At 37.4% G+C, this 72,089-nt stretch overlaps 2 protein-coding genes across 2 annotated transcripts; both read left to right on the forward strand.

The window, feature by feature from the left end:
* Nucleotides 1–7,257: 7,257 nt before the first annotated feature.
* Nucleotides 7,258–7,982, forward strand: LOC147604353 (uncharacterized). Its single transcript, XM_086795672.1, has 3 exons — nt 7,258–7,325; nt 7,413–7,672; nt 7,977–7,982. The coding sequence occupies exons 1-3, from the start codon at nt 7,280–7,282 to the stop codon at nt 7,980–7,982; spliced, it is 312 nt and encodes a 103-aa protein (XP_086651798.1). The 5' UTR covers nt 7,258–7,279.
* A 2,617-nt stretch (nt 7,983–10,599) lies between these two features.
* LOC147604354 (uncharacterized) lies at nt 10,600–56,251 on the forward strand. The gene is made up of 5 exons (XM_086795673.1): nt 10,600–10,650; nt 10,731–11,073; nt 11,162–11,370; nt 11,455–11,594; nt 55,860–56,251. The coding sequence occupies exons 2-5, from the start codon at nt 10,747–10,749 to the stop codon at nt 56,249–56,251; spliced, it is 1,068 nt and encodes a 355-aa protein (XP_086651799.1). The 5' UTR covers nt 10,600–10,650; nt 10,731–10,746.
* The last annotated feature ends 15,838 nt before the right edge of the window (nt 56,252–72,089 follow it).

Consider the following 72,089-nt stretch of genomic DNA (forward strand, 5'->3'; position numbering starts at 1 on the left):
ATAATATTGGTTCAAATTTTGTTACAAAAAGATTGACTTCACATTTCCTTACAAGCTTAAGTAAGCACAAACATGGAAGGCTTGATTAAAGCTTAAGTAGGCACAAACATGAGAGGCTTGATTAAAGCTTAAGTATAGGCACAAACAGGCTTGATTAAAGCTTAAGTATAAGCACAAACATCCTTGCTTCGAGGACGTGATAGTATATTGTCCACTTCCTCTGGTGATAGTGTCGGTTGATGCATTACCATATCCTCATTCTTATGTAATCTCAAAACTCGCAAGAAGACAAAATAGATATGCTTACATGCAACGTAAGACTTTCCTCTAGATTCTCTTTGCATGAAATCAGGACATGTACACCAAGGTTGTACCTTGATGTGTATAAAATAGTCCTCTCCACTCTCACATGCCAAATGAAAAATAGAGTAGGGGGATGGCTGCATTGCACTCTCATTAAGGACTGTCGCTGTCATGGCCTCGGCACTACCAATCCTCTTTTCTGCTTCTTTGGAAATCCAATGCCTCCACTTGGTTGATCTCTTTGTATTCTGTGTAGCATCATGTGGCCTCTTGTCACTTTCTTTGTTGCCCGCTGCTTGTGTGGACGTTTCTCCCACCCCCGACACAAAAGGTTCTTCATGAGTAACATCTAACTTGAACCCTGCCTTTACTAATTTATCTACCTCTTGGCTGGTTATGTTGGTCCCAACATCCACTTTCCACATATCTGGGTATGATGGCTTGTATATTATGTTTGGATCTACATGCCATGTGTGTGAAACATCTGAAGGACAAAACCACATCATTTGAGCCTTTGGCCCTCCCGGACCAGGATGTCGTCGCTCTGAGTAGAAGCTAGGGGCAACAACTCCAATAGAGCTTCCCTGTATGAATGAGTTGCACTTAAGTCTTCCATCAATACCTCCCAAACATTTGACTTTTGAGTTCAATGGGGTTCGTCTAATGGCCCACATTGTGCGTCCAACAGCCTCTTCCTTTACATGCATTTGTCCTCCGCTCATTGTGCCATAATGTTGTTTAGGCTCTTCATGTCCGACATCTTTGTTTCCTCCAGTCATTGGACTTTTTGGTCCTCCCCTTGAAGCGGGACTTGCTGCACTGTTTGTTCTAGATCTATCTCCAAAACTTACTCTTCTTGCTGTTCCCCAATTTTGACGATGTCTGCTCTGCATGACATAACCTGGACGATGTGAGCATTGGTCTACTTTCGTTGTCCTCACCCTCTTCCGTTGAATAGTCTCCTTATCCCCATGTAGAGGCCTTGATTCCTCATACATAGGAGTATTAGCTACTGTTTCATGGACCATGCGAGCCACTTGTGGTGGTGTCAGTCTTGACCTTGCTGCTACCCTGTCCAGCAACTTGCTCAAGCTTGGTCCCTCACCTTTGTGCTTCCCCATCTGATATGCATATTGCTTTGCACTTTGTAGTAAAGCGTTTGCCATATCTGAAATGCACGCATCATACAAGCTAACCTTTTCCTTGTATCCTTCACCAGCAAGCCAACTCCCATGTACACTTTCAGATAAGTTTGTTCGAGGGGTTTGTGCTAAATCCACCGCCGAGCTTAAGACCACCTGCACACAAGAGGTTTCATACATGAATTCACAAAATTGACTCCAATGCAAATACATCCATACAACATATTATTTCTCCATAAAATTTCTCACCCTTGACATGAGGTTGCCCCAATGTACTATTCGTACTTCCCACCAACTCATCCACGTATCCATCACTGATAGTTTTCCCTCATGAACATGTCCATTTCTCCACCACTCACGAATCTCTTTACTTTTTAAGAAAGCTGACTCCTTATTGGTTGCCAATCTCCATTCTTCACACAAGTCAATATGGTGTCATCGACTTTCTGCCTTCACGCATTGTTTAGCATGCTTCATCAAACTTTGTTTCCAATGGAATAAGCACGTTCGCTCCCTGTCCTCCATAATGTTGTGCGGACCCCCATTGAAAACGGTCCTAACTGCACACCAATTAGACCCTGCTTCATCAGCCATAAACCCATAGAAGTGTGCGGGTGCATAACCGCATTGCTCCATTGTGCTATTCAGCATTTCCCAAAATAGTACTTGGCTTTTTGTATCCTCCTCCTTCATTTCGCATGTGGCAATTGTCAACAGCTCTTGAACACTATAAGATTTTGGAGATAATTTTTTCAGTCAGCTATCATTCAAGGTTAATGAAAGAAATGAAAAAATTGGAGTACGTAGTCTCACCTTGGGTCGTAAACATGACAAGCCATTGTTGACCAACCAAAAACTCGATGAGTGTGATCAAACAAAACCCAGGATTTTGACAAGTCACCTCCACTGTCACACCGCATGCGATTCACCAAGTCCACGCCTGATGCTGGTCCTCGCAAAGACATCTTAAAGACATAACATTTGTCATCAGGGCCACCTTATCCTGGGAAACGGCTACCTTGTATAAATGAATAGCGAGATCTTCTCTGTATAAGAAGGATGCTATCAAAGCCCTCTCCTGCTGGCATCAATTTTCTTTTCTCCTGGGATACAATGCGTCTAAACCTAAAAAACATAATTTCACAATAAAGAGAGGACCGAATGTAGAAAAATACTTCCAAATATAATTAAGTTATAGAGTGAATACTCACCTCTGGTTTTCCAGAAGAGGACTCAACTCCTCCAAAAAATTACAGAGCTCATGATCCCCAATACTTGTAGGTAGCTCATCATTTTGATTCATCATGGAGGAAAATAGCATATCCTTCACAATATCCATTTGTATTTTTCGAGGACCAGCACTTCTCTGGGTTTTTAGCACTTGAGAAACAAACATTTTCACGCGCTCCAACATTGACCTTGAAGTTCCTGGCTGAACTGGATGTTCATGCAGCCCAGTGTGGAGCATCATTCTTGTAATATTTGTGTCACGAGGCATTACGTAATACACAATACATCTACACACTTGCACACAATGTGCAGTTTTGCGACAAAAGTGACAAACTATTTTAGATTTCTCATCCTCTGTCAAAAGTCCAATTGCAATCTTTTTTGTCAGATGTCCATGAAAGAAGGTGTTGTTATACCTTTTATTGTTCAAGTAAAAAGGACAGCTGAGTCTATGGCACTCCAAAGTACCAACACAATAGCTAATACGCACGGTACAACTTACAGACATGTTTGATGTTACTGGACGTGTCCATAGGTGACCATCATATTTTTGCTCCATTCCATCCATATTTCCTATTTTGCCATATGTTGGTGGAAACTCTAGGATGGAATCACCATCATAATGTCTTGGCACCTCCTGGACTTGGATGACTCGAGTAACTTTTTCCAACAATGAACGCAGAAGAGAAGGTTGCTCCTTCTTACGAAGAACCGAAAGTATACTCTCTGAAGCAATACATTCATCTTCAGAGATCTTGTGCTTTGAACCTTTTGGATTGCTTGTGCCTTCACCTGGTTGCAAAATAGTTGCTGAGCCATTCAAGTCACTCTCAGAGGAGGAGCTCGAGATATGAACATGGGTGTTTTGTATCCCTAATTCTTTATCCACTGAACTCTCCAAATGTCGGACATCTTGGGCAATGTCGTCAGCACTAGAATCAAGACTATCAGCAGCACAAAGAGGACTACATTGTAGCATATATGTTTTACTTCGAGAAATATCTATGAGATAGTTTTTATTGCCCTCCATATCATAATGAGCGATGATTTCCTGTAGGCTTCCATCGGTCCTAGTAGCTTTCACTCCAGAAAGGGCGTGTGAAGAAGGCAAAAACCCTTGTAGATATCCGTGACTGACAAGCGTGGTCTGGTGGAGAAGTATTAAAGTTTGAGATTTTTTGCTACAGCCATCAAGCTCCCACTCAAAGGTAACAGTGTGCTCCATAGGGAAGGCAATATGAAGATGCAGAAAGGACAGGAGAGACGAAAATGTGAAACAGAAAGGACAGGAGAGACGAAAATGTGGAATGAAAATATAAAAACGAAGGAGCAGGTGGAGCAATCACGATTGAGAATGGAGGAGGTTGAAATGATAAAACAAGGTGGAGCAATCACGGTTGAGAATGTAGGTGGTTGAAATGATAAAACAAGGTGGAGCAATCACGATTGAGAATGACCACGATAAAATTTTTTAATAAAAAATATACAAATGTATATGTATCTACAAATATATAAAAAAATACACAAATATAAACATTTATTGATTCTAAGTGTTATTTTAATAACAGGCTTATCTCTTTGTAAATACACACACACACATGTTTATATTTATATTATTATATTGTATATATTCTAGGCTAAGAACCCCGGATGGGGATATATGTAAATACACATACACACACGTTTATATTTATATTAATATATTGTATATATTCTAGGCTAAGAATCCCCCGACGAGGATATATGTATTTTAGTGTGTGTGTGTATTTACAAAGAGACTAGTCTTTTACTTATTTTAGGATATACAAATATATTAGATTATATATCTAGTAGGCTACACACACACCACACACATTTATTAACATCAATATATATATACATATTTAAATAGCCTAAACTATAAAATGTACGTGTGTACAATAAAACACATAGAGCCTAATACATTTTTAGACATTTATTAACATCAATATATATATACATATTTAAATAGCCTAAACTATAAAATGTACGTGTGTACAATAAAACACATAGAGCTTAATACATTTTGACATACATATATGTGTGTGTATATGTATCTATTTTTAGGCTAAGTATGTTTTAGGCCACACACACATATGTGGTGCTTAGTTTAAAGGGTACACGAAGAAATTTAGGGTACATGAAGGATTCTTTCAAAACTCAGCAAGCACGCAGACGAATGCGCCGGCAGAAGCAGACAGAAGAGGTAAGTTTTTTTTTTCTTTGTTCTCGATTTTTCTCTGTTTTTCTTTTCTCTGCGCCGGCAGCGGCTTCGTTGGAGGTTTAGGGTGTAGCTTTCGTAACCACCGGCTCCACCTCCATGGCCTCCTCTCTAGCTAGTCCACTCCCCCGGCAGAGCCTGGGGATGGTCTGCGCTAGCGCAGACCATCCCCAGGCTCTGCCGGGGGAGTGGACTTGCTGGAGTAGAGGCCATGGAGGTGGAGCCGGTGGCGTTCCTTACGTGGTTGCTTTCGCTGCGTTGGTGGAGACGAGGTGTACGTGGTAGCTGACGGTGCTGAAGACGAGGTGTACGAGGTGTACGAGGCGCTGACGGTGCTGAAGACATCTATATTGTGGAGTTGCGTAGGTCAAGTGTTAAGTGTTAGGAGACACCGGCTCCACCTCCATGGCCTCTCTTCCAGCAAGTCCACTCCCCCGGCAGAGCCTGGGGATGGTCTGCGCTAGGGCATTGGAAGGAAATATACCAGACTCCGGACAACAAAACAAGTAGTCGAAGAAGTGATGTCACTTCCCCGGCCGGTCGAGGAAGGCCTGCTTCCAAGCATTGCGAGAGCCCCCAGCCTGAGCATCCAACAATGAATGACCTGCTTCCAAATAGCCTTGGCTGGGACTGGGGTACCCCTTATAAATAGAAAATGATTTCTATTTCAATTTCTATATCTCGACAAGGGTGTTACGTTGGGGCCGTGACATACTGCCCTTGAGCCGGACCCTGTCCAGTGACAGCCTGGTAAAGGAGCAGGGTGGCCAGCAACAGAAACCACCAGCCATCGAGCCACAGCCAGTCAGCCAGCTCCCTTCCACTAGCTTGCCGCCCGTCAAGAGATCTGAGGTCCAGTTGCCAGCAGCCCCCGTGACTGCAGCCTTGCCTACGTCCAAGAGTGGTGCAAATAAATAAAGAAAGAAATTCAGAGGTTGGTTGGTCGTGAGAAAAGGCAATATCGAACGGCCCCAACGTAACACCCTTGTCGAGATATAGAAATTGAAATAGAAATCATTTTCTATTTATAAGGGGTACCCCAGTCCCAGCCAAGGCTATTTGGAAGCAGGTCATTCATTGTTGGATGCTCAGGCTGGGGGCTCTCGCAATGCTTGGAAGCAGGCCTTCCTCGACCGGCCGGGGAAGTGACATCACTTCTTCGACTACTTGTTTTGTTGTCCGGAGTCTGGTATATTTCCTTCCAATGCCCTAGCGCAGACCATCCCCAGGCTCTGCCGGGGGAGTGGACTTGCTGGAAGAGAGGCCATGGAGGTGGAGCCGGTGGCGTTTGAAGAGGTGGAGCCGGTGGCGTTCAACTTTCCAAATTTGCTATCGCTGCCGTCTCATTGCCAAGTGAAGCCATCATTGAACAATGCATGCTTGAAGTGATAAGCATGTTCATGGGTGAGCATAAGGAATTTGAAGATCTACATTTACAAAATCTACATGTTCATGGCTACTTTCCTCGAAGGTTTCAATGAAGTAAAGAGCTCATGGGGGTGGCACATCTATCTTCAAAATGAATTTCGGAGATTAGCAATTGATTTTGCCATCGACCAGACTCAGGAAAATCTATGACTACTATAAGCATCTCTCCATACCTTCCACCCCATCATCAAAGGACATTCAAGGAGTGTTTCATGGTCGAATTTTTCCAGTGCAGCATGTCAATTTTTTTTAGTTTATCCTCCACTTCAACATGAGGCCATCCAAAACTTCTTGCACTCACACTGCTCGTCGTGTATAGTAACGCTTCCGAGTGAGAAATCTAGACAATTGTAATCTCCACCCACCCTAGCTTAGATATTTCATGTTGTATATGGCCAAAGGCGCATTGTTGTAATGAAAGTCGGCCATGTAAGTCTTGTATATGTAAAGAGGACACGTGTGGGTGGATAAACAAAGCCCAGTTGTATATAACTGACTTATGAGGGTGTCTAAGGTCACTTCTCATAATACAATCTGCTATTGAGCTCAAGCTTTGGAGATCCTTCCTTCTTGATTGTCTAGTTCTCTTCTTAATTCTTGCATGATTCTATGTTTATGTTTATCTTTGGCTATGGAATCTTGTTGAGTTACTTTCTTGCATATGTGAGTGCTCTTGTATTAAGCTAGGAAGCTCAGGTTTATTGGTTTCTCCTCAAATGTGCACTCTAACCAGAAGAGCCCACTGCAACTCTAGCTCTTCAATATAATCCGTGGCTTCACTTCATGTCTATGCTATTCTCTCTCTCCCCACACACACACACACTAGTAGGAGATGTTTGTGTGTGAGGTTGATGTTTTCCTATATACATGAAGTAGAGTTTATGTGTGATTCAGCTCAAACTTTTTGCTACTCATATTCAGGGCAAAAGAAAGGAAGATGGCTCCAAGAAAAGCAGGAAAACAACAGGCAAAGACTAAGAAAGGTATATGATGTGAATAGCCAAGATTCTATTGAGATTATGTTTTATTGTTTTAGATATGCTTACTTGGGCTTGGTGTGTTTCTTACAGACAACAGGGGATACTCACTAAGATCTGGGCGTGTTTGTTTGACTCTTAGCGAGGAAGCTCAATCACGGACACCTTTGTCCTCACATGTATCTCCTGTTAGAGAGGAAACAGAAGCGCATAATTCTCTTGGTCATGAGGAAGAAGTGCTTGTGTTGGAGAACGAAATGAGCTCACCTCCTCCAACTCACACGGAGATTCCTGAATCTAAGGGGAGACCCATAGAAGGCTTCTTGGAAAATCTATTGAATTGGGATTGCTTGGTGATGTATTCACTAAGTTTTTTGTGCAACGCAATTCCTCTACCCCATTGGTCCCTTTATGCAGGCTGATTCCAAATGAATCCATCCGTACAGTTTCTACCCAGCTTGAGGTGTTTCGTGATTCTTTTGACTGCCATGGTTATGTCGAAGCATCTCCTCCTTTTTTAGTTTCACTTACACGTCCAGGAAGCTCTATGTATTTCGCGGTCACACAAATAGACTTGCAAGAATGGGGACAAAACTGGGTGGTACAACATGACAGATTTGAGGATGAAATCAGAGGAACTGAGTGGGAGGATCTCAGTGGTAAGAAGTTTCTTGTATGGGATGGTAATCATCGTGTGAAGGCATGGATGTCTCGAGTGCGCGAAGGTATGTTCTTTTGAATGTCATAGAGTGATTTTATGCAACATTAAAAGTAATATATTGTAATATCTTTATTTTGCTTTCTCTAGCTTGGTCTCATAGCCCCTCACGCCATGTCCGGGTCAAATGTCAATTTTTGGTTGTGGACAAGAAGCAAGAAGGAGAATTGCTATTGGCTTTGCGATCTCAAAATGAGTAAGTGATCTCTCTCTACTTAATTATGGACATTGTGAAGTCATAGTTAAGTTCTTAGCTCATTGTGACTCTTTACAACACAGATTGGTGCGCACTAGTGTGACACCCACATTGTCACATGAGATCTTCATGTTTCAACGATTTGAAATGGCGGACAAATCATCCATATTGGACTACCTAGGTGAAGACGTAAGGAGGTGGGCTTTAATGGAGCTTAGTTTGGAGCGACGAAGTGGAGAGCAATGGTACAATGCTCCAGCTACAATCTTGGCACAGCTTGTGTGGAAGGTAGTGTTTGCATTTCCCAATATCATTAATAAACGGATTATCAATGTTTTTTAATCGTGTGAGTGATAATGAGTCCTTTTCGTTATACGTAGACACCGTTTGAAAATGCGGTGAAGCAAGCTATATCATGCATTGATAGACATGCCATGGGGTTGCAAGAATATGAGACAAAATGTGAGAAACCCAGACGTGGTGTAGAGCAAACATTTCGAGATAGAGCGTACAAGATGCTCATAATTGCAAACCCATCCAATGGTGATGCATTCTTTCAACTCGTATATAACTATGATTGGTCCAAGAAGGGATTGGTTGCTCCGACCAAAGAAAAGCTCTACACAGTCGCCATATCTCGGATTTCAACTCAAAGGTATGTCACATGTCAATAAACCTCCCTTAACATAAACTAACCTTAATATCTAATCTCTTATGGGTTTGGTATGATGCTGAAATAGGAAGACGGAATTGCTTCAAATGCTTATGACCGGGAGGGCAAAGGACAAGGTAATTTCAGAGATGTTTGGGGATAACAAAAAGACGTTGCTGCATATGAAGAAAGAGTTGTATTGGGAAGAGCTAATAGGGGAGGCAGACTCTATTTTGGAGGGTTTATTGGTATATGATGATGTTATCTACATCCCACCATTTATGCAATGGGTGCAAGAGGAGCGATTGAAACACATACCATGGGCCTTCCATGAGGTGTGGGCAAAGATTGGAAAAGTAAAGGAAGGCCAAAAGCAACCTGAGGTGGAGAATGCCGCAAAGAGGGTTGTCTATAGGTATATATCTTCCAATGCCATTACATTTTTGTAAAAAATACATATACGCTTTTAAAAAAATATTTTAGTACTGTTTGTTTTATTTTGGACATGTAGGTGGGTGCAACTACTCATTGGCCAAGGTCTAATGGACGAAGAGACGGAAGCAATCAAAGAATGGGTAGATCCAAATTCCTCGGAAACAATGTATCCGAAGGAATGGGTTGAGAGAGGGGTTTCTGATTGGGAATTTAAGAGATGTCCTTGGTGGTTGGAATATCCTTTAAATCATGTGCCTCCAAGTGAGGAGCTCCTAGAAAAAGGTACTTTTTTGCTTTCTACTAAATTATATGCATGTAAATGTAAATGTATATGTTTATGTAAACCTTCCTACCTATACATATGTAAACTATCCATATGCATATACATATTAGATACATATACATACAGATATATACATATACAAATACATATGTATATACATATGTATATATACATATGCAAACATAAATACATACCTACATACATACACTAAATTCCTACATACATACAAAGTTCATGTTACATTTAAGAATTGGCATGTTAGATTTTAAAGAAACATTGTTAAGTTTTGATATATACATACCTACATACATATACATATAAATAGATACATATACCTACATACATATACATACACATACATATACATAGACACATGCCTACATACATATACATAGATACATACCTACATACATATACATATACATATGCATATACACATACACATACATGTACATATACATATACATAGATACATATACATCTACATACATATACATATACAAAAAGGTATGGGGATTTTTACCTTTTTACTAATTATCTTGATCTATTGCTTGAAGAATTTAAGAATTGCCAATCTGAGCTTGAAAGAGAGCCCCCAACTCAAGAAGACTCTAGAATACCTTCCCCACAGCCAACAATCTTGACCCAGTCTCCAGTAGTTGGATCCTCGCGCGTGGCCCCAAAACCATCCACACCACTGTCACGAGTGCCACAATCACACCAAGAGCATACATCTACATCATCTCAAGTGCAACATGAGAGGCGAACAAAGAGACGTCTTGACATTATGCGTGATGTTCAAGAGGGAGACCCCACAAATGAAAATCAAGAGAGAGACCCTCCAGAGCATCTTCAAGAGGGGGAGGTGTCAAGACAACGTGACATCATGGACATGACTAGTAAGAGTACTTTCCATTGCAAATTTATTTTGAGAAGTGTGTGCTTTCGAAATGCATCTCATTTTTTGTCTTGTTTACTTGCAGGTGAGAGATGTTTTTCACACATATTGCTGGTAGACATCCACACTCTTTCGGAGGGCTCAGATAGGTAAAAAGAATAATTTCACCATATAATTAGTTTTCCAAGTTGTACTTACCAAAACCAAACATCATAAATCTTTTATGTAGTGTGGAAGAATTCTTGATGAAGATTCCCAAGGCTCTATCTCATAGAGGTGCTCCCTCAGATACAGTGGCTCGCCTCGTATGGGCTGACTTTCCTACAGGTTTACAAGTTGTTGATGTAGATACAGATGGGTGTCCCTCATGGAATCAAGTTTCTTCATCATTGATACGTGCCACACTCAGTTTTGTTGGTTTGTTTGTGGCTGATGAGGGTTGGTTTGTGTGTTTGAGTCTAATGGATCAACTTCCTAAAATATATTCCATGGGAAAGAAAGTTGGATTGGTCATGCATCGAACAATGTCTGTTCATGTGGAATCAAGTTATTTGTATGACAATGGAGAACGGGTAAGTCATAATCTCTAAAATATTTCCCTTTGTGTATACATGTTATGTGGTATGGATATCCAAACATAATGTTTTCTCGTTATGGTAGGTGGATACATTGGCGCTTAGTATGTTCTATCGAGTAAATTGCCATGTCCCTATTATTGATCGTGAGGCTGGGCAAAATGTTTCAAAGAAGTTATTCAATGCTCAACGAAATTTCATTTTTGAGAAGAATAAGAAGCATCCATTCCAACGCACAATGGTCTTGGAGCGCTACATTCGAGGTGGTGCAGAAAGATCTCCTATGTTCTTTAGGTGAGACAATTTTCATTCTGGTCATTTTCATAGCTACTTTTTCAAAATACTTAGATGCACGTTTATGATTGTATTTCATTGTAGGTGGCTAGTGGAGACCTTCTCAAGTGAAGGAGATAGTGTCTTGGACGTTTTTGCGGGATGTGGAGGCTTGGGACGTGCATGCCAAGAGTTAAAAAGGCACTATATGGGGATAGAGAATGACATGGAGGTAGCCAAAGCATGTCTGGGAGATTTCTCATTAGGTCGGGATGACATGTAGAAGAATGCTATAATTTGTGGATCAAAAGACTTTGTATTCGAGATTGTCATGGTTTGGAAGTTTAAAGATCGATATATACATTTTTGATCTTTAAAAGATTGTGTTTTATATTTAAGTAAGTAAGAAAGTATGTATGTATGGAATGTATGTATATATGTTAGTGCTGCGTAGGTGGCTCTTGTATATATGTATATGTATGAGGTGTATGAATTTAGGTAGATATATGTATATATATAATTATATCAATAAGTATGATGTGGATCAAAGACTTTGTAATCGAGATTTTCATGGTTTGGAACTTTACAGATCGATATATATATTTTTTATCTTTAAAGGATTGTTTTTTTTCCTTTAAGTATGAAAGTATGTATGTATGTATGTATGTATGTATGTATGTATGTATGTATATATATTAGTATGTATGTAGGTAGCTCTTGCATGTATGTATGTATATGTATATTTTGTATGTGTATATGTATGAGGTGCATGAATTTAGTTACATATATGAATATATGTAATTATATCAATAAGTATGATGTGGATCAAAAGATTGAAATTTATATTGTTGATCTTTCAAAGCTTGTTATTTATATGTAAGTAAGTTCTTGGTCCTTTACAAAGCTCATAGTAAGTTCATGGTCCTTTGCAAAGCTCGGACTCCTTGTTCATTGCTCCAAAAAGCTCGGCAAAAAAAGCTCGCAAAAAAAAATCCCCCGATGGCGGTGATGAGCTGGCTACAGTGGAGCTCTTGAGCATTGCTCGAGCTTGATGGATCAGTAACTTCCCAGACACGTTAGGGTGAGCTTAGCAACTGAGCACACCCTGGCGCTCGCATTGGAGGAAAACATCGAAGAACCCTAGTGCTCACGTTTGAGGTAGGCCAAAACAGGGTAAAACAAGATCTTTCTTTTATTTCAGAGAGGGGAATAATTATAAGATCAGAAGGGGAGGTTCTTACACCTGCACACTCAAAAGCTGGAGGGAGGAATCTTACACCTGCACACTCAAAAGCTGGAGGGAGGAATCTTACAGAATGGCACCACTTCCATTCCCGCCATATGTGTGTGTTTCCTTCATGGAAGCCTTGAGCTTTGAGCACGTTGGTAGGCACCCAACGTCATTGGCTTCACTGTGCTTAGGGTTGCCTAACCTATGGCCGTGGGGCCTTTGCTCATAGTTTTCTGGGAGTTGTTGTGGTGGATGAGCACAGGTGGTGTACTTGGGTAGCCAAAGGTGAGTGTTACCTTCATAGTAGCCTTGTGCTCATAGAGTAAAAGATCAGGCAGGATTAGCCAATGTTGAAGCTTTGGTGTGGGGTTAGTTTTTGTTGGCTTAGTTTCCTTCTTGTGCTTGGGTTTTAGAGATGGTGGTTTTGAGATCCAGAGTTCTATGTAGCCATCATAGAATCCTTGAGCTACAAGAAGATTCTTGGGAACCCACCATTAAAATTGTCATGACAATGGTAAGAGGTCAGGGTGCTTGTGGTGTGGGTGGTCAAGGATGTATGAGGCTTGATTGTCATTGATGGAGGGATGAATTGACCCCCGGAGCTCCAGTAGCCCTGCGCACGTACAAAATGCAAGTTCTTGAAGCCATCAAACTCAAGGAACAGCTTAGACAGTGTTAGAACAAGGGTTTGTAAGACCTAGTGTTTCACCTTGGGGTGCGCCAGCTCTCTTTCAGAAAAAGAAAGATGGAACGTTTAGACTCTGTGTGGACTATAGAGGTCTAAATCAGCTGACAATCAATACTCGCTATGGGCATTATGAATTTACTGTCATACCGTTCGGATTAACTAATGCCCTTGCTACATTCAATCGCCTAATGCAGGATATCCTCAGAGAATACTTGGATGATTTTATTCTAGTTTTCTTCGATGACATTCTGATTTACTCAAAGAATATAGCTGACCATGAGACTCATGTCAGAAAAGTTCTTGAGATTCTAAGGAAGCACCAACTCTTTGCCAAAAAGAGCAAATGCACTTTCTCTGCCAACCACGTTGAATACTTGGGCAATCCATTTTGATGAAATTAACACTTTTGTAATTAAAAAAAATAATCAATATGCATCTTTCTATGCATAGAATTTAATTCTATTGAAAATCACTCTTTTATAATAAAAAATAATCAATATGCATCTTTTTATGCATAGAATTTAATTCTATTAAAAATCACTCTTTTATAATAATAAATAATAATAAATATGCATCTTTCTATGCATAGAATTTAATTCTATTAAAAATCACTCTTTTATAATAAAAAATAATAATCAATATGCATCTTTCTATGCATAGAATTTAATTCTATTAAAAATCACTCTTTTATATTAAAATAATTCAACATGCATCTTTCTATGCATAGAATTTAATTCTATTAAAAATGACTCTTTTAATAAAAAAATAATCAATATGCATCTCTCTATGCATCGAATTTAATTCTTTTAAAAATCACTCTTTTATAATAAAAATAATAATTAATATGCATCTTTCTATGCATGAATGAAAATGACACTTTTAGAATACACAAACGATGGGGATTACTCTTTTTGATTAATAAAAGATGAAATTTATTTCACAAATTTTTAGAAAATTTTACCATAACCTCCTTTATATGACAACATTTTTCAATTTTTCTAACCTTAATCTACTTAGGAATTATCCCCAATTGGTTTAAAACATTCTAAACTAATCAATTTTCACTTTTAAGAGAGAAACAATATAAAAAGTTTAATTCCAACAATTAGATCACTTAACTAGGATAAAGAAGGGCTGATTTTAAGAATGAGAGAGGGGGAGAGCCTTTCCAAGAAGGCATACCATCTGTTTATCATTTTAAGATAACAAACAATTTAGAAAACCATTAAAAGAATAAGAAAAAGTAAGATTTCTTACTTACATGAAATTCTGGGAGCTTTCCTTTGGCTTGATGGTTTGAGGGTTCTACTCTTGTTTGCAACAAGAGTGGCCACCAATTCTTTAGAAGAGGGAATGGTCAAAAACTAGTGAATTATTAAGAAATTCACAGTTCTTGGCTCTTGGGAGGAGTAGAGTAACAATGCATAAAACAGTATTAAGCTTCAACAAAGGAGGAGGCTTCTATTTAAAGAAAAAAGTGAGGTTCTAACCAAGCAAATTGATTCTAGAATTTTCTAGATCAGTTTGGTCAATTTTTGACCATTTTTAGGTGAGCTTAGCTTACTTTTTGGAACTAGACTTGAATTAGGAGAGAGGAGAGATGAAATATCTTAATTTTTGATAATTTTAAACTCCACCACACATGTGAAGTGCCTCCTTCATGAGGGGGGAATTCCCATTGTGAGGTGTCAAAAATCCATTTTTTTAGTAATTCCTTTGGCACTCTTCATCTTATGTGAGTATTTACTCATTTTGGGGGGATTTTCTTTATTTCTTCTATTTATCTTCTCCACACATTTGGATGAATCTGATTGGCCCCTCGAATCCTTAATTTAAAATTTTCAAAAATTTGGATCCCTCTGATAATCAAAATTGAACATCAAGTGTAAACCTGTTCACAATGTTGTGGTAGAACGTATGTGTGTCTTGAATATTGCTATAATTTAGTTGAGTCAATTGTAAAAAATCTGCTTGGATGCCCCTTGGCGTTTCTTGAGTACCTCTATATACCACTTTGAACCACTTAACATCAAAGATGAACAATTTGAAAGTTCTAAATTCAATCTCCAAGATGTCTATAATTGTTCCACAATATTCAATTTTCTTTGCTATAATATTATTATCTCTTTTACTAGCTCAACTTGCTTGGTCAAAACTTGCCATTATACCACAATCATATGTGATTCTCTTGGAGTCTAGATGTTGAGTGTGAAAATGTTGACCTTCTGACCACGTTGCATTATGCACTTTATACTACAACCCAATAAAAAATCTTTAATATATCATATATGTAAGAAATTTAGTATTCAACATTATATATCTTAGCAAAACATATTTACTAACATGGTAGTTGCATCGCCTTGCATACTCTCATTCTTATCTTGTAATCTCCTCTCCTATCCTTTCTACTTGCTCTAGGGCATCTCTAAGTCATTTAATATTGCAATCCTTTAGAAGAGCCTTTAGGTTGGGTGGGTATGCCATGTGCCTTTTTGTTGATCTCTTAAATGCTCTTCTCTTCTCTATCCTTATCTTTCTTGCATCTTTATATTTATCAATCCACTTTTCCATCACAGAAGTATTAAGAAGACAAAATGTAATGATCTTTTTTATGCATGGACTTATCTATCTTTTGAATGCGTCCTTTTTCATGTAGCATATGTGACACCATTCGTTCATCCTCATCGTTATGCATGAATCTAGGCATAGATGGATTGATTTGTTTCAAATATGTAGAGATGCATAAGAGGGATTCTTGCACCAACCATCCCTCTGCCATGCTTCCTTCTGGCCTTGCCCTTTTCCTAAAAAATCCCTTCAAGGTTTTCATGAAGTGTTCAAGAAAGAACATCCATCAGCTACTATGAACAATACTACATATAGCCACCTCATCCACCAAATGTACTAGAAGGTGGACTTGAGTTGTGATTATGCTTCTTGGAAAGCTTTCTTCAATCATACACACCGCCTCAATTGACTCAACTTGAGCCTTCTCATCAATGGAATTTGGATATGAATCTCCTTTAACACTATCCACCTATTCAACAAAGTAATAAATGGTAAATTAAAGAATAATAGATAATTTGAAAGCTATGTGTTATACCAAATGCACAAATCTATAGTTTTTATTGGAACTCGCCTCGCCAACCCATCTAATTTATAGATGGCATTCCGAGATTTCTCTTCTCCACACCCACCAATTGATATTGGAAGTACAAACTAGTGAAGCAATTTTTGAAAAGAATAAAATATCAATATAGAGTCAACACACATAAACTGAGGAGTGCCCAAAAAATAGATATAGTTATGTACGTACCTGCATCATCTTGTGCCAATATGTGATTTGAGAATTGATGCTCGCCCTTCTTTTTTGTTATTGTAAATGTACTCTTTAATGAGTGCATTACAACGGTTGGTGTATGAAAATATGAAATTTGATTCTTGACATTCTTTTCCTCTTGCCTTGTAAACCTCCATGGTGCCTTTGGTTAAACCACCTTGTCATTGACTACCCTTGGCCATGTATTTTCCATTCATCCGATATCCTTTAGGTCATCCCTTATTGCATGGGTGTCTTTCTTACCAATTAAAATGTGCATTAGATCCAAAAGATGATTTATTCTCAACTCTATCCAATATGGTAGACAATAGAAGATTGATTACCTTTTCATGCACATGGGTGCTGTGATGGGAGTCACTCTCTATTTCTCATCCCACTCTCGATCTCTCCACCTTCCCTCCAATGCCATTGTAGGAGGCGAAACCCACATGGTCTCCCAATCTGCACCTCTCATCACAATCGGCCGATGGAGCATAATTTGGGTGGCTTTTGAGGAAGAAATCAATGATGTTCATCATACACCACTTTCTTTAGTGCATGTGCTTGTTTGGAAACACGTGGTGGACCACAAATTGGGCATGCATTATATCCTACAGTTGTGAGATCTATGAAATTGGCATGTAAGAATTGAAAGTTAATAGACATTACAATACATTAGAGTTATAAATGAATAATTTATGTATGCTTAGATAAGAATCAATTGATGAGTATGATGTACCTGAGCATTCTGTATAGCCCAAAAAATCATGCATAGTCCACATCAAGATACCCTTGACCATTGCATTGCTGCATGAATTTGGACGAGAAACGTCATACACTCTTATGCCTCTCCATGATTGCTCACGCTCATCAAATCAAGGGCTCAAGGCATACATAAATATTTGTTACCTTGTGCTTTGCGGGCACAAGAAGCGCAATCAAGAATCACATGACCCTTCTTGATGGGCATCCATGGAGGAATATTATAATTCACAACAATAGTATGCCATGTGGACCATGATGTAGACCTGAATCCAAATGGGTTCACCCCATCCATACCCAATCCAAGACGTAAATTATGGGGCTCATCTTTGAACTCTGGCCATCCATCCTCAATGTGAGCTCAAGCCAGTAAATCAGCCGATGGTTTAGATGCCATGTAATTAACTTAGCGATGGATTGATACCGGAACTTAGCCATGTAATTAACTTAGCGATGGATTGATACCGGAACATATGTTGAATGAGAGGTATAATATTAAAGTGCCTCAATACCTTTTGCAAAATGTTTTCACCGAGTAAATCCTTCCTGGATGATCCTCTCCATAAATTGGACATTGCATGACATTGGCAAAGGCACCCCTAAATAGTACACAATCACGACATACATGAATTTGAGTGTAATCCATACCAAGCTTGGAAATTATTCTTTGAGCATCACTTCTTCTTGCGGAATTAAATTGTTTATTGGGAGCATCTTATTTAATAAACGGAGTAGGCTATTCACACTATTATTTCTCTATCCATATGTTGTTTACAAGTAGAGGATTTCCAAGCATGCCCTCAAAGTTGAGTACGTTGCACCCTCGTACAATGGTGTGTTAGCCTCTTTGTGTAACACATCCTCTCTTTCATGTGTTTCAAAGTTAGGTGTCTCTTCCTCACCCTTGCTTTGAAAAAAGTGAGTGATTATCTCCTCCATGACATCCTCTTCCTCTATCTCATGTGGAGGAAATCCTCGAGATCTTCCAAATGTACTAAACATACTCCACTTTCCAAGTGCTCCTTACGATGCTTATATTCCCTTCTCAAGTTTTCCCCAATGACATAATAATGAAGCATATTGTGTAGTACTGTCCATTCCCTCCTCATCCTAATGAACCATATTTAAAAATGACACTCAAAATTAGATATGGCAAGCCGAGGAATAAGTTTATATACTAACCGAGGAATTGGCTTGCAAGGCTTGCTCTTTGGAATTGATCGAACATTGCTATAATCTTCACTATAACCATTGTTAAAGTGTAGTTTTTAGCGGTGCTTATAGTAGTGACGCTAAGAAAATTAACTTTTTGAGCCTACGGCGCCGCCGATGCCTATCTTTCTCTCCCCCTAAACATTCCCTCCACTAGTTTCCTTGAGTTTCTGCACCGACTCCTCCCTTCCATCAAGATATCTCCCTTCAAATGCATTTGTACTCTTTATATTCCCCTTCTTTTTCCCCTTCCCCTTCCTATTCATGAGAATATTTCTCTTCAATCACCAAATGGCGATGGTGTAATCTCTTGAAGGTATTTTTCTCTTATGTTTTATTCTAATCCATTTGTTTATGGTTGTTCTTCTTCATCCTCTTCCCCCTTCCCCTTCCCCTTCCCCTTGCTATTCCACTTCCTTTTCCTATCTATCACTCTAAAAGTGATGGTGTGACCTAATGATTAGGGTTTGCTTCTATTATGCTTAACCTAATAATTAATAAGAAACAAAAGAGATTAAGATTACTGCATAGAGTACTAACCTTCACCTTTTTCTCCTTCACCTTCTCCTTTTTATGTCTATTCTCAATGTGTATTGGTATTTTGTATGTTTCTTGTGTTTGATAGGTAGAGTTTATTAAATGTGTTGCGAATCACTCTTTTACCTTTTTATGTTATGTGTAGGTCTTGCACTAATCATATCTTTTAGCTAGACAATATAGATGTAAGCTTTCTTTTGTTTATTCTTTAGGGTTTTGTATCTATGCATTAAGCTTTTAGAGTTCTGTATCTATGCATAGATTAAGATCTATTTATAGAGCTTAATGCATAGATTAAGCTCTATGCATAGAGTAAGCTCTATAGATTAAGATCTATTTATAAAGCTTAATGCATAGATTAAGCTCTATGCATAAAGTAAGCTTTTTGCATAGAGCTTAATCTATGCATTGAGCTCTATGCATAATCATCTCTTTTAGCATAGACAATATAGAGGTAAGCTATCTTTTGCTTATATTCTTTAGGGTTTTGTATCTATGCATTAAGCTTTTACGATTTTTTATCTATGCACTAATCTTTTAGGGTTTCGTATTACTAATTACTTTGTTTAATATTTGGTTTGTAGGTCCTCTAATCTTTGGTTTGTAGGTCCTCTAATCTTGTCCTTCAATTTCACCAAAAAGAGGTAAGCCCTCTTATCATTTATGCTTTTCATCTACCTATTATTGCACCCTTGGGTGCCATGGTGTAGGATTAGCTTAGCTTAAGCTTAATGCATAGATTAAGCTCTATGCATAGATTAAGATCTATGCATAGAGCTTAATATATGCATTAAGCTCTATACATATAGCTTACTGCATAGAATAAGCTTTATGCAAAGAGATTAAGCTCTATGCATAGAACTTAATACAAAGATTGAGCTTTATGCATTAATCTTATTACATTAAGCTTATGTATGAATTAATATTAATGCGTTAAGATTAAGTCATTAAGCTTAATGCATAATATTAATACATTAAGCCTTATGTATTAAGATTATCACATTAATATTAATTCATTAAGCTTAATGTATTAGTCTTAATTCATTGAGATTAATACATTAATCACATACATTAATCACATACATTAATCTTAATGTATTAGTCTTAATTCATTGAGATTAATACATTAATCTTAATGCATTGAGATTAATGTATTCATCTTAATGCATTGAGATTAATGTATTAAGCTTAGTATATTGAGATGAATGCATTAAGCTTAATGCGCATTAATCTCAATGCATTGAGATGAATGCATTAACATTATTGCATTAAGATTAATGCATTAATCTTAATGCATAAAGATTAATGCATTAATCTTAATGCATAAGCCTAATGCAATAAGTTTAATGCATTAAGCTTAATGCATTAAACTTATTGCATTAGGCTTATGCATTAATCTTTATGTATTAATCTTAATGCATAAAGATGATGCATTAATCTTAATTCATAAATCTTAATACATTAATCTTTATGCATTAAGCTTGATGAATTCATCTTTAATGCTATCCACCTTAACGCATAAAGTTTATGCATTAATATTAATGCATAAAGTCGTTTGAATTAAGATTAATGCATAAATCTTTATACATTAAGCTTAATGCATTAAGCTTGATGCATTGATCTTAATGCATAAGATCAATGCATTAAGCTTAATTCATAAGATTAATCTTAATGCACTAATCTCAATGCATGTTATGTTTTTTAAGCTCATAAATGTGTTACTTTTTTTTTTGCATGTTATGTTTTTAGGGTATTACTTGTTGTGACAGGTTCTAAATAGAACGACTCCAGTATCATTCCACCTCTTGAGGTACTCTCCACAATGTCCTTATTATTCGCATTTATTTGCTTTGCACCCTTGGGTGCCGGGGTTTCAATTTTTCTATTCTCTTAAGCTTAAAGAATAACGTGCATAGAGATATGGGGCATTATTGTAGGCCTTTTATAATGTTTCTTAAGTTAAGTTAGGAGTAGTTATCCGCAAGTAGGTGGTTATAGTGGAGGGGGAGCATGTGGAAAGTCTTCCGAAGCTATCATGTGAAAGGGCCACTATCCACCCTGCTTGTCTAAGTAGTATTCTAGAAGGCATCAATAAAGTTATAATATCACATGAGTAGTATAAGAGTTCTAAGTTTGAGCATGCATAAGGTATAAGATTTCTAATGTGTTCTTGTTTTATTTAAGTTTGAACATGCGGCCTCGTTTTTAGAATGTAGACATGTGGGGAGATGAATCCAGAGTCGAGAGGCCCAATGCACCGTCATTCAGTGTCCATCGTTGATGATCCAAACATGGAGCGTCTCTCACAGTGGGCCGCTAGTCTTCTATCCCATCGGTATGGGGGAGAGAGTGTGTGGAACATTTTTTCTCCACCCTCGCTTCCTTCCATAGTTGACCCTACACCAATGGTGGGTACTCCGATGGGTGGTTCTACTCCTAGGTTACGCACTCCTATACCCATGTTCACTCTGATTGGAGGATCTAGTCCACATCTAGGTGTTGGGACTTCACGTGGAGGTTGCGACTAGGCCACTCCACTCTCTCTTCTATGACACCTAGTCCACGACCTCATTAGATAGGAGGTCTTCCTCTTCTCATTGCTCTAGTGGGGATGGATGCGGGTGTTGTTTTGGGGAAAGTAATAGATCTTCTTCCAATTCCCCATTAATAAAGGATATGCCAGCACAGTAGGTGGTGGATCTAAATGCTTATGACCCAATGACGCTTCCTTACTGTGTGAGGAGGACAGATGGGTCGATCATTGAGGATAGCAAGGGGAAGCACATTATAGCATGCATGCATCACCCTGTAAACCTTAAGTTTAGAAACATTTGGGGCATTGACTGGAGAATTCAAGAAAATGCAAAGAAGCAATACATTCTGCAAGTATTGAAGATAGAGTATCCTGTGTCCCACCTCGACAATTTAATGACCCCACATGCTCGATCGCATGTGGGGTCATGTAAGTCATAAGAAATCATTAATTGCCAAGCTCATCAAGCGTGGTGGTGTCAAGCTGCCCCAAGAGAATAAGAAAGGATTGGAAGAAGGCCAAAAAGGCGTACTAGGGAAATCCCAATCTATTCAAGCAACAAAAATAATTAGCCCGAGTACACATGCAAAAAAGAGGGGCTTCTTATCTTGGATCGGGTGGAAGGCCATCTTTCCTCGCTTAGTTTGTAAGTATTTGAACTCTTAACATTTTGTATTCAAAACTATGGTTTCCAAAGAGTTAAATCCTATATAAAATTTTCTTTTTTAAATGTATGTTTAACGTAGGAAAATGTGGTGGCCATTCTCCTTCTCGTGATGAGGAGTACTACTTTGCTTATTGCAATGGAATCTCTAGCACATTTGAATGGTTACCGATAGTAGGGTATCGCATTGACTATATGTAAGTTTATATTATTTTGGTTTTATCAACTTTCAAAAATTTAACTAGTTTGTGTTTTAACATAGCTTGATCTTATGTGATATGGGAAGATGATGAAGAGGCAATAGGCGAGGAGGATGAGGAGGATGAGGATGAGGAGGAGTAGGATGAGTAGAGACCGGCCTATTGTGTTTAATGTTTTGTAACTGCGCCATACTCAATGTTACTCGCCTATTATGGCATTTTAGATGTAACTCGTCTTTTATGGCGCTTAGGATTTAATAAAATTTAGATTTTATGAGTTACTATGTTTCATTTTGTATTTTATTATGTCAATATGTCTATTTGCACAAATTAGAACTATTTTCAATATATTGAATTAAAAATTTTTAGGGTAGATTAGGGCATTAGCCCTAAAATTTGCCTCCCAAAATTTTTTTTTATAGTGCCACTAAGCGATAAAAATAGCGATGTTCATGTTTTTTATCAGTGTCGCAAAAATAGTGACGCTGATTTTTTTATCCGATGAAAATAGCGACATTGATGTTTTTAACAGTGTCGCTGGTTAGCGACGAAAATAGCGACGCTAATGTTTTTTGAAAACGTTGCACTGAGAGTGGAAAAAGTACTATGGGATATAGCGTCGAAAAATAGTAGCGCTTACACCCCAACACTTTTCCAAATCCTTTTATAAAAGCCACGCTATAACCCCCTTGGGGGGGTCACTCATAAATATGTAAGCGTAGCACGTGGGTTTAATAGAAGGGGTTTTTAAAATCCCTTTTTTACACATTTTTAACATACAGAAGGGTACAATTTAAAGGGGGTATTTATAGATTGAATAAAAAAAGGTGTGTTTTATTCATGAAAACATTACAGACAAGGTGTTTTTAAATTAGGCCTTGAACGCACGTGATATAAAGAGTTTACATATAGTGAACTCCGCGAGCTAACCCCTCTTTTTGTTGTAGTGACTTGGTGATAATGGCCCATCATTGTCTAGGTAAAAGACTAAAATCGAATGAGAAGATGAGGTAATAACCACTACTTTGCAAGAAAAGGATGAAGATCAAATAACAAAAATCCACCAAAATCATTCACCACCATGACAACACAAAAAGCACCCAATCCATGGCCACGCACTAGAAGTTCATAGCACTTTGAGATTTTTGCAAAAAAGTGCTAAGCTGATTTATAGATATTGGAGATCTTAGTTGTGCAATCGTGTTGATCTATATAAATTTTTACATTTTATTAGATAAGATAATTTATTTGATCAGTATTCCCAATGTGTATTAAGGGAATGGATATACATTGGTGCATGGATTATATAACCACAATATACGAGAATGGCTATGCATTGGTTCATGGATTATGAACATTCCCAATGTGCATTAAGGGAATATCTATGCATTGGTTCATAGATTATATAACCACAATATATGAAGATATTTTTTTCCTACCATTCATTCATAGTTTTCAACTTACTTTTATGACTACACAATATTTCAACTACCTAAAGTAAAGAAAAATAAAGTTAGGGATGACATGGAAAGGGCTGAAAAAATTATCCAAATAGTGAGGAGGCTATGTAATTATGATTTCTTCTTAATCTTTTAGATGTCAGTGTTCACCCCATGGAAACCAAGGCATCGGCCCCAAGGTGCTAAGACAACCCACCAAAGCATTCCACATGGCCGTAGACACGTCATGTCTCAAGTCACTTCTATATATTTTTTAGGGCATGTGTTTCGTAAATTTTTTATTAATCGTAGCACCTAGCCCATACCTAAGAGGTAGCTACCACTAGGGATAACTAATATACTTCGAGAGCATAAGAACTTGGCATACTCCATTGGCATATATCTTACACCGTCTTCAAATAGAAATACCTTCTACTAAGTCCTCTAAGAATCTAGAAATCACTCACCACATAGTAACAACTAATTTAAAACTTAAACTAGCCAACTGTGTGTGAACATGCAAACAATATATGCAAAAGTGAAAAGTACATAAAGAACAAAAGATTATGATTTGAATACACCTGTTGTAGTGCTCGTTGATGTTGTACGTTTGTCTTGATGCATTGCTGATGTGCAGATTGCTTCTCTTTGCTCTTTGTAGGCATTGCATGTCTCCCCCCTTCCTAATTTGTGTGCACAGTAGGTGGACTGTTAGAGCATGTTTGTATACTCTTGTTTAGCTGAGATCTCTGCAAAATGTCTTATTAACAAACAAGAAAAGAAAAGAAAAGAATAAAATTTGTTATTGGTGCCAATCACCGAATATAGCCGAGGGGAAAAACCCAGTGGGAGAAAAGTGCCCTGGCTTGTTGATCTTATTGTGGAGTTGATGAGCTTACCCTTGCACTCGCGGTGGATCCGTGTCCACTTCTGCTGGAAAGATGGTATCAATCACTTCAGGATGCAAGGACAACCCTGTACAAAAGCCGCCTCTGGAGAAGGTGGTAGAGGAAGGAGTGCTTCCTCTGGAGAAGGTGGTAGAGGAAGGAGTGCTTCCTCGCTAAAATATGGCATTGGTTCTATGGGAAGGTTAAGCAGACAATTCTGATTTTGGAATTGCTTAATATAGGTGCTCATAGTGATCCAAAATTGACATTTTGAGGCTGGGGGAAGAAGGGCTTGCAAGATAGGTGGTTGCAAGTCATTTATGCATGTATCCCTCCATTGTTGTGCTTGAACCTCCTCAGGTAATCTATGTTGATTTGGTCCTCGGTCTGGTACTCTCACATCAAGAAGGTTATGGCATTGGGGTGTAATTCCCACAATTTGTTTCATTAAGCCCGTGCCATATCGTCGAAAGTAAGAGCGGCATTGGTGGACATGTATCTTGCCAAGTATCCATCAGGAGGTATCTGGGCATAGAACAATGAAATTTAGAAACTTCAAACTTTATAAAATATACATCATTACAATCCCTATCAAAAACAATGTAGATAAGATCATCTCAAAAAGAACACAATCCTGTAAAGGCATAAGGCAAAGTGAGACTATTCAAACATTGATCTACCAAAGAGCTTTAATTGTAGTGTTAATGCCTTACCTTTGGTTTTAGGTATGTCCTTCTTAAGAGGTGGGAAGGATAGCAATTGTCGAGGAATTTGAGCAAGATAAGAGGATTTAGGCAGTGAAGTGCTAGAATCTATGCTCAAAGGAGACTCATGTAAAGTTGGATTTGTCTTAGGTACACAAGTTGATGGTGGAATTGTGTAACAAGGAGAAGTTGGGACAACTGGTGATTCAGCAATCCAATGAATCATGGGAAGTCCTCTTTTAAAATAAATTAAATCTATCTAAAATTCTTCTTAAAAATTACATAAAAATATCCATTAATTCCATTAAGCTAGAAATTCCACTTTTCTCATTCAAATGATTGAATTCCAAATATGGTGGGAATTCCTCTTTCATCATTTAAATTTATCTATACAAAAAGATAAATTTAACTAAATTTTTTCTTAAAAATTAAATAAAAATCTCCATAATTCCTTTACACTAGAAATTCCATTTTTCTCATTTAAATGGTTGAACTCCAAATATGGTGGGAATTCCTCTTTCATCATTTAAATTTATCTATGTAAAAAGATAAATTTAACTAAATTTTATCTTAAAAATTAAATAAAAATCTCCATTAATTCCTTTACACTAGAAATTTCATTTTTCTCATTTAAATGGTTGAATTCCAATTATGGTGGGAATTCCTCTTTCATCATTTAAACTTAACTATGCAAAAAGATAAATTTAACTAAATTTCTTCTTTAATTTTAAATAAAATATCCATTATTTTGGTATTCCAAATTTTTCTCTTTCCTCATTGGAATATATGGGTTTCTATTGTCATGGGAATTTCTCTTTTAATGAATTACTAGAAATTTACTTTTTTCTAATTAACCATTTATGTATAAACATAAAAAATAAATTTTCCATGGTTATGATGAGAATTATTCAATTAATCTACGATGATTAATCCTAGAACATGGTAGGAAGTCTTCTTTTCATATTATGTATGAAAATGATTTATGTGTTATTTTTTCAAAAATTTTGCCATAACTTCGCTGCTATTACTGATAATTTTTCAATAATTTTGAAAGCATAAAGTTTTAGTAATACAATATGATAGAATAACTATCATTAGGATCAATATCCAATTATGGACTTGATTCCTAAGTTGTTCATAATTTAAATAGCATAAAAGTATTAGGATCAATATCCAACTATGGACTTGATTCCTAAGTTTTTCATAATTTAAATAGCATAAAAGTATTAAAAAGCCACTTCTTTGGCCTTGAATTTGACAAGCATAGAAATTACCTTTAGATTTGAGAATTGCTTCATGAGAAGCATCATTTGAATATAGAATAGGTCATAGGAATGACCATTCTTTGGGGGAGAGAGAGATATGCTTAAAAAACATTTTAATTTAAGCATAAATGGAAACTTTATAAGATTTATCACTAAAATTCATTAGAGAGTTCCAATTGCATTAAAGAGCCATTCAATTGAATGCTTCTCAAGCTTGAGAGGGGTTGAGAAGTGAGAAACATTTTGAGATTAAGAAAAATGACCATAAACCACACTTTACCTCTTAATTTGCTTGATTCTTTAGTCTATGGAGAGGCCCCCAACCAATCAATTGGTTTAGTATGTTGACGAAGACTCCAAGGAAGGTTGAAGAGAGAGAGAATCTCCAATCTCTTCAATTTGTAGAGGATAATAGAAAATATGCTTATTTTAGAGTAATACCGGCATAGTTTAGTTCACATATGAGAATACAAAAGAATGAGGGTCTATTTATAGGTGAGGGAGGCCACTAACTGAGTCCAACTAAGTTCTAGAATATTCCAGCTTCAGTTTGGCTGAATTTGGTGGACCAGTTTGGCTCCCTTTTTGATTTGGTTTGATCCAAGAGAGAGGAGAGATAAAAATATCCTATTATTTTTTAGTTTAAAACTCCTCCACACATGTGAATTAGGCGCCTCCTTGAAGGCTCCCCCTTTCCTTAACAAGGTGTCTAAAATGAATGATTACTCCAAAGTATTTTATTTTTTTAGTAATATTTCATAATTTTTAACTAATAAATCTTGTACTCAGTCAACTCTTCATCTTATGTAGACATTTACTTATTTTTGGGTATTTTCTTTTATTCATTGGATTTATCTCATCCCAACACTTGGATTAATCTTATTGGTCCATAAGAACCTTAATTGGACCATAATCTAAAATTTTTAGAAAATCTTGACCCTTAGGCTAAGGTCTTTTAAATCATTTTTAAGTAATTCTAATTGCACCTTGAAAAATTTATTTTGATTTTCTATTTTAAGAAAATATATTTTTGATATTTGTAGAATTTACATATCCAAAGTAATCTCAATATTGATTTACCACTCTCTAGAAATTTTTATCTCACTAGGCAAAACAAGGAAAAATAATATTTTCTTGCATTCAGAAACAGAGAATGATTACAGGGTAATGAAGTAAAGACTTATTCATTATTCAGGATGAGGAGGAATCTTACATCCTCTCCCACTTGAAAAATGCAAGATTTCCTCATCTTACAGGCTGAGGAGAAATCTTACATCCTCTCCCACTTGAAAAATGCGAGATTTCCTCATCTCGCAAAGTGGGAGTAATCCTTCGCCAACTCTTCTTCTTTCTCCCAGGTGGCATCTTCTAGAGGGAAGAACTTCCACTTTACTAAGATTCTCTGAGGACTCTGCTCCTGAGAATCTTCTCCCGAACATCAAGGATTTCCTCAAGTTGGAGTACCATCTCGCCTTGAGTCGGAGAGATTAATTTTTTATCATAGCACGTGACTCGGGCTGGGTACATACTTCTTAAGCAAACTGACATGGAATACATCATGTACCTTGAGATGGGGAGGTAGAAGAAGTTAGGCTAGATTGCCCACTTTCTTTATAACAGCATAAGGCCCACAGTATCTAAAGGAGAGAGCTTCTTGTACTTCCCTAAGGATAAGGAACTTCTTTTTGGTCGTACTCGAATGAAGACCATATCTAATTCTTCAAACGCTCTCTCTGATCTCTTTTTATCAGCATACTGCTTTTGCCTATCTTGGGCTGCCTTTATATCTTTACGGATTGATTGCATCTACTAGTCCATGTCATCAAGCATTTGTCTGGACATTTCGACTCTGATCAATGGGTCAGACCAAGTCAATGGTGTAAGGCAATCTTGTCCATACAAAGCTTTGAAAGGACTCATCCCAATGCTTCGATGATAAGAAGCATTGTAAGAAAATTTGACCAGATGCAAATGGCTTAACCACTTCTTGGGTTCCCTGCCACAGCATGACCGAAGGATATCTTCAATTACCTAGTTCACTCTTTCAGTTTGGCCATCTGTTTCGGGGTGATAGACTGTGCTAAGATCCAAGAAAGTTCCTACTTTAAAGAATGGAGTCTAGAATTTCGATGTGAATTTGGGATCTCTGTCACTTACTATCCTCCGGGGTAAACCATGCAATCTGAAGATCTCCTTAAGGAAAACTCTAGCAACATCCACTGCAGAGTATGTTTCTTTCACTGGAATCAGATGGGCAACTTTGGTTATCATGGGCTTCTCTCAGAATTCCCATGATAGCTATCAGGCTATCATGGGCTTCTCTCAGAATTCTTCCCTTTATTCCCTCATCATTGGGGATACATAACCGATTATTATAATACATGCATCCTTCATCCAATTTGTACCCAATAACTTGACTCATTTCCTGAGGTCTTTCTTTCCTGCATCAGAAGGGTAGCAAAAGGGGCAAAGAATTTGTCCTGCATGATCTTCTCCTTTGCTTCACTGATCAATGGATTTGACACCACTGTAATTGCAAGCAAGGAGGTTTTTTTCTGAGCGCATGTGTAACCACATTTTCTTTCCCCGAGCGATACTTAATTTCAAAATCCAATTCCTACAGGGCCTGCATCCATCTCCTTTGATGCATGTTGAGATCCCTTTGGGTGAAGATCCACTTTAGACTTTGATGATCTGTCTCATCAAGGTGAACCTTTGTCCCAAAAGATAATGTCTCCACAACTTCAGAGCATACACTACTGAGAGTAACTCCAAGTCATGGACGGCATAATTTCTCTCATGTGTTCTGAGTTTTCTAGCTTCGTAGGCCACAGCATGACCTTCTTGCATGAGAGCACCACCTAAGTCAAATCCACTAGCATCACTAACCACCTCGAAGGGTTTGGTAAAATCTGGTAACTTAAGGACAGAGTTGGTTACTAAGGCTGTCTTCAGCTTGTCAAAGGCACTCTAACACATTGCAGTCCACCACTAAAAAAGTGTACTCTTCTTGAGAAGGTTAGTAAAAGGGGATGCTATCTGAGCATACCTAGGTATAAAGATCCTATACCATCCGATTAACCCTTGGAATCATCTGACTTCCTTTACTGTCTTGGGTTCTGGCCATTCTACTACTGCTTTGATCTTTGTGGGATCAAGAGAAATCCCATCCTTTGACACTATGAATCCCAAGTATTCCACCTGATCAACAGAGAAAGAACACTTGCTCTTCTTTACAAAGAGTTGGTGTTTCCTTAGGATTTCTAGGACCTTGCACACATGATCTTCATGATCTGCAGCATTCTTTGAGTATACCAAGATATCATCAAAGAAGACAAGAACAAAATCATCCAAGTATTCTCTGAGAATATCATGCATAAGACGATTGAACGTCACCGGGGCATTAGTCAATCCAAACGGCATGACTATGAACTCATAATGCCCATAACGAGTATTGAATGTTGTCTTTGGGATGTCCTGCTCTTTGATTCTGATCTGGTAGTACCCGGATTTGAGATCTATCTTTGTGAACATTTGGGTCCAGAAGTTCATCAATCCTAGGAATAGGATACTTATTTTTAATTGTTAATTGATTCAATCCTATGTAGTCATTACAGAGTCTTAGCATTCCATCTTTCTTCTTTTGAAAGAGAACAGACGTACCCCAAGGTGAGACACTGGGTCTGATGAATCCCTGCTCTAATAGTTATCTTAACTGCTCCTTAAGTTCTATGGCTTCAGGGACTAGCATTTTGTATGCACACTGAGCCACTGGCTGAGCTCCAGGGGTTAATTTGATCTCATGATCTACTTCACGAGACGGAGGCATCTCAGTCAGCTCTTTAGGAAACACATCCGCATACTTACTTAACCATTCTGGTTCTTTAGCCTTGCATTTTATGTCTACTGGATTCATTTTAACGACATACACAGCTTGCCTCTTTCTAAGCCCTTTTAATAATTTAGAAGTGTTGACTAATTATAGCACTGGGGATCCAGAAATTCCAATTCCTTGAACTTTATTCCCGTGAAGGTCTAGGAAAGAGATGGTTCCTTTGTGACAATGAATGTCAGCCTGATTCTTTTGGAGCCAATCCATTCCAAGGATTCCATCATAGATTCCCAAGGGTAGGACTCTAAACTGGCACTCTGTCACATTCCCATCTAGGCTAAACTGAATAAGGTCTGTCTTTGAATTTTGGGACCCTCGCTTCCTTGGCCCACAGAAGAAGATGGGCAATCCTTGAGCTGGTTCCCAAATCCCTGACATCCGAAGCATCTGTTCTCGCTTCGAAGCTCTTCCCTTCAGATTCTTGAGAGAGCCGGAGTTCCTGAGAAAGTACTTCGAGGGAAAGGTCTTCCTTCATTTTTGAAGCTTCCCGTCTCCACATTCTAGTTAGGACCTTGGTGTCTCTTTGGAGGTGGAAGGTTGGAAGAACTTCTCGATGTCTAAAATCTTTTGAAGGATGAGGGAGCTGGCTTTGGCGGGACTTTCACGATGAAGGCTTTGGCAAAGTCCTTCGCCATTCTGACAGCTTTTGCCATGGATACTAGCTTGGCATTCATGACCAGTGTGTCTAAGGGTTCGTTCCCCAAATGAACCTACCTGTTTTGTTGCTCTTCATCTAGAGGTGGTGAATATTTGAGTAGAAGAGCGAATGCCTGGTGATATTCTTTGATGGTTTTGCTCCCCTGTTTTAGTTCTAAAAATTCGTTCATTTTGGTTTCTAAAAACCCAAGGGGACAAAATCTCTTCCTCAAATAGGTTTTAAGGTCGTTCCAGGACTGAGTATTTTTGTCTAGGTCATAATGGTTCCTCCATGCCACCCTAGCTGTTTCCACAATTTTTAGCCTGGCAATAGCCATTTTGCTTCTCTCATTGTAGCCTGTGACGTCAAAATATTCTTCCATAAAAATATCTCAATTTTGAATTACCTCTCTCTAGACATTTTCTCTCTCCAAGCCAAAACAGGGTAAAACAGGATCTTTCTTTTATTTTAGAGAGGGGAATAATTATAAGGTCAAAAGAGGAGGTTCTTACACCTACACATCTCAAAAGCTGGAGGGAAGAAATTCCCTATTGTATAAGTGATTGTTTATGGACAAGCTGATAAAAAAAATCTATCACCGGACATATGTCATAGATCTCCAATAAGATCATTTATCTTGTTTAAGAAATTGTTTTCCAAACCTCTTAAGTCTTAGGATCTCGTGGACGATATCAAAATAAAAATTTAATAATATATCATTTTTTGGCAGAATCATGAGACGAGGAAACCGTGGCCGCCAGCCAAACCCTCTCTCTGAAGATGAAGAGCTTGACCCCGACGTTCATAAGGCTCCTCGCAGAACTCAGCCAAGACCCTTCAAAGGAGAAGGGGAGAACCTGGGCGAGGCTGTGGAGAGGAGGGGTTAAAAATCCTCCTAGTGTCTAAAATGGTTTCCCCTGAAATAGAAATTCAAAAATAACTTTCCAATGTGCAATTGGAATTAATTGAAAATAGGTAGAAAGGACCTTAGCCTAAGGGTCCAGATTTTCAGAAATTTTTGGATTATGGTCCAGTTAAGGTTCCTATGGGCCAATAGGATCAATCCAAGTGTGGAGATAAATTGAAGAATAAAAGAAAAACCCCCCAAAAATGAGTAAATGCTCACATAAGATGAAGAGGACTAAGGACCAAAGAAAAGAATTAAAAAACTGAATTTTTACCACCTTAGTGTGGGGATCTCCCCTCATGAAGTAGGCACCTTTTTCTCATCATTACCCCCAATTCTTAATCAATAAAATGAGATATTTTCCTCTCCTATTTCGAAACTAGATCCAAAAAGTAAGCTAAACTAACCCAAAAATGGTTTAAAATTGACCAAACTGATCTGGAAAATTCTAGAATCAGTTTGCTTGGTTAGAGGCTCACTTTTTCCTATAAATAGAAGCCTCCCCCTTTGTAAAAGCTTAATGGTGTTTATGCACTGTTACTCTACTCCTGTCATCCTGAGCCATCTACATTGTATTTTTTAATAACTCAATTGTTTTTGGCCTAATCCTCTCCCAAAGTGGGTGGCCACTATTGCTTCAAACAAAAGTAGAACCCTCAATCCCTCAAGCCAAAGGAGAGCTTACAAGCTCCATGTAAGCTAATTTTCTTACTTGTTTACAAATTTTAATGAAAAATGTATGGTTTTCTTGATTTTTATGAATTGCAGATGATTGTTGAATGTAAGGGAGAATGGCACCACTACCATTCACCCCATGAAGTGATAGGAGGCCTTGAGAATGGAACCAATGCTTGATGGAAACTCCAAGTTTGTCTCACAAACGTGCAATCTTGTCTTTATCCATGGCTCACACTTTCGATGAAGCACATATCCTACTTTAGTAGCATCACTCTATCAACCATGTCAATCTTTTCCTTGTCTGCAACCCCCTTCGAGAGAGCAAGATGTCCCCTTTCAAAAGCTCTATTTGAATAAGCTTGATCGCATCCTCTTCGAAACCACACAAGCATATGAAATGATATGGATTAGGCTTCTTTCCCCCAGTTCGCCATTCTCGACATATTCTATAATCCTTAGTGAATCATCAATGGGTGCCTACTTTGCACAGAAGCAGGCACACATGGTTACATGCCCCGATGACATCTTCTATACTTGGCTAAGGTGCCTCCTTCATGAGCTCCAGTCACCCTCCTGAGGTGTCAAAATTCCCATTTTTATACTATTAAGTGCCAGTACTAGTCAACTCTTCATCTTATGTGAGAATTTACTCATTTTTGGTGGATTTTCTTTTATTCTTGCATTTTTCTTATTCAAACACTTGGATTAATCCTATAGGCCAATTAGAACACTCTTTGAACCTTAATCCATAATTTTTTGAAAAAAGGTACTCCTAGGCTAAGGTGTCCAGTGCACATATTCAATTAATTTCTAATGCACATTGGAAAACTCTTTTTAAACTTTTGTTTTAGGGGATCACTTCCTATTGACTGGAAGAAAATACTTATCCAAAAATATTTCAAAACTGTATTACCTCTCTCTAGAATATTTTTGCTCTCTAGACCAAAATAGGGTCAAACAAGATCTTTTTATATTTCTGAAGGGGGAATGATTACAAGAGACTGAAGGGGAGGTTCTTACATCTTTTCATCATTAAAAGCTGGAGGGAGAAATCTTACAGTGTAGGTACCAAGAAGACATGCAAGAAGATGGGAACTTCAAGGTGCTCTCCAATCAGAAAATGGATGCCTTTGGTAAGGGAAACATCGGCACCAAATTTTTATCATGGATCTAAACATTCATTCTCAAGTTGAATGAACAAGAGTCTGATGTGATGAGGTTGAGGTTGGTGACATTGCCTTGGATAATTTAGTTAAGGGCAAGGAGGTAGATCCAAAGCCTGAGCAAGGAGGTAGATGAGGTTGAGGTTGGTGACATTGCCTTGGATGATTTAGTTAAGGGCAAGGATCTCCTTAATCAAGTGGCAGAGAAACATCTAGACTTGGTTCTTCTTTGAGAACATGAAGAGGCAAAAACAACTGAAGGTACAACCTCATGGGCTAATGGAGAAAGGACATCAGTGGAGGGACCAATGGTAGCTCTGTGGATGCGCCCCCATGGATGAGGCCTACGAGATAGAGGCATCACTAGATATGTCCAAGTTGGCACTAAGTATGCTTAGCTTCATAGTGGTAGATAAAGAGGAGTTTCTCTTCTTCCAAAAGAATTAGAAAAAATGTTTAAAGAAGTAAAGCAAGATGAGTGCTTATCTCTCCTTGCCATCGGGATAGATTGTCCACTTGTTTGATAACAGAACCTCTTAATACATGATGGAGGAACTTTTACCAATGGATGGTACGGTATTAGAGAGTGTCCAATTTGTTCAAGGGCAAATACAAGGCTGAGCAGGGTTAGGTGCTCAAGGAGGAATTTAAAGAAGTACAAGCTAGCTTTCCCCAAGCCCCAACTTGGTGCATTCGCCTCCTCAATAGTTGGAGGAGCACAAGTCCTCAATTAACATTGAGCAGCCATATGGAATAGCATCTGATTAACTACACTCGATAAGTTAATAATCCCTAGTTTTTTACTTCTATTCATGCCATGATTGATTACTAAACTGTGGTTTGTATGTAGCATGTCATGGAGTTGGATACCTGTGCACATATCATAAGGGCAGCACAAGGGATCCCCTTGGAACTAATTCAGCATTGGCCCATTACATGGGCTGTATTCTAATTAAAGACATTGTGGTTGTCCGCAATGCTTTTAGCCCTATGGGAGGATTCCAACTTTTGTCTCTCAATGCCTTATCTAAAGTGTTGTGCTTGTCTAGCGTCTGCAAGAATGCGAAGAAAAGTATCCTCATCAGGCAAGTCAGTCATTTTTTGCAACATATTAAGGAGGCTATGCTCTAACCTTGTCACAATACATCCATCAACAAAAGTGTAGGAGAGAGAGAGAGAGAGAGAGATGCCGAGTGTGTTGTAGATTCCATCATGTCGAGCCATTAGGGGAAGGTTGAGGTCTATAGGGGCCCTTTAAGATGCCATGTGATTAAAAGGTTATTAAGGAAAAAGGCCAATCATGTGATGCCATGTATACAAAAATGTTGGGTGATTAAAGGTGGTTAAAAGATTCTCTAGAAGATGCCTTTTTGAACTTTTCATTCCCAAAAAGTGGGGGGGGAAGTTTTTGAAATTTCGGACATCCATAACTTCTACATATGAGCTCAAAATTTGTCAGAGATTAGAGATCCAGAATCTACTCGTCGCTGAGCTCTTTCCATAAATATGTCACATGATATGGTTTTGCCCACTCAATTTTAAATTCAATTTTGGCAAGAAACTTTGAAATTCAAACTTCTAGCCATTTGAAGAATAAGAAGGTATCTAAAGTCAAAGAAACTTAACATTTTAACAAAAAGTCATTAAAATCATAATATGGCAGCTTAAAGGGCCCCTATAGACCTCAACCTTCCCCTAATGACTCTTCCCCTTAACAAGAGAAGGCACAAAGCCTCAAAAGAATCACAATTAAAAGACAGAAAGAAATTGGGATGCAAATTGTAATGCTTCTCATGTAATCCCCTTTTTTGGTAATAAAAATACACTTGTTTTGAAGTCTACGCCGGGGCCAATTTTTTTTTTTGTAGTTGAATTTTATATGAAGTGAATTTTTAACTGTGCAATTGATTATGAAAGTGAGTTCAATTTTTTAGTTGCGTTGTTACTAATTTATTGATTTTTTGTAACTAGTTTGAAATCAATTCCAAAAAAAAACAAATTTAAACATTTTTTTCAAGTCTATCTAGGCCTTCCAAGCCCTCCCCCAGGCCTCGGGGGGGGGGGGGGGGGGGGGGGGGGGGGGGGGGGGGGGCTTGATGGGAAATGTTTTGGATTCTTTGGAAAAACAAATCTCATTTTTTGGAAAAAATTTGTTACAAATTCAAAATTCAATTTTACAATTCAATTCAATAAAAAATTTATAAATCTATAAACTCTGTAAAAGAATTTACAAAAATTGCACATATGTGTTTTATAACTTACTGTGAGAAAATTGGTACAATCTAGTTCAATTTTGCATATGGTATAAAATATATTTCAAAATGTGTCCCAAAATAGAAATCCATGATTATACAAGCTTAAAATGAGATCACAAAAAAATTGAGCTTTCTATTGATAAAGATAAATTCTTACATAGCACCACTGGTGATTACAAGTTTTGACAATGCAAAAGTATAGCTTATTTAAGTTCCTTCGTCATTATAGTAATCCTCTTGGCATGGATAGCACATAGGTTTGCATCCTTAGAAAAGGTCACCAAAAAAGCTTTTACAGCTTCTTGTAAATCTCCCAAGGCAAGGCTTTGCACACAATAGTCTTGAGAGTAATTGTATAAGATTTCTCTTACAAGACGTGTGAAAGGTGCCTTGGGAATAAAGAGATCCACATATTTTTGAAATATGTGTATCTCTTGGAGTACCTTGACTCCATGTTTCCTCCTCCTCATCCTTGGTGCACGTGGAGGCACATTCGGGGAGGCCTTCGAGGACAAGGAGCCTTCTTCCAGCCAGGTCCCTTGCATGTTCTTGTGGAGGTTCTTGTAAATATAAAACACAAGGTGCGCTCCTCTTATTTGTAGAGCCTCCTTATCCTCTGCCTACTTGTTGGACTTCCTCTCGTGTTGTTGGAAGGGGACCCATATTTGTAGGGAGGGTCTTCCTAGTACGTTGCCCTTATTGAGGTGTAATATTTTATTCTTCCCATGGTGGAGGACCCTAGTTCCACTTCTATTTGTTCTTTTGTCAGTTTACGATTTCATGCTATTGGGATCAGGAGGATGCTTTCTAGTACCAATAATAGCATTGGTAGGACCAGGAGATACTCTACGTGTAGTATTCTTAGTTCAAGCCATGGGTGAGAAAGTGAGGAGAGTGAAAGTTGAATGATAAAAATGAGGCCATAGAGTCTTATTATAGATTAGGTCAATTTAAAAAAAATAAAAATTTAGTGTGAAACGCAAAAAATTAATGTCTCTTACAATTTAATGTTGTTTCACCCAAAATTTTCCCTTTCTAACCATTGTAGCATGCCATGCACTATGTAAGATTCCTCCCCAGCCTCTCAAGATGTCTAGCATCTTCCCCTGTAATCAATCCCCTCTTCAGAAATATAAAAGATCTTGTCTCTACCTGTTTTGACATAGAGAGAGAATATTCAAATTTTGAATATTTTTAGATAGAAAAATTTCTCATAATATTAAAATGAATTTCCCTGAAACAGAAATTCAAAAAGAACTTTCTAATGTGCAATTGGAATTAATTGGAAATGGGTATAAAGGACCTTAGCCTAAGGTCTAATTTTTAAAAAAATTTGGATTATGGTCCAATTAAGGTTCCTATGGGCCAATAGCATCAATCCATGTGTAGGGAGGAGATAAATCTAATTTGTAAAAGAAGATACCCAAAAATGAGTAAATGCTCACATAAGACGAAGAGTTGACTATGTACAAGGTTTATTAGTAAAAAACTATGAGTAATATCAAAAAAATGAGATAATTTGGGTATCCAAAAATATGCTCACATAAGATGAAGAGTTGAATATGTACAAGGTTTATTAGTAAAAAACTATGAGTAATATCAAAAAAATGAGATAATTTGGGTATCCAAAAATGAGTAAATGCTCACATAAGATGAAGAGTTGAATATGTACAAGGTTTATTAGTAAGAAACTATGAGTATTACTAAAAAAAATGAGATATTTTGGGTGTAATGATTCTATTTTGACACATATGTAAGGAAGGGGAGTCCCTTAAAGGAGGTGCATACTTCACATGCTTGAATGAGTTTTAAACTCAAAAATAATGTGATATTTTTATCTCTCCTCTCTCTTGAACCAAACCGAATCAAAAAGGAACCAAAGTAGGTCCAAATTCAACCAAACTGAAATTGGAAAATTCTAGAAATCAGTTAGCTTTGGTTAGAGCCTCCCTCTCCTATAAATAGAACATGAGTCCTTTGAAAAAATAGAGAAAAATTTTACTATATTAGAATTATGCTGAAATAATGCTAATTTTTACTATTCTCTAAAATTCTCTCCAAATTGATGAAATTGGAGCTTCCCTCTTTCTTCAATCCCCATTGGTGACTCCATCAACATACTAAACTAATTGATTGGTTGGGGGCCTCTACCGTGAACAAAGAATCAAGCAATTTGTAAGGTAAATGGTGAATTTTGATCTTTTCTATAATTTCTCAATGTTTCTCTCTTCTCAACCCCTCTCAAGCTTGAGAAGCTTAATTGGAATGGTTTTTGAATGCTATTGAAGTTAATTGATGAATGGTAGTGAAGAGTTACATAATTTGATCAATGCTATTGAAGTTAATTGATTAATGATAGTAAAGAATTACATAAATTTCCATTTATGCTTAATTCTAATGGTTTTTATGTAATTTCTCTCTCTCACTCAAGAAATGGTCATACTCATGACCCATTCTCAATCCAAATAAAGCTTTTCATAAAGCTTTTCCTTAATCCAAGATTAATCTATGCTTGAGGCCAAATTAATAGCTTTTTTCTATGCTTTTAGTTTATGTATTTCATGAATATTGATGATTCAATCCATTATTAGATTAATGATCCAATTAAGGATCATTCTAATCATTCCCTTAATGATAAGATTTATCCTTCAAAATAATTTGAGATTTATCAGTCATAGCAGCGGAGCTATGGCAAAATTTTTACAAAAATTACACATAAAATAATTTCATTCAAAGCATGAAAAGAGGACTTCCTACCATATTCTAGGAATTATCATCCTAGATTAATTGAAAGAATTTCAGTGTAATCATGGAGAAATTGATTTTCATGCATAGAGGTATGCATAAAAGATTATTATTTTAATGTAAAAGTGTTACTTTTATCATATTTGGATTTCATGCATAGAGGTATGCATAAAAGATTATTATTTTAATGTAAAAGTGTTACTTTATCATATTTGGATTTCATGCATAGAGGTATGCATAAAAGATTAATATTTTAATGTAAAAGTGTTACTTTTATCATATTTGGATTTCATGCATAGAGGTATGCATAAAAGATTATTATTTTAATGTAAAAGTGTTACTTTATCATATTTGGATTTCATGCATAGAGGTATGCATAAAAGATTAATATTCTAATGTAAAAGTGTTACTTTTATCATATTTGGATTTCATGCATAGAGGTATGCATAAAAGATTATTAATTTAATGTAAAAGTGTTACTTTTATCATATTTGGATTTCATGCATAGAGGTATGCATAAAAGATTATTATTTTAATGTAAAAGTGTTACTTTTATCATAATTGAATTTCATGCATAGAGGTAGGTATAAAAGATTATTATATTAATGTAAAAGTGTTACTTTTATCATATTTGAATTTCATGCATAGAGGTATGCATAAAAGTTGATTATTTTATTATAAAAGTGTTACTTTTATCATATTTGAATTTCATGCATAGAGGTATGCATAAAAGTTGATTATTTTAATATAAAAGTGTTACTTTTATCATATTTGAATTTCATGCATAGAGGTATGCATAAAAGTTGATTAATTTATTGTAAAAGTGTTACTTTTATCATATTGGATTTCATGCATAGAGGTATGCATAAAAGATATTCTTTTTATACTAAAAGTGTGATTTTCATCATAAATGGATTTTATGCATAACTTAGATGCATAAGAGAAATTCTTTTATTCTAAAAGTGTAATTCCTACCAAATTGAATTTATGCATAGGAAGATGCATAAAAGATTGATTTTTAATTCAAAAGTGTCATTCTCATCTAAATTGAATTTATGCATAGGAAGATGCATAAAAGAATGGATTTTTAATTCAAAAGTGTTATTCTCATCCAAATTGAATTTATGCATAGGAAGATGCATAAAAGATGGATTTTTAATTCAAAAGTGTCAATTCTCATCTAAATTGAGTTTATGCATAGGAAGATGCATAAAAGATTGAATATTAATTCAAAAGTGTCATTTTCATTTAAAATGAATTTATGCATAGGAAGATGCATAAAAGATTGATTTTTATTTCGAAAGTGTTAGTCTCCTTAAATGAAAATTATGCATAAATAAATGTGTAGAGAAATCTTATATCAAATATAAGAATTCTCTTGTATTCTATAAATAGATATGGGAAGTGATAGGATGTGATAAGAGGCATATGAGATGTGATAGGATGTGATAAGATGTGTATGAGATGTGATAGAATGTGATAAGAGGTGTATGAGATGTGATAAGATATGATAAGATGCATATGAGATGAGTTAGGATGTGATAAGATGAGTTAAGACGTGATAAGATGTGCATGAGATGTGATAGGATGTGATAAGAGGTGTATGAGATGTGATAAGATGTGATAAGATGCATATGAGATGAGTTAGGATGTGATAAGAGGAGTTTAGATGTGATAAGATGTGTATGGGATGAGGTAAGAAGTGTATGTGATGGGATAAGATGTATATGGGTTGTGATAGGGCAAGAATGGATGTGATGTAAAAGAATAGATGTGAAGGCGTATGTGGTTATATGAATGGGAATGTGGAAATGGATGTATGAATTTGAATGTGGATGTGAATGTATGAATGAATGTGGATATGGATGTAGATACGGATGTGGATGTATGTATGTAGATGTGGATGTATGAATGAGGATGTGAAAATGGATGTATGCATGTAGATATGGATGTATGGATGTGAATGTGGATGTGGATGTGGATGTATGGATGTGGATATGGATGTGTATGTATGAATGCAGATATGGGATTGGATGTATGATGTGGATGTACGAACATGGATGTGTATGTAGAATAATGAATGTGAATATGTATGTGAAATAATGTGTCGTCGATATGAGTGAATGGATGAGAATGAGTACACATATGAATGGAATGTGGAATAAGTAATGTGGACTGAGGAGGGATAATGTGGAAAGACGAGAGTTCGATATAGAAACTGTATTTTGTGACCTGTTTGTAAATGACTGTTTTATGTCAGGAATGCTGGGGAAGCATTTTGACCGTCTTGTGGATTAAGGTCATGGAGACCTAACTGATAAAGTTGCAACTGCTGACGGAGAGTCAATGGAGGACGTCTCGCGTAGCAAGGTCGACCGAGGTCTTGACCGCCGGCTTCGGTTCGATTTAAATGGTGAGCTTCCGGTACGGTGGATGAGGGACCAAGGAAGCAGCCTATGAGTGAAGCGCTAGGTCACCTGCGAAGGATCCTAGAGGGTGCTGACCATACGGTGATCGGGCTCTGGGTCGCCGAAGATACCCACACGTGCGTCGTGGAAGATATTGGAACAAGGAGTAAGAGTTGTTTTCTGAAACCGGGCATGGATCTGGTTGATTGACCTTGCTGGTCCTCCTCAAACGGATGAGTCCATGGCTCTCTTATATGGATCCGTTGAGTGATCTTGCTGATCTTCAATAACGAGGATTCCATCTTGATTTTTATATGTGAAAATATTACCGGGTACTATAAGCTAGGAACTATTGAAAAGGCCCCTGAGTGAACAGGTGGTGAGCGTTCTGGATGCCATAAGCACACCGATGAATGAATAATTGGAAATATGGATTCAACCAGAGAATTCGAGGATTGTCATTAGTGACATAATGGTTTCATTCAAGGATTGTTTTAAAGTTAATTGATGTTGAGAAAAAGGCAATTTCATATTGGGTGTGTAAGTGGTGTGACTAGTTTTATGTTTGCATGAATTTCCGGCTAGGGAGCCTGGGAACTCTTTTCCCTGGTATCCGGGACAAAACCTAACCAAATTCCTAATTGGATCCCATCACTACAGTGGTTGGGCGGTTGGCTAACCCATGGGACTGGATGGGGTTAGGCTGGACTGATGGATCCGTAAATCGAGACTCAATTTCTGTTATTATGATAGATGAAGTAAATCTCGGATAGTAATTGTTCTATGGATAGGAATCAACGGCTGTGGCTCTTGATGGGGAAAAAAGCGTTGATTCCAATGATCCAAGTGAAAGTTTCTTTCTTGATCTGACCAAGTATCTTTAAAGGTGTAGTCGGATCAGTTTGATCAGTAATGGTCTTGACTACGTTAGAGTAAAAAGTTATCCTGGTGGAATCGCCCGTGCTTTCCGGATAAAGGAAGTTTTTTCGGGTTCGGTTTTGGAAAAACCGACGGATTAGTCTCTTGTCCGGATATCCGTGGACGAGGCCCCGAGTGTGAGACTCTGCCCCGCGCAAGATGTGCTACTTCCGCTGCTAGTAACCCGAATCCGTTGCGCGGTGGGGACAGGGATTTCACACACTACTTTGGTTCCATTTAGCCTTATTGCAATTCAATGAGGTAATTTGTTTGTGTGGTCAACCCTCCACCATGATGAGTGTTCTTGAAATAGATTCCCTTTTCCCTATAATGTGACTTCTCCATCCCTTGGGTTCTCCACATATCGTGGGAACCATACTTTTTTGATTAATATGATCCATGAGCATAAACAATATCCTGGAAACAAGCAATTGCATGAGTGTTTATAAATACATATAGATTGTAACAACTTGATAATAACAATAATGTATCATGTGATAGGTGATTGATGTTTCCTCCCAAGTTTCAATGACCAATTGAGTAAACTTCATGATTGTTGTCTTGAATATGCTTTTCTTGTTCAGCGCGTTGGTAGTACTTAACAACATGATTGACACCATCTTGTCAAAAGAAGCCCAAACCTTTGCTGCATGCTTATTTCAAAGACTTGCATCCTTGTCAAATAGTCAGTACTCTAGTACACTTGCATAACTCTTTCCACAACTCCCATCTTGCTTCGGAGTTTTTACCCGACATGTTGTGCAAAAAATTGCCTAGCCTTTGCTCCACTCATTGATACTTATTGTACCACAACGTGATTATCTCCAGACATCTTTGCATCTTTCACTATTTTGGCATTACATCCATGCACCCACCTAGAGAGTTGAGTAGTTCCTCTACTTTGGAAATGGCTTCCATGGATTGAGCGGCGGGTTTCATAGTGAATGCAAAGTTAATGTGAAATATGAGAAACTTATCAAATATTCTCATCATGGCATGTAATGTGCAGAAGTTATTTTTTTGCACGTGGGAATGAAATAATGGGATGCCATGTAGGATCCTTGGCATCCCTGTCTGGCGGTGCTTCCAAGTTGCATGATATGACTCCATCAATCCATCTTAATTCATCTTCCTTCTTGCACTTTCCCTTTTATTTCTTCCAAGTTGCATGACATGACTCCATCAATCCATCATAATTCATCTTCCTTCTTGCACTTTTTATTTTATTTCTTCATGCATAGAGGGCAAGGAAGTAAAGAGGTAGCACTTGTGTCACAACAAAGCATACATTTGATTGTTTTCAAATCTCCTCCTAAATGCCAATCCACTACAAAGGTATCCACACCTTGAACTTCAAATTGTTCACCATTTATTTGTTACTTGATGACTTCAACAATCCAAGGACATCTTTGAAGCATCCAATTTAGCATTTCATGGTTCTCCTTTGGTACCTTAAATGTTCCTAACCACCAATTGTCTTTTTTAGATTATTGAATACTAAAAGAAGGTACCTTTGTACTTGTCCTTTGCATGTGCCATTGCCTCATTCATAAGTGTAAGTCCCATTCTTTCCAATTTGTTCCATTTGATAATTTGGCACTCATCTAGCTTCAATACGAAAGAGACCACTCTCATAGAATCTACAATCATAAAGCAACACATGATTGGATATACGTGTTATTTGTTTTTTCACATGAAAAAGAAAGTTCAAATCATACTAACCTTCATGAGAGACTTTATAAACTTTAATCATTGATTGTTGAAGCCTCTTTAAATCCATGACAATGTTGTTGAAGGCATTGTAATCTACTTTGATATCACCCTTTGGCACTACTCATCAGTGCTAATTAAATGCTCCTATAAGCATCGCTCAGCATGGCGGTGCTATAAAAAAGCTACTATAAGCGCCGTTACAAGCACCACTGGAAAAACAAAATAGAGTGTTCAAACTGAGTGAAAATGAAAACTTTAAATAAATTATAACCCAAAAATCTTGACAAACGTCCAAATATTATTGAACTAAAACAACAAAGTCATCAAATAGTTATACAAAATGTTAAAACCCTAATGATTTCTCTAGCTAATAATTCTAGAATCAGCTTGCTTGGTTAGAGGCTCACTTTTTCCTATAAATAGAAGCCTCCCCCTTTGTAAAAGGTTAATGGTGTTTAATGCACTGTTACTCTACTCCTACTGAGAGCCATTTACATTGAATTTTCTTGATAATTCAATTGTTTTTGGCTTAATCCTCTCCAAAGTAATTGGTGGCCACTCTTGTTTCAAACAAGAGTAGAACCCTCAATCGCTCAAGCCAAAGGAAAGCTTACAACTCCATGTACGCTAAATTTTTCTTTCTTTTTAATTTTAAATCTATGGTTTTCTTGATTTTCTTGTTTTATAGTTGATTAAAGTAAATTCTAATGCTGTGCCTTGATGAAAAGGCCACCCCATTCTCTTCTTTACATTCTAGCCTTTCTTTATCCTAGAATTATTATTAATTATACTTTTCTTTTTGTTTATTCTCTTGGAAATTGAAAATTATGTAGATTAGAGTCCTATACATCTAATTGGGGTTAATTTAAGTTGAAAATAGAATGATAAAAATGAGAAATGGTCAGCCATACAAAGGAGGTTATGGCAAAGTTTTCTAGAATTTTGTGGAAAATAAAGTTTATTTTTATGTTATTCCAAAACAGTAATTCCCACCGTTTGTGCATTCTAAAAGAAATATTGTAATTTACTCCATGTACCTATTCACCTATGAATATGCATGGAAATCACTGATATTAATTATTCAAATTGATTTCTATGCATAGAAAGATGCATAATGGAAATTGTTTTATTATAAAAATGTTATTTTTATTGAATTTAATTTTATGCATAGAAAGATGCATAAAGGATTTATTTTTATTTCAAGTGTTATTCTCATTAAAATTGATTTTATGCATAGAAAGATGCATAAAGGATTTATTTTTATTTCAAAAGTGTTATTCTCATTAAAATTTGATTTTATGCATAGAAAGATGCATAAAGGATTTATTTTTATTTCAAAAGTGTAATTCTCATTAAAATTAATTTTATGCATAGAAAGATGCATAAAGGATTTATTTTTATTTCAAAAGTGTTGTTCTCATTAAAATTTATTTTATGCATAGAAAGATGCATAAAGTATTTCTTTTTATTTCAAAAGTGTTGTTCTCATTAAAATTTATTTTATGAATAGAAAGATGCATAAAGGATTTATTTTTATTTCAAAAGTGTTACTCATTAAAATTTGATTTTATGCATAGAAAGATGCATAAAGGGTTTTTTTTTCAAAAGTGTTATTCTCATTATAGTTGATTTTTATGCATAAATAGATGCATAAAAGGATTTTTATAAAAGTGTTATTCCCATTTAATTTGATTTTTATATGCATAAATAGATGCGTAAAGAATCTTTATATCAAAATTAGAATTCTCTTAAATTCTATGAATAGATAAAATGAGATGTGAGGTGAATAGATATAATGAGATGTGATGAGAATCAGATAGGTGTGAATGAATGGATGGATAGATGTGATGTGAATAGAGGTAATGAGATGTGAGGTGAATAGATATAATGAGATGTGATGAGAATCAGATGGGTGTGAATGAATGGATGGATGGATGTGATGTGAATAGAGGTAATGAGATGTGAGGTGAATAGATATAATGAGATGTGATGAGAATCGGATGGGTGTGAATGAATGGATGGATGAATGTGATGTGAATAGAGGTAATGAGATGTGAGGTGAATAGATATAATGAGATGTGATGAGAATCAAATGGGTGTGAATGAATGGATGGATGGATGTGATGTGAATAGAGGTAATGAGATGTGAGGTGAAGATATAATGAGATGTGATGAGAATCAGATGGGTGTGAATGAATGGATGGATTGATGTGATGTGAATAGAGGTAATGAGATGTGAGGTGGATAGATATAATGAGATGTGATGAGAATTGTAAGATTCCTTCCCAGCCTCTCAAGATGTCCAGCATCTTCCCTTGTAATCAAATCCCTCTTCAGAAATATAAAAGATCTTGTTTCTACTAGTTTTGGCCTGGAGAGAGAAAACCTTCTAGAGAGTGGTAATTCAGTTTTTAAATATTTTTGGATAGAAAAATATCTCATCTTATTAAAATAAGTTCCTCTCAAACAGAAGTTCAAAAAGATTTTCAGAAGGTGCATTAGAAATTAAGTATAATTTGTTCAAGAGGCATTATCCTGGGGGGGGGTCAAGATTTTTTCGAAATTTAAAATTAAGGTTCCTATGGACCAATAAGATTCATCCAAATGTAGGGAGGAGATAAATGAATAAATAAAAGGAAAATCCCCTAAAAATGAGTAAATACTCACATAAGATGAAGAGTTGACTAAGGACAAGGTTAATAGTTAAAAAAGAGAGATATTTAGATGAAATGATGCATTTTTGATACCTCGGTATGGGGGAATTCTCCTCATGAAGGAGGCACCTATTTCACATGTTTGAATGAGTTTTAAACTCCCAAATAATGAGATATTTTTACCTGTTTCAACTAGATCCAAAAAGTGGACTAAACTGACCCAAAAATGGTCAAAATTTGACCAAACTGATCTCGAAAATTCTAGAATCAGTTGGCTTGGTTAGAACCCTCAAACCATCAAGCCAAAGGAAAGCTCTCAAATTATCTATGTAAGTTGGAGATTTTTCTCTTTTCTATTTCTTTTCTGGTTTTTTATGATTTTTGTCTTCTCTAAAATGAAATGATGTTATGCCTCATTGAAAAAAGGCATTCCCCTCTCTTCTTTAGTAAATCCAACCATTCTTTATCCTAGATGATTGATTATTGGATAAAATAAAGTTTTTCATAATGTTCTCTTAAATAAGTAGAAAATGTTTACACTAGAATGATTTAAATACTCTTGGTGAACTTCTAATTAATTTTAGTGAGTTAAAAATTAAAAAATGGTCAGCCATACAAAGGAGGTTATGGAATTTTTTTTTGAAAATTTATGAAATAAATTTCATCTTTTATTAATAAAAAAGAGTAATCCCCATCGTTAGAGTATTCTAAAAGTGTCATTTTTATTAATGCATAGAAAGATGCATATTGATTAATTTTTATAAAAGAATGATTTTCAATAGAATTAAATTCTATTGAAGATACTTATTGATAATTTTTTTATTATGAAAGTGTTACTTTCTTTATTATGGATTTTTATGCATAAAATAATGCATAAAATTATAATTTTTATCACAAAAGAGTTACTTTCATCATATTGATTTTTATGCCTAAAAGTATGCATAAAAGAATATTTTTTTATTATAAAAGTGTTACTTTTATCATTATTGATTTCTATGCATAAAAGTATGCATAAAAGAATATTTCTTTATTATAAAAGTGTTACTTTTATCATTATTGATTTCTATGCATAAAAGTATGCATAAAGAATATTTTTTTAATTATAAAAGTGTTACTTTTATCATTATTGATTTCTATGCATAAAAGTATGCATAAAAGAATATTTTTATTATAAAAGTGTTACTTTTATCATAAATGATTTTTGTGCATAAACATATGCATAAAAGATATATTTTTTTTATATTAAAAGTGTGATTTTCATCATAAATGATTTTTATGCATAAAAGATATTTTTTATATATTAAAAGTGTGATTTTCATCATAAATGTTTTTTATGCATAAACATATGCAAAAGAGATTTTTTAATATTAAAAGTGTGATTTTCATCATAAATGATTTTTATGCATAAATGGGTGCATAAAAGATATTTTTTTTATCAAAAGAGTGATTTTCATCATAAATGATTTTTATGATGATAAAAGTGTGACTTTCATCAGAATTGGATTTTTTGCATAATTAGATGCATATAGAATCTTTATAAATTAAATAAGGGTTCTCTTTAATCCTTTGTTAATTTTCGTAAAAATTGGAAAAATGAATAAGTAGATAATATGTGAGAGGAAATTCTACCGTTTCATATTCACTAAGATGGGAATGAGAAAATTCAAATAAACTATCGAAGTCGGAGATCGAGATAAATGATTATTTTATTTCTCATAAGAAATTCATGTTTTTAGAAATGTGTAAGCAAATATTCGTCGAACGAAATTTAGAAAAAGAGAAACTGAAATAGTACCTTTCGAGAAAGATAGTTTAGGAAGAACCTTTCCAGACCCAAACTCTGACCAAGACCTAATTCCTTCATCAATTTCAATTCAATATGACGATGTGCCCAGTTCAGGAAAAATGTACTCAATTCTCTCACCAAATCTAAAACTAAGTTAAGACTTTTGATTTTGATGTGAGGATCAAGTTAACAAAATTCGAGGAATTCTGTTTGGAATTCAGACCTGGATCTAGAAGTATTGAGATACGGATTTAAGATTATTCATGGTTTTCAAACAAAATCAAAACTGAAAACTTGCATAAAAACCCTGTTTTCTTAAAGGACTGTCTTACGCCAGAATGCTGGAGGGAGCATTTGGCATATATGTTTATCTAAGGGAAGTTCGGTTGCAATAGCAGAGCTCACGCGGCAAAAACCTGCCCAGGTCTTGACCAGCCTGGTATGGTGAAAAATGGTGTGCTTCCGGTACGATGGGCGAGGGCCGACGAAGCGGTCCCTGAGTGAAGTACCAGGACACCTAAGGAGGATCCTGGAGGGTTCTGACCAGGCAATGCACGAGCTCGCGGTGCTTAGGTTACCCATACATATGTCGAGGAGATATATATATGTATGTTGACGAAGTGATTATTGTAATCTAACTGGATCGCGTTGCTGACCAGCTGGTCCTAATGGAGAGTCCAGAGTGGTACTGTTTTTGTGAAACAAGGGATTGAAAGGAAATTTTGAATTATGAAATTTGTGATCATATCTGTTTTGTCAATGGATTATTTTTATATTAAAGTTTTAAAGAGGAGTGTGTGCGTATCTATTTTCTAAAGCTAAATTTAAGAAAGACATTTCAATTATGGGTGGGTGAGTACTTGTTTGGTTCCACCGATTCCAGTGGTAGGGTGGTGGGGCTAACCCATGGGCCGGATGGGGTTAGGCTGGAATCAATGGAGTTTTAATAATCAAACTGAAAAATCTTAGGATTACGCTAGGATTCGAGTAGCTAGTTAATTCCCTGATAAATTTCTCAATTCAGTGGATCAACGGCTGTGCCTAATCTTGATTAGAAAAAAAGCATTGAAATTACTCAGATGATCGAAATCTATTTTTAGTTCAAAAGAGTTATTTTCATCAATTTTGATTTTATGCATTGAATGATGCATAAAGAAATCTATTTTTAGTTCAAAAGAGTTATTTTCATCAATTTTGATTTTATGCATAGAATGATGCATAAAGAAATCTATTTTTAGTTCAAAAGAGTTATTTTCATCAATTTTGATTTTATGCATAGAATGATGCATAAAGAAATCTATTTTTAGTTCAAAAGAGTTATTTTCATCAATTTTGATTTTATGCATAAAAGATTGATTTTTAATTCAAAAGTGTCATTCTCATTTAAAATGAATTTATGCATAGGAAGATGCATAAAAGATTGATTTTTATTTCGAAAGTGTTATTCTCCTTGAAATGGAATTTATGCATAAATAGATGCGTAAAGAAATCTTATATCAAAAATAAGAATTCTCTTATATTCTATAAATAGATATGAGGATGTGAAATGAATCAGATACATGAAAATAAACGAAGAATGGATAGAGATGTATGTATGTGAAAGAATGGATGTAGATATATGTATGTGAAAGAATGGATGTAGATGTATGTATGTGAAAGGAAAAATGTATGTGTATGTGATAAGTATGGATGTGGATGTATGTGGAAGAATATATGTGGATGTGAATGTGATGGATACGAACGAGATTAGAGACGATGAGATGTGATGTAAATTGGATATATATGAATGATAAGGGATGTGAATGAATGATATAAGGTGTGAATGAATATGATAACACATGAATCGGGATGTGAATGAATGATAAGGGATGTGAATGGATGTGATGTGATGTGAATCGGGATGTGAATGAACGATAAGGAACGTGAATGAATGTGTTAGCATGTGAATCGAGATGTGAATGAATGAAATGTGATGTGAAGTGGATGTGATAAGATGCAATGCAAACTGAATATATGTTAATGTATGAGAAGTGATGAGATATATGGTAGATGCAGTTGGATGAGATCTCATGAGAATAAATGAAGAAATAGGTGATGAAATAGAAAAAGATGTGATTAGATAAAAATGGGAAAGGTTTATGAAATGAATGTGGATTGATGTAGATGAATGTATGAATAATGTGATTGACATGTGGATTGATGTAGATAAAGGTATGAACAATGTGGTTTGATGTGGATGAATGTATGGATGATGTGGTTTGATGTGGATGGATGTATGGATGATGTGGGTTTATGTGGATGGATGTATGGATGATGTGGTTTGATGTGGATGGATGTATGGACGATGTGGATTGATGTAGATGATGTGGGCTGATGTGTGGATGATGTGGATTGACGTGTGGATGATGTGATTGGATGTGAATTGATGTGGGAATGATGTGATGTGATAGGGATCGATGAAGTAAAAATTATCGTAAGATGAGAAAAGATGGGACTAATATGTAAGGATGTGGAGAGATTGAGAAAAGATGGAAATATTGTTGGGACTATAATTGTATGTGAAAAATGTTTTTAAATGACTGTTTTATGTCAAGAATGCTGGGGTAGCATTTTGACCCTCTTGTGAATGAGGCATGAAGATCTATCTGATAAAGTTGCAACAGCTGATGGAAAGTCAATGGAGGACGTCTCGCGTAGCAAGGTCGGTCGAGGTCTTGACCAGCCTCGGTTTGATTAAAATGGTGAGCTTCCGATACAATGGGGATGAGGGACCAAGGAAGCGGCCTATGAGTGAAGCGCTAGGTGACCTGCGAAGGATCCTAGAGGGTGCTGACCATACAGTGAAGCACTAGGTGACCTGCGAAGGATCCTAGAGGGTGCTGACCATACAGTGCTCGGCAGGCTCTGGGTCGTCGAAGATACCCATAAGTGCGTCGGGGAAGATATTGGAACAAGGAGTAAGAGTTGTTTTCTGAATTCAGGTGTGGATCTGGTTGATTGATCTTGCTGGTCCTCAACGGATGAGTCCATAACTCTTTTATATGGATCTCTTGGGTTGATCTTGCTGATCTTCCACTGAGATTCCATTTTGTTATGTGAATATATTACCGGTTACTATGAGCTAGGAACTATCGAAAAGGCCCCTGAGTGAACAGGTGGTGAGCGTTCTAGTTACCAATGATGCCATAAGTACACCAATAAAGGAATGATTGAAAATAAGGATTCAACCAGAGATTTTGAGGATTGTGATCAGTGACACAATGGTTTCATTAAAGGATTGTTTTAAAGATAGCTGATGCTGAGAAAAAAGACAATTTCATATTGGGTGTGTAAGTGGTGTGACTAGTTTTATGTTTGCATGAACATCCGGCTAGGGGGCCTAGGAACTCTTTTCCCTGGTACCCAGGACAAAACCTAACCAAATTCCTAATTGGATCCCATCACTACAGTGGTTGGGTGATTGGCTAACCCATGGGAATGGATGGGGTTAGGCTGGACTGATGGATCCGTAAATCGAGACTCAATTTCTGTTTAGTTCGATAGATAAAGTAAATTCCGGACAAAAGTTGTTCTATGGAAAAGAATCAACGGATGTGCCTCTCGATGAGGAAAAAAGCATTGGTCTCTATAATCCAAGTACAGTCTTTTTCCCTGCTCTGACTATGGGACTTACGCGTTCAGTCAGATAAGCTCAGTTAGTTAAGGTTTTTAACTACGTTACGGAAAAGTTATCCTGGTGGAATCGCTCGTGCTTTCCAGGCAAAGGAAGCTTTTTCGGGTTTGGTTTTGGAAAAACCGATGGATTAGTCTCTTGTTTGGATATCCGTGGGGGCGAGGCCCCGAGTGTGGGACCCTGCCTCGTGCAAGAAGTGCTACTTCTGCTAGTAGCACCCCTGAATTTGTTGCACGATGGGGACAGGGATCTTATAGTTGGTATCAGAGCTATTTGGCTAATGAGGATCAACCGAGAAGCCAAATATGCCAAAAATTTATCAAGAAGCACTAAAAGGTTATAATTGTGTGATAAAATTCGTATAATTTGATATTCAAACTGAAATTTGTAAATTAGTAATTGGGTCTTCAGATGGAAGTACCGTAATTGTATGGAATCCTTGACTTGCTTGAGGCCTAGACATGATGGTATTTACCTTATAGTTCCAAGAACCATGACTACCCGTATATATCGAGGGTATAACTGCAGCTCTTTTGCAGTATATACGAGTAAATTTAAGACTTTAAATTATAAGCATTAATGCTATCCAGATGATGAATTTGAATGTGGTTGATATGATTTTTAAATTCTGGTTGAGAACTGATGAGTTGATTTGGATTCTGATTGAAAAATGATGATCCCTGAAATTTGGTTGAAATGTAATAAGCTGAGCGAAACCGCAATGAGGATGAATGGGACGAGTCCCTATGATGATGTTCTTAACTGGAATGACGTTAATGACTTCAACCAATCACTATGAGATTAGTGGATTGTGCTGGCACATTGCTACTGTTAACTTTTGTCCAGTGGATCAAGTTAAGGGATGATAAATTAAAAATCTAAAAAATTGAAATCCCCATGGAGGAGTGTTCAGATGGAAAACATTAGTCTGATGGACCATTATTGTGTGAAAGATATGAATGAGATATTCTGAATGAATTATTAGAATGAATTGTTAACTGATAATGTGTTCTATATGAGTATCTTTATCCCTTGATTCTGTGGGGAGCCGACCTATTTAGAGAACCTCGGAATCAGTTGAATCAAAAATCGGATTGAATCATAAATAAAGAGACTTAACAAGAATTTTCGTATTGATAGGAACATGGATCGAGGTCATCGTGGTAGAAATGTTAACCCCCAACTCGATGAAGAAGAGCTTGACCTGGATGTTCGTAAAACTCTTCATAGTTCGCAGCCTGGACCTTTCAAGGGTGAAGGGGAAAACTTGGGCGAGGCTGTGGGGAAGTGGATCGAATCAATGGAAGAATACTTCGATGTCACCGGGTACAATGAGAAGAGCAAAATGGCTCTTGCAAGGCTGAAGATAGTGGAGACAGCTAGAGTGGCATGGAGAAACCACTGCGAGACAAATCGTCTCGACCGAAATACCCAAACCTGGATTGATCTCAAAATTTACCTAGGGACGAGGTTCTGTCCTCTCGGCTTTTTAGAAACAAAGATGAACGAATTCTTAGAGTTAACCCAAGGGAGTAGAACTATTGAAGCATATCACCAAGCATTCACCCTCCTCCTGAGATACTCGCCTCCACTGGATGAAGAACAGCTGATGGCCAGGTTCATTCGGGGACTGAATGAACCTTTGAATATCCTGGTGAAGAATGCCAAGCCAGTTTCCATGGCCGAAGCAGTTCGGATGGCGAAGGATTTCGCCAAAGTCTTTGATGTCAAAGTCCACCGGTCTTTGTTGAGCCATGCGGATGCTAACCCGATTGTCACCTTGGCCAATGTGCTTAGAGTGTTGTTTCCACTTGGATGGGGGAACATTTAATAGCTAAGGTGTTGGACTGCTTGGGTTTATTAGCCTTCTTGAGTTTGGCCTGTAAAACCGTGTGACTACATTCAATGGGACGATGGAGATCTTCCCATGTTAAACGCTCAACACATTGAGGGATGCCATGCCTTCAATTGTGGAGTGAGAAACTAATTGCAAGGGGCAATCTTTGAAGTAATGGTCGAATCCACAGCCATGACATTGTGGTGTCACTAGCATGCTTTTCTTTTGAGGGCATTCAACCACTCTATGGGGTCCCTGGTAGAGGAAACACTAAAGAGGTGGTTTCCTGGCGGGTGAACTTATAGTGTGCACAATTGATAGAGGCACTAAAGAGGTGGTTTCCTGGGGCGGGTGAACTTATAGTGTGCACAATTGATTTAGGGTCCATGTGAGGCACTGACAAAGGGAGATGATGTGCTATGGGTGCCTCAGGGGTGGCGGAGTGTATGGGCTTCAAGGTTTGAGCAATGGACTTGGTTTGAATCTTTCCATGTGAGGGCACCGACAAAGGGAGATGATGTGTTATGGGTGCCTGAGGGGTGGCAGAGCATATGGGCTCCAAGGTTTTAGCAATGGATCTGGTTTGAATCTTTCCATGATCAATGGGGTTTTCCTGGAGAGGTAATGGTTGGTGTTAACAATCCTAATTTGGGATGGATCATGGTGATAGACACAAGATTAAGTATAATTATAGTGGCTTAAATCACATTAAGAACTCCATAACTAGAGAGAGAGAGAGATTGCACTCACAACACTCAATTTTGTTGCATATTACAAATGAACCATACAATGATATAGGCTTTCTAGCCTTATCCCACTTTACACATCATCATCCATACGGCAACTCCTTTTCCTCTCTTTTGGTCAACACTCACACACCATACAATATTACATGTGGCATTCTTATCTTACCACAATATCTTGCACCTCTAGGGTGCTTTCCCATATACACACAATATCGTGATTACATCTCTCAACACCCACTCTTAATCGAGGTGTTCCACAACTCACCCATCACCCATATCAATGTAGCATTACACAACCACAATCATTACCTCTCATACATTGGAGTGTCCATCAACTACAGCTAGATGCAGCTAGTCAGCTAGCATGTGTCTACATGGGTGTGTGCCATATCTACTTGACGTAGACACCAAGGTTTGAGCACGCATGCTTGAGCGAAACCACCCTCATCTTTTTTGAACCACCGTCATGGTCAAGAAAGGCATCAACACATGCACACCACTACCATAAACCATTTTGAGATCACTGATCTCGGGCAGGGCACCCCTATGTGGTGATGAGCTAAATCGCTCTCACAACTCGTCTCAAAATCCAGCGAGACACCACACATGCATTCACTTTTGAGCCTCTAGGTGGGCTCGAGAAGAGAACCCTCATACCAATGGGTGAAAAAAAAATCTCATTTTGAGGTTCAAGCTTGGGTACGGTTACCCTTCTCATACATGGCTGAAAATAAAAAATTACAAAGCTCTTTTGACCACAGTCGAGCAGGGAACCAGTATATGAACACATATACATGGACATCTTATACAAACAAGGTGAACACATGCCTCATCTTTTATGCATGTGAACAAGGCTTTAAGTGTTTACAAGGACATGTGTGAATGGGGCTTAATAAGGAATTTTTTAAGCCATACGTTTGAACCTTATCTTGCTCAAGGATCACGTTTTTTTCAATTATTATTTTTTAAAACAACCTTATCTTTTGGCGTCTGCGATCTGGATGCTTATCTTTTGGCGTCTGCGATCTGGATGGACCTACGCTGATCCCTGGATCAGTCCACTCTGCTGTGAGGCATGCCATAGAACTACAGTTTGCGACCTGCTTCTGCTGGGCTCTGCACCTTTCTGATGGAGCCTTTGCACAGGACCTGAACCTGTGGAGGTTGATTATTACCAAGCGGCTCTCTTCTTGTAAGCAACGAGCACACTGGCTGCAGCTCTTAGTGGTGTCTTGCTTGTCTTTGCACGTACTGAGCGCCCATTGCCTCACTCTCTTCGCCGGCTTCTTTTTTGCTCTCACGCCCCTTGCTTCTTCTTCGTATGATCAGAGAAGCCTTTTTCTATTCTCCTGCGGCAGCAGCTGCCCATTTGCTGCATACCCTGCTCGTTGCCGGATCTGCGCCCAAATCAAAATATCATGCAAACCTCCTTCTCGGCTGCAACTTTAGCTCTTCTCATTGGCTGTGATTATCTCTTATCAACAGCCTGTTGTTCCTAATATCCATCTTCTCTACTAAGTGATGATGCCTTGCTAGTGCCTCAAGTGTGCTACTGCATACAGCTTTTATGACTCTAAGCCTGTCCTTTCTTTGCTCACATGAGCATGACTCTCCTCAAGGTGACGGGTTCTCATCCTCTACTACTGTAGCAACATAGCTGCTTTTACTTGCCTTTTCTCATTTCTACATAGCTGCTTTATTGTTGCCTTTTCTCATTCTGGCTTGCTCTCACATGTTTTCCATACTCATTATCTACTTATTCGTTTTTTCAATTTTTGTGAAAATTAAACAGAGGATTAAGAGAACCCTTATTTAAATATAAAAATTCTATATGCATCTATTTATGCATAAAATCTAATTTTGATGAAAGTCACATTTTTATCATCATAAAACTCATTTATGCTGAAAATCACTCTTTTAATATAAAAGAATTTCTTTTATGCATAAAAATTATTTATGATGAAAATCACTCTTTTAATATAAAAAAAATTTTATGCATCCATTTATGCATAAAAATCATTTATGATGAAAATCACACTTTTAATATTAAAAAATATCTTTTATGCATATGTTTATGCATACAAATCATTTATGATGAAAATCACTCTTTTAATATAAAAGAATTTCTTTTATGCATCCATTTATGCATAAAAATTATTTATGATAAAAATCACACTTTTAATATAAAAAATCTATCTTTTATACATATAATTATGCATACAAATCATTTATGATGAAAATCGCTCTTTTAATATAAAAAAATTTCTTTTATGCATAAAAATTATTTATGAATAAAAATTACACTTTTAATATAAAAGAATTTATTTTATGCATCTATTTATGTATAAAAATTATTTATGATAAAAATTATTTATGATAAAAATTATACTTTTAATATAAAAAAATATTTTTTATGCATATAAATCATTTATGATAAAAATAACACTTTTATAATCAAAATAAAATTTCAATATGCTTCCTTCTATACATAAAATTTAATTCTAAAGAAGTAATATTTTTTTAAATAAAATATTTTTAGTATGCATTTTTCCATACCTAGGATGAAAAATAACACTTTAAGAATACATATACGATAGGGATTACTCTTTTTGAATAAGAAAAAAGTAAAACTTATTTTACACAATTTAAATAATTTTTGCCATAACCTCCTTTGTATGGCTGACCATTTTTCAATTTTTAACTCTCTAAAATTAATTAGAAGTTCACCAAGAGTATTTAAATCATTCTAATGTAAACATTTTCTACTTTATCAAAGAGAAACATTATGAAAAACTTGATTTTATCCATTAATCATTCATCTAGGATAAAGAATGGTTGGATTTACTAAAGAAGAGAGGGGAATGCCTTTTTTCAATGAGGCATAACATCATATTCAATTTAGAGAAGACAAAAATCATAAAAAAAACCATAAAATGAATAGAAAAAAGAAAAATCTCCAACTTACGAAGGAATTTGAGAGCTTTCCTTTGGCTTGATGGTTTGAGGGTTCTACTCTTGTTTGAAACAAGAGTGGCCACCAATCTTCAGAAGAGGGAAGCCACCAATCTTTAGAAGAGGGAAGGTCAAAAAACTAATTAATTATGAGTAAATTCACAGTTTTTTGGCTCTTGGAAGAAATAGGGTAACAGTGCAAAAACACTATTAAGCTTCAACAAAGGGGAAGGCTTCTATTTATAGGAAAAAGTGAGCTTCTAACCAAGCCAACTGATTCTAGAATTTTCCAGATCAGTTTGGTCAATTTTTGACCATTTTTGGGTCAGTTTAGTCCACTTTTTAGATTTAGTTGAAATAGGAGAGAGGAGAGATAAAAATATCTCATTATTTGGGAGTTTAAAACTCTCCCACACATGTGAAATAGGCACCTCCTTCATGAGGAAAATTCCCCCATACTGAGGTGTAAAAAATGCATCATTTTTTCTAAATATCTCTCTTTTTTAACTATTAACCTTATCCTTAGCATCTTATGTGAGTATTTACTCATTTTTGGGAGATTTTTCTTTTATTTCTCCATTTATCTCCTCCCTACATTTGGATGAATCTTATTGGTCCATAGGAACCTTAATTTAAAATTTTGAAAAAATCTTGACCCCTAGGATAATGCCTCTTGAACAGATTATACTTAATTTCTAATGCACCTTCTGAAAATCTTTTTGAACTTCTGTTTTCAGGGGAACTTATTTTAATAAGATGAGATATTTTTCTATCCAAAAATATTTAAAAACTAAATTACCACTCTCTAGAAGATTTTCTCTCTCTAGGCGAAAACTGGTAGAAACAAGATCTTTTATATTTCTGAAGAGGAATTTGATTACAGGGAAAGATGCTGGATATCTTGAAAGGCTGGGGAGGAATCTTACATTCTCTCCCACTTGAAAAATGCGAGATGCCCTCATCTCGCAAACTGGGGATAATCCCGCAAAACAGATCGGCTTCATTCTCCCAGGTGGCATCTTCAAAAGGATAGAACTTCCATTTTACCCCACCACTGAGAATTCTGTTCTTGAGAATCTTTTCTTGAACATCAAGAATTTCTTCAAGTTGGAGTTCCATCTGCCCTTGGGTTGAAGAGGTTAGGATTTCATCATCAAGCACATGATTTGGGCTTGGCACATATTTCTTTAGAAGGCTTACATAAAATACATTATGAACTTTGAGATGAGGAGGCACAAGAAGCTCGTAGGCTAAGTCACCTACTTTCTTTGTAATCAGATATGGCCTACAATATCTAGGGGATAACTTCTTGTACTTTCCAAGAGATAGAGAACTTCTTTTGGGCCGTACTCTAATGAAGACCATACTTGTTTCTTCAAACTTTGTGTCTGTCCTCTTCTTATTTGCATACTGCTTCTGTCGATCCTGGGCAGCTTTAATATCTTTACAAATTGACTGCATCTGTAGCTCCATGTCGTCAAGCATCTGTCTCTGGACATCTTGACCCTAATCAATGGGTCGGATCAAGTTAATGGAGTTAAGCAATCTTGTCCATACAGAGCTTTAAAAAGGCTCATCTCGATACTTCGGTGATAAGAAGCATTGTAGGCGAACTCGACTAGGTGCAGAGATAGCTTAGCCATTTCTTGGATTCCCTACCACCCACAGCATGACCGAAGTATATTTTCGATTACTTGGTTTACCCTTTCAGTTTGACCATCGGTCTCAGGGTGATAAGCTATGCTGAGATCCAAGAAACTTCCCACTGCTTCGAAAAATGTAGTCCAAAACCTTGAAGTAAACTTGGGATCTCAATCACTTACTATTCTCCTGGGTAGGCCATGCAATCTGAAGATTTCTTTGAGGAACACTCTGGCCACATCCACTGCAGTGTAGGTTTCTTTTACTGGGATCAGATGGGCAACTTTGGTTAGTCTGTCAACTACCACGAAAATGGAGTTGTAACCTGATTGCACTTAAGGTAATCCAGTAATAAAGTCCATACTGATACATTCCCACTTCATCTGGGGGATGTCCAATGGATGTAACTTCCCAGGCATTTTTACTCCTTTCAGCTTTGACTTTTTGGCATGTCAGACATTGACGTACATGATTCAGTACATCCTTTTTCAGACTAGGCCAAAAGAAGCTTTTCTTTACAGACATGTAGGTTTTGATGAAACCTGGATGTCCTGCTATAAGGCTGTCATGGGCTTCATTCAAAATTTGGCCCTTGGTTCCCTCATCATTGGGAATGCATAGCCTGCGATTATAATACATAATGCCATCATCCAGGCTGTACCCTTGAACTCTGTTCAACTCCTGTGGAGTTTTGCTTTCCTGCATAAGTAGGGTAGTAATAGGGCCAAAGAATCTATCCTGCATGATCTTCTCTCTTGCTTCAATAATCAAAGGATTTGATACTACAGTAATTGCAAGCAAGGAGGCTTTTCTGCTAGAGGGCATCTACTACCACATTTTCTTTGTCTGAGTGGTACTTGATTTCAAAATCAAACTCGTGTAAGGTCTGCATCCACCTTCTTTGGCACATGTTGAGGTCCCTCTAAGTAAAGATCCACTTTAAGCTCTCATGATCTGTCATCAAAGTGAATCTTTTTCCCAGTAGGTAATGTCTCCACAACTTTAAGGCATAGACTACTGAAAGTAATTCCAAGTCGTGGGACATCATAATTCCTCTCATGCGTTCTGAGTTTTCAGGATTCATAGGCCACTGCATGACCTTCCTGCATGAGTGCACCTCCTAGGGCAAAACCACTTGCATCAGTTTTACTACCTCAAAGGGTAGAGAGAAATCTGGCAGCTTTAGAACGGAACTGGTTACCAAGGCGGTCTTCAGCTTATCAAAAGCACTCTGGCACCACTGAGATGGGGTATTCTTTTTGAGAAGCTTAGTCAGGGGGGAAGCTATGAGAGCATACTTTGGTATAAAAATTCTATACCAACCAGTCAATCCCAAGAATCCTCTGACTTCTTTCACTGTCTTTGGTTCAGGCCAATCTATGATTGCTTGGACTTTTGCAGAATCTGGAGAAATTCCATCTTTGGATATACCAAAAAGCCCAAGTATTCGACGTGGTCGGTAGAGAAAGTGCATTTTCTCTTTTTGGCAAAGAGTTGGTGCTTCCTTAGAATCTGAAGAACTTTTTGGACATGAGTCTCATGGTCAGCTACATTCTTTGAGTAAATCAGAATGTCATCAAAGAAAACTAGAACAAAATCATCCAAGTATTCTCTGAGGGTGTCTTGCATTAGGCGATTGAATGTAGCAGGGGCATTAGTTAATCCGAATGGCATGATAGTAAATTCATACTGCCCATAGTAGCAAGTATTGATGGCTATTTTTTCGGTATATCTTAATCATTGATCCTGATCTGGTAATACTCGGATTTGAGATCTATCTTTCTGAAGATCTGGGCTCCATTTAGCCTGTCCAGAAGCTCATCAATTCTTGGGATAGGATACTTATTCTTAACTGTCAGCTGATTTAGACCTCTATAGTCCACACAGAGTCTAAGGGTTCCATCTTTCTTTTTCTGAGAGAGAACTAGCGCATCCCAAGGTGAAACACTGGGTCTTACAAACCCTTGTTCTAACAGCTATCTAAGCTGTTCCTTGAGTTCGATGGCTTCAAGAACTGGCATTTTGTACGTGCGCAGGGCTACTGGCTGAGCTCCGGGGGTCAATTCAATCACATGATCTACTTCCTGGATTTGGAGGCATTTCGCTTAGCTCTGCTGGGAATAGATCATCAAATTCATTTAACCATTCTGGTTCTTTAGCCTTAAGCTTTGAGTCTACTGGGTTCATTTTAACAACATAAATTTGCTGCTTCTTTCTAAGTCCTTTCAGCAACTTAGAAGCTTTTACTAACTGAATTAGGTCTGGGGATCTGGAAACTCCAGTTCCTTGAACTTTGTTCCCGTGAAGGTCATGGAAGGAAATGGTTCCATTGTGACAGTGTATGTCAGCTTGATTTTTGTGGAGCCAATCCATTCCAAGGATCCTATCAAAAACTCCCAGAGGTAAGACTTTGAACTGATAGTCGGTTACATTACCATCTAGATTGAACTGGATAAGATCTGTCTCATGGTGAGTGAAAAGAGTCTTCCCACTGGCCAATTCAACTTGCATAGGTTTCCCTGATTTCTGTTCTAAGACTAGCTTATGCAAGCTTCCAGGGGAAATGAATGAATGAGAACTGCCTGAATCAATCAAAAGCTTAAAAGGCTTACCTTAATATTCTGCTGGAGTATGGATGACTGGGATTAGGTCCTTGGTTTTCAATTGCAGCAAAGATCTGCCCTCTTTCCTCTTCTACTACATCTAAAATTGTGACTGCTCTGGCTGCTGCAGTCTGAGGTGGAACTCTTTCTCTTTGGTTGCCCCAATTCTGGGAAGGAGTTCTGAGGTTACTCTAGACAGAGGCAGATGGTTGAGCGTGAGTTCTTCTGGGGTTTCCCTGGCTTGGGCAAGACGGACCCTGATTAGACTAGTATGAAGGGGTTGGTCTCTGAACTCGGGGTCCTTGACTTCCCTGTCCCCTTGGCATGGGCAGGAGTCAGGCAGTCTTTTAGTTGGTGACCAAAACCTTGGCATCCAAAACATCGGTTTTCACTTCTGAGTTCATCCCTCTGATTTCTTGAAAGAGGTGGGGCTCCTGAGAAAGTATTCTGGGGGAAGGGTCTTCCTTCACTTCGGAATCTTCCTGCATCATGATTTTGATTTGGGCCTTGCTACCTCTTCGGGGGTGGAAAGTTTGAAGTACTTCCCTAGGCTTGGAATCTTTTAAAGTTAGAGGGTGCAGACTGAGTATTGTTGTCCAAACTGTTGGTGTCATAGTGGTTCCTCCATGCTACCCTGGCTGTTTCCACTATTTTCAGTCAGGCAAGAGCCATTTTGCTCCGCTCATTGTAGCCTGTGACGTCAAAATATTCTTCCATGGCTTCCACCCATTTCTCCACAGCCTCACCTAGGTTCTCCCCTTCTCCTTTGAAGGGTCCTGGGGCTGAGTCCTATCAAGAGCCTTGCGAACATCAGGGTCAAGCTCGTCATCTTCAGAGAGAGGGTCTGGCTGACGGCCATGGTTTCCTCGTCTCATGATTCTGCCAAAAATTTATATATTATTAAATTTTTATTTTGATATCATCCACCACGAGATCCTAAGACTTAAGAGGTTCGGGAAACAATTTCTTAAACAAGACAATGATCTTATTGGAGATCTATGACATATGTCCGATAACAATTTCTTAAACAAGATAATGATCTTATTGGAGATCTATGACATATGTCCGATAACAGATTTTTCTTTATTTATCAAATCGTCCGTAAAAACAATCACTTATACAACAGGAAATTTTTCTCCAGAAAACATTTCTATATTTATATAAAAGTTGCAATATGTACATAGAGCAGCTCGGCTCTCCAGAATCCCTGCCTCAGTCGTAATTGTATAAAGAAGAAAAACTGTAAAGAAGACATACCATGGTACACACGATTCATCACACAAAGAGGTGCTATAATTCTATTTCTTGGGATAAAGCGGCTAAGAAGTCTAAAAAATCGGTGAAGTTCTGAAGTTCGTGGGTGAATGATCACAGAGTTGAACATGCTGAACAAGCCCTAGTCTTATCAGAATCATGGCCAAGGAAATATTTTGCCTGAGCCTCTGACGCTGACTGGTACTAATGTTAATACACCGTCCTCCACTACTAATGTTAATGCACCGTCCTCCACAGAACCACATATACCGACATCGCTCAAGAGGATCAAGAAAGTAAAGACTCTCAAAATGGCAAGCGAGTCTCACTCTGCTCATTCGGGTCGTAGCAGAGTTGATGAGGTGATCAAATGCAAAAGCTATCATATCCTGACTCTGAGAGAGTCCAAGAATTCCAAATAGGTTCAGGGTGTCCATCTATAAATTTCCAATTCAATTTATAAGTTTTCAATTTTTGAAGTTCATTCACATACTATTAACAAGTGAAACATTTCTTTCCCAAATTTCTATTAAAAATTTAGGCAATTTCTGCTCTGACACCAACTATGAGATCCCTCTGCCCCCTCCGCGCACCGCGGACTCCCGGTAGAGCTGACAGCAGAAGCAGCCCCGTCATGCGTGAGGCAGGATTTCTCACTCGGGGCCTCGCCCACGAATGTTCGGGCATGAGACTACTTTGGTGGTCACTCCGAAAATCGAAACCAAGAAAATTTCCCATACCCGAAAAGCGGGGACGATTCCATCTTTTTGAATTTTCTTAACGAATTTTTCTAACGAGATCAAATCTGAACTATCCTTCACCTGAATAAACCAGATAGAAGGAAACTATCACTGATATAATTTGATCATCTGAGCGATTTCAATGCTTTTTTTCTAATCAAGGTCAGGCACAGCCTTTGATCCACTCAATTGAGAAAATTATCAAGGAATTGACTAACTACTCGAATCCTAGCATAATCCTATGATTTTTCAGTTTGATTATTAAAACTCCATTGATTCCAGCCTAACCCCATCCGACCCATGGGTTAGCCACCACCCTACCACCACTGAAATCGGTAGAACCAAACAAGTACTCACCCACCCATAATTGAAATGCCTTTCTTAACTTTAGCTTTAGAAAACAGATACGCACACACTCCTCTTTAAAACTTTAATATAAAAATAATCCATTGACAAAACAAATGTGATCACAGATTTCATAATTCAAAATTTCCATTCAATCCCTTGTTTCACAAAAACAGTACTACTCTGAACTCTTCGTTGGGACCAGTTGGTTAGCAACGAGATCCAGTAAAAACAGATTACAATAATCACTTCGTCAACATACATATATATATCTTCCTTGACATACATATGGGTGTCCTAAGCACCGCGAGCCCGTGCATCGCCTGGTCAGGACCCTCCAGGATCCTCCTTAGGTGTCCTAGTACTTCACTCAGGGACCGCTTCGTCGGCCCTTGCCCATCATACCCTGAAGCACACCATTTTTCACCATATCCAGGCTGGTCAAGACCTGGGCAGGTTTTTGCTGCATATGAGCTGTCCCTTGAACACTCCCCGCCAACTGTGCCGAACTTTCCTTAGTTAAACACATATATTTTGTTTGAATACCATGAATAAATCTTAAATCCGTATCCCAATACTTCTAGATCCAGGTCTGAATTCCAAACAGAATTTCTTGAATTCTGTTAACTTGATCCTTAGATCAAAATCAAAAGTCTTAACTTAGTTTCAGATTCGGTGGGGGATTTGAGTGCATTTTTCCTGAACTGGGCACATCGTCATTGATTGAAACTGACGAAGATTCCATGTATGGTAGTTGTGGGTGTCTTATTAAGTACATACACCATTGTGGCACACGCTTCTGCCCAATAATAGTCTGGCATGCACTTTTCATTGAGCATTGCCCTAGCCACATCACCAATGACTCTATTTTTCCTCTCAGTGCAACACCATTTTGCTGAGGCGTGTACCTGCAAGTTAGCTGCCTTCTTATGCCATTCTTTCTCAAGAAGTTCTCAAAAGCATGTGAGGTGTATTCACCACCTCCATCTGTCCTCAAACATTTTATCCAACAGCCATACTGCTTCTTTGCAAAAGCTTTGAAGTCCATAAACTTTCCCAACACTTCACTCTTCTCTTTGAGAAAGTAAATCCAAGTCATTCTGCTGAAATCATCAATGAATGTCACATAATACATGCTGCCTTTAATGGATGGGTTTTGTGTATGGCCCCATATATGGCCCCATATATGGCCCCATACATCACTATGAACAATCTCAGTGGCCTGCTACTCATGTTGCCTTCTTTAGGAAATGGCAACCTTGCTTGCTTTCCAAACTAGCAAGCATCACATACATGCATACTCCCATCATACTTGAATCTAGACAGCCCACCAACAATGCATCTTGCCTACATGTTCTTTAACTTTTGTATTATATTGTACTACATTTTGGCTTTTAGAGAACATAGCCGATTTCAACTCAAGAATCCTAGCATCCAATTTAAATACCCCGTCTTCTTTCTTGCCTTTGGTAATGACTCTACACATCCATTTTTGAAATCCTCAACGAAGCAACCATGTGTGTTGAAACGAACCTATAAACCTTGCTCAACCATTTGACCAACTGAGACCAAACTCTTTGTAATAGAAGGCACATATAAGACATCTGACATAGACTTTATTTCACTATTGTGCATCACCAATGGCACACTCCCAACATGAGTGATAGCATGCTGAGAATCATCACCTGTCTCCACATAACACCATATTAGTGAATTTGGGAATTTCCCAATCCCCATTTTTGAATACTTAAAAAAGGAGACATGGATAACATGTTTGTAAGTTTCTCAAAACCCTATCATATGACCTATCATTGGAAAGCGCTTGAAAAATGGAATCTAAAGAGCTATAAATCACTCATTTTGGATTAGTGGTGTTCAAGTTATGGTTAATCCAAACTTTTGACCACGTGTCCCAAACTTGTGGGAAATTCCCATATTCCCCAATATGGTGTTACATAGCCTTTCACATCCATTGGCTTCATATGCTCAAACCATTCGCCATGACAAGTCATATGGTTTGATGCTCCAGAGTCCATATACCAAGTGTCATCACTATCATAATGTGTCATCATAGACCCCATGGCATGTTTCATGGTGGGCAAACAAGTGATTTGCACTACCATCATGACTGCTTGATGCAAATTTTCACTATTTGCATAATTTCCACCATGTTGTGCTCTACCCCCTCTCAAATCATTTTGTTTACAGTAACAGTCACGTGCCATATGACCAAACTTTCCACAGTAATGGCATTCCACATTTTGCATAGATGCTTGTTGGCCTTGCCAACGTCCTCTTCCACGAGAATTACCTCTACCTCTTTGAGGTGTATATCCATCACGACCACCTCTAGCACCATATGAAGGCTGAAAATTCTGTTGTGGTAACCTATCCTACCATCCACAACCAACACCACGACCTCGTGATGCAAATCTCCCCTTGCCTCTAAATCCCCTTTGTGAATAGAAAGCCTGATTCCTGCCATGATCATCATGGCTAGTAGATGCATCATGAAAAGGGTCATTGAGTTTGATTTCCTCAACAAGCAAGAGTGAAACCAACTACTCCATTAGAGATAGATGTATCAAAAGACTTGTACTCCTTGCCAAGACCACGCAAGGCAATGTCTACCAAATCATCATCAGGCATGGGGACATTGATAGTTGCTAATGCATCTGCATACTTCTTGATCATGAATACTCCTTCCTTTCCGTTTCACATTGTGAATCTGTCATCGCTTGTACATAATCATGAATACTCCTTCCTTTCCGCTCCACATTTTGAATCTATTGTCTCAAACAACTGAGACTTACAAGCACTAGTATCTGTATCAAACAGCTTTACCAAAGTATCCCATGCATCCTTGGGATTCTTAACATCATGTATATGTATGAGTATAGCATCCGAGGTACATATAGACAAGTAATGCAAAACTTTGTATGCTCTCTCTGACCATTGTTTATGAGCTACAACTTGTTGTTATGTAGGTTTTTTGGGGTAGATCCGGCTCCGCACTTGTAACAAGGTTTAAGAATCCTTTTCCTTTCAGAAAGCTTTCGATCCTATACTTCCATGCCTGGAAGTTCTTTCTATCCAACTTCTCACCCACAATCTGTATTGGGTTGTCTGACATATTTGCTCAATATGTAAATGCACCTTTTGCACACTTCCAATCCTGTAAATGAGCCTTCCTCAGCTCAACCACACTCTAATAAGTGTCCCCCAGATACTCCAAAGTACTCAACCAACTTCACTGTGGATGTAGAAAATCACATTGAGTGCATTCAAATTGAACTAGCATACGCACTCCAAAATACCCTATTTTGGCGCGCTTTCCAAGGCTTCCAAATGCTTCAAATTTCAATATAGTGGTTCAATCAAGTGTGAATAACTTGAATTGACACTTGAACGAGCTCAATGTTGCATATTAACACCAACCAAGGTGCATACATACCAGAAATATCAAATCCCCGTCTCTATTTTAATAAAACCAGTAGAAAAAGTGCTCTAATTTCTTCAATTCTTGTCTAAATTGAGGGACCATGCATTCATTAGCTTAGCAATGATGTCTACTAAATCCATGTAAAAGGAATCAGACCAATTGTCAAAATTGAGTGAGTAATTAGTCGATTAACGACCCTCTATTTTACTAATCACAGTTTACAACACTCTTAATCAGCTCATAATTTGCTCCCAAATGCATAATTGCTCCAACAAACCACATAGCATCCTTCTCCTCTGTGTGTATCACAATATTGCTAAGAAAATTGTGCAAGTAATCAACCAACCAAGCTTTAATTGGACCTCAACCAAGCAAAAAAAAGGTAAAACCTGCTCTGTTTTAGCCTCCATGCTGTGCCGCCTACAATTAGGGGAAATTGAGAGCTTATGTGTGGTTAATGATGGTATATAGGAGTTGCCAACACCCCTAGGCATGCACCCAAGTCATCAACCTTGTGATTTTTGCAAAAAACCGACTCCAATTGCATCAAAAATGAGCATCTATTCACTATTTTTGTGAGGGCTTCAAAACAGAATTTTTCCAATCACTTCAATGCATCCGTCAACAATCCACCATATAGATTATCCAAAGTGGAGAGAGATGAGGTGGTTAAACAAGTGCAAGAATTGATGGACATGGGATGGGTGGATCTCCGGTGCTTCTTGTGAAGAAGAAGGATGGAACCTTTAGAATGTGTGTGGATTACCATGATTTGAACAAGGCTTACATCATGAATAGGTACCCTATACCTCGCATTGATGATCTTTTGGATGAGTTAAAGGGTGCCCATTTCTTCACAAAGATTGACTTAAGGTTCAATTACCACCAAATAAGGATGAAGAGTGGTGATGAGTATAAGAAAGGATTTAGGACTGAGAAAGGTCTTTATCATTACTTGGTTATGCCGTTTGGGTTATGCAAAGCACCTGCCAATTTTCAAGCCTTGATGAACCAAGTTCTTAAGCCCTTTCTCTATGTTGGTCTTCTTCGACATTTTGGTGTATAGCAAGGGTGAAGAAGAGCATGTGAAGCATATGCACATGGTTTTTGATGCTTTGTGTGCCAATTAATTGTATGCCAAGGAAAGCAAGTACACATTCATGGCTAGTGAAGTGGACTACCTTGGTCATATAGTTGGAAAAGATGGCATAAGAGTGGATCCCAAGAAGGTGGAGTGTGTGCAAAAGTGGCCTATTCCAACAAATACAACACAATTGAAGGGTTTCTTGGTACTCTCTTCATTTTATGGGGGGTTCATTGAGAAGTATGTGCACATAGCCGCACCATTAATGCACAAGCTCGAAAAGCAAACATTCTTTCAAAATGCAATTGCAAATAAGAGTTTTGAAGAGCTCAAAAGAATGCTTACATTCATCAGTCCCAATTTTGCTATGTCTCGACTTTTCAAAGCTATTCACAATAAGGGAGGATGCATGTGGAAGAGGCATTGGGGCCGTATTGTATCAATATCATGGGATAATTGCATATGAGAGCCGCAAATTGTATGGAAAGTAGATGGAATTGCATGTCTATGTGATCAAGAGATGATTTCCATCTTACATGAAATCAAGAAGTGGCACCATTATCTCTATGGGAATCGTTTCTATGGGAGAAGTGATCATAGGATACTCAAATACTTTATATCACAACCGACTCTATCTCCAAAGCAAAGAAGATGGTTGGCTATTTTGCAAAACTATGATTTTGAGATCACTTATACAAAGGGAAAAGATAATGTAGTAGTCAATGCTCTTTCACGTATGTGGGCTTGTTCATCGAATGTAATTTCGGAGCTACATAAAGATTGGGTCATGGACATTCAAGAAGAATATCTCTTGGATGAAGAAGTGTCACAAGTGGTGCAAAAATTACAGCAAGGCACCAATGAAGATTTGCCTCATTATGACCTCAAGAATGGTCTCCTTGTACTATAAGGACAAGGAGACCATGGTACAATGGTCTCCTTGTACTATAAGGACAAGATTTATCTTGTATCTAGCTCATCATACAAGAGCAAGGTGATGGAGGAAATGCATGCAACCCCTATGGCGGGTCATTTGGGTCTCTACAAGACCTTTGACAAGATAAGAAAGAGTTTCTTTTGGAAAGGGATGTGGAGAGATATGCATGCATATGTCACAAAGTGTTTGCCGTGTCAATTAAACAGGGATCCAACGCATAAACCAGGTGGTTTACTTCAGTCCTTGCCTATTCCCGAGTGAAAGTGAACACATATCCATGGATTTCATCATGAGACTTCCTCGCACAAGGAAGGGTTGAGACAGCCTTTTTGTAGTAGTGGATCGATTGACAAAGATGGCACACTTTATTCCTACCAAGGTCACCCATTCGGCATCTATGATTGCAAGACAATTTGTGGAGTTTATGTTCAAGGTGCATGGAATGTCTCAATAAATTGTGAGTGATAGAGATACCAAGTTTATGGGTTCATTTTAGTGAACACTATTTGAGCTCATCGGTACCAAGTTGACTCCTAGCACCGCCTATCAAACTGGAAACGTATGGACAAACAAAGAGAGTCAATAAGTGAGTGGAGACATATTTGAGACACTTTTGCCATGATACTCAACATGCATGGGATGAGTGGTTACCTTTGGCAAAATTTGCTTATAATAGCACAAATCATATAAGCATTGATATGTCATCTTTGGACACAAAGCAAATGTGCCAATGGTGATCAAACAAAGAGGAGATTGCAAATAAAAATGCAAAGGATGAGGTGGAAAGAATGCAAACCCTCATACAACAATGCAAGGATAATCTGAAGAATGCTCAAAGAAGTATGAAGAAATATGCCGATGCCCATAGAAGATTTGTGAAATTCAATGTGGGTAATTGAGTGTTTTTACACTCATACCAAAATCAAAGATATGCATCTCTCAAGGGTAATACAAACACCAAATTGGCTCATAGATACTATCATGTATAAGATTGAGAGAAGGGTCGGGCAAGTAGCTTATAAGCTACTACTACCAGCAACCACACGCATGCATGATGTGTTTCATGTCTCTCAATTGAAAACATATATGGACCCATAAAGGAAGTACAAGATAAGTTATCTCCAATGAATGAGGAAGGTATGTTTAAATATATATCGAAAAAGGTGTTGGGCACTAGAGAAAAGGTGTTATGCAACAGTTATTTGGCGGAATACCTTGGCAAATGGAGAGATTTACCCAACAATGAAGCTTCATGGCAACCCGTCTCAATCTTAGAAGATTATGAAGGCATTATGGGTGCATTTGGTGGATCAAATGAGGAGGCATAACAGTGATTTTGCTTGTTGGAATTTCTTGTAAATCACTGTTAGAGAGCTTCATACTACTTAGAGATCATGAAACTTGCGTTCGGGAGTGTTGATAAAGGAGGTACCATCATGGAGAGCAAGTTTGTGGCTATTTTGCATGCTTAAGATGTAGTTTTTGGCAATTAGAAGTAATTTACAGCCATGATTCACTTGGGGATGTTCTCACATGAATCATGCTTTTCCACATACTTAGTGGACATGGATTTGAGCACTTTTATGTGGATACCCAACTCATACGGAAGCCTAAATGTTGTAAGGTTTCGAGGACCTAACCTATGGGTGGAGATGGTTTGTAAAAAAGTGCTAAAGGACTATGGGCCTTGGGCATGGCCCAATGTGGAGGCCATGGTATTATTAAGTGTGAAAAGGGATCAAAGGTATATAAGGCAATTACAAAACCAAGTTGTAAATAATAACTTTTACTCAATATCAATCAAGCCTTGCTCAAGCAAGCTTTCATGGTGACCTTCACCCTCCATGTAAATGATGTCTCGTGTTCTCTACTCCACATTAACGATTCTCTCTCTTCCCTCCCTGCTTTCATTTTGTAATAAAGTGTAAGATTCCTCCCCCAGCCCCTCATGATGTCCAAATTCTCCCCCTGTAGACAAATCCCTCTTCAGAAATATAAAAGATCTTGTTTCTACCTGTTTTGGTCTAGAGAGAGAAAATATTCTAGAGAGAGGTTATTTAGATTTTGGATATTTTTGGATGGAAAAATATCTCTTTGTATTTAAATAAGTTCCCCCAAAACAGAAGTTCAAAAAGATTTTCAGAAGGTGCATTCGAAATAAATTATAATCTGTTCAAAAGGCCTTATCCTAGAGGTCCAGATTTTCTGAAAATTTTAAATTAAGGTTTTCAGGGGCCAATCAGATTCATCCAAATGTGTGGAGGAGATAAATGGAAGAAATAAAGAAAA

Source organism: Cibotium barometz, chromosome 62 (genome assembly GCF_041138505.1).
Source record: "Cibotium barometz isolate CiBa-2024 chromosome 62, ASM4113850v1, whole genome shotgun sequence".
In the NCBI taxonomy this organism is placed as follows: Eukaryota; Viridiplantae; Streptophyta; class Polypodiopsida; order Cyatheales; family Cibotiaceae; genus Cibotium; species Cibotium barometz.

What these genes read in the sequence shown, in the direction of transcription:
- LOC147604353 (XM_086795672.1), top strand. Translation starts at nt 7,280, where the DNA reads ATGGCTCCAAGAAAAGCAGGAAAACAACAGGCAAAGACTAAGAAAG. An exon ending in ACAGGCAAAGACTAAGAAAG is followed by an intron (nt 7,326 to 7,412) that starts GTATATGATGTG and finishes TGTTTCTTACAG; the next exon opens with ACAACAGGGGATACTCACTA.
- LOC147604354 (XM_086795673.1), top strand. Translation starts at nt 10,747, where the DNA reads ATGAAGATTCCCAAGGCTCTATCTCATAGAGGTGCTCCCTCAGATACA. An exon ending in TGTATGACAATGGAGAACGG is followed by an intron (nt 11,074 to 11,161) that starts GTAAGTCATAAT and finishes TCGTTATGGTAG; the next exon opens with GTGGATACATTGGCGCTTAG. An exon ending in CATGGAGGTAGCCAAAGCAT is followed by an intron (nt 11,595 to 55,859) that starts GTCTGGGAGATT and finishes TCCCTGGATCAG; the next exon opens with TCCACTCTGCTGTGAGGCAT.